This window comes from Meriones unguiculatus, chromosome 14 (genome assembly GCF_030254825.1).
Source record: "Meriones unguiculatus strain TT.TT164.6M chromosome 14, Bangor_MerUng_6.1, whole genome shotgun sequence".
NCBI classification, from domain to species: Eukaryota; Metazoa; Chordata; class Mammalia; order Rodentia; family Muridae; genus Meriones; species Meriones unguiculatus.
Window position 1 is genome coordinate 88,474,554 of NC_083361.1, and position 71,772 is coordinate 88,546,325.

Consider the following 71,772-nt stretch of genomic DNA (forward strand, 5'->3'; position numbering starts at 1 on the left):
AGATACTATTGGTCCATAGTGAAGTGAAAGTCCATTTTACTGTTGAGTGCTTGACTGACTGATGTCAAACTGATACTATTATAATATCATCACACTGATAAGGAGGTATTGGTGTTTTGTATTAATTACTACATTGCATTTTAGCAGCCCCCTCAGGTCTCTTAATGTTTATTTTATATACTTGATGCTCTGATATTGAGCAAATACACATATAGATTTCCCTACTGTATTAATTCCTTTATAGTGAAATTCTTGTCATTTTGCCTATCTTTCTTAATATGTTATTTTATCTTTTAATTGTGTGGTTATTTATGTTTGGGGATGCATTCAATTTTCCTGGAATATCTTATTTCATCCTATTCACAATCCATTTATGCCCTTAGAAACATCTTATTTCTCATAATCAATATGGAGGTTTTTTCTTTTACATCTACTCCATCACTCTAGCTTTATTTAGAAAATGTAATTCATTTACAGTTACTAAGGTTACTGATATATGAGGTTTACAAAAACAATTTTCATGCTTATCTTATTTATTACAACTGATTTCTTATTCCTTATTCTCACAAAGTCTTTATTTCTGGTTTAGATTTTTATTCTAATAGTGTCTGTTGTTCCTTTGTATACTATTTGTGTTACAACTTTTATTGATTTTTACTTTGCATTAACCATGAAGCCTGAAATTAAAGAACATTTGGGTGATAAGAAGTATTTTGCAATAAGATCAATTTAAACTTGATTTAAACACACAAAAAAATCTCAAAAGAAATAAAAATACCAGTAAATATTGTTTTCTCCACCTCTTATGATTTTTTTCATCAACTTTACATCTTTCTTTATTTTTGATCTCATATTAATGGCTATTGTTTGAAATTATTTTGCTTTTTGCTTTTCGAACTTTATATGTGAATGGTTTATTTGCCATGTTCACTTTAGAGCATTCTAACTTTTCCTGCATAGATGCTTTTTGGGGTGAGATTTTTAGCACTCCTCCCCCATCAGGGGGAGGTGATCAAAGAGCAGGTCAATCAGTTCATGTCAGAGACAGTCCCTGTCCCCATTATTATGGAGCCACTTGGACACTGAGATGCCATAGGCTACGTATGTGCAGGTGTGCTAGGTTATCTCCATGAGTGGTCCTTGGCTGGAGTATCAGTTTCAGAAGAGACCCCTGTGCCCAGATTTTTGGTTCTGTTGCTCTCCTTGTGGAGTTTCTGTCTTCTCCAGGTCTTACTATCTCCCACTTCTTTCATAAGAATCCCCGCACTCTGCCCAAAGCATCTTCTAACAGGTTTAGTGTGTCTGATTTTATGTTGAGGTCTTTGAGCCACTTGGACTTTAGTTTTGTGCAGGGTGATAAATATGGATTTCTTTGCATTTTTCTACATGTAGATATCCAGTTAGACCAGAGCCATTTGTTGAAGATGCTATCTCTTTTCCATTGTATGTTTTTGACATCTTGTCAGAAATCGGGTGTCCACAGTGTATGGGTTTATTTCTGGGTCTTCAGTTCAATTCCACTGATACACCAGTCTGTTTCTATGTCAGTACCATACAGGGTTTTTGTTTTTTCATTTTATTTTATTTTTTTTTTACTGTTGCTCTATAATATAGCTTGAGATCAGGGATGGAGATACCTCCAGAAGATCTTTTATTGACAGGATTGTTTTCATGATTCTGGATTTCTTGCTTTTTGTTGTTCTTTTAGGTAATTTTATTCCATGTGGAAGATAATATTTGCTTGACAGGAATTTCTGTTGGTACATCTTTCTTAATTTCTTATTCACCTTATTATTAGTAGTATTAGTATTAGTATTAGTATTAGTATTGGTATTGGTATTAGTATTAGTATCAGTATCAGTATCAGTATCAGTATTAGTATTAGTATTAGTATATTTTCGAATAGGGTCTCTTCCTGAACCCACAGTTCCAAATATAAGCTAAATTGGCTGTCCAGCAAGGTCCAGAATCTACTTGTTTCTGTCTCCCATTGCTGGAATTAAAAGCACATGGTTGCAAGACCCAACTTTAGGTGTTGCTTTGGCTCAGTACTTCAACTTCTTACTTCAGTGAGTGTGTTATACATACATACATATATGTATATATTTGTGTGTATATACATATGTATATGTGTATATACATACATACATACATACATATATATGCACAAATGTATATATATATATATATGTATATGTATATACCAAATCTTTGGCAGAGTGCAGGGAATCATATGAAAGAAGGGGGAGTTAGTATGCCCTGGAGAGGACAGGAGCTCCACAAGGACCAAATATATCAGGGCACAGGGGTCTTCTATGAGACTGTTTCTCCAACCAAGGACCATATGTGGATATAACCTAAAACCCCTGCTCGGAAATAGCCCATGGATTTCTTGTTATTCCATATGAAGTTGAGAATTTTTCTTTCAAGTTCTGTAAAGAATTGTGTTGGTATTTTGATGGGAATTACATTGAATCTGTAGATTGCTTTTGGTAAGATGGACATTTTTACTAGGTTAATCCTGCCAAGCCGTGAGCATGGGAGATCGTTCCATCTTCTGGTATATTTTTCTATTTCTTTCTTCAGAGCTTTGAAGTATTTTTCATACAAGTCTTTGACTTGCTTAGTTAGAGTTACACCAAGGTACTTTATGTCTTTTGTGGCTATTGCGAAGGAGTTGTTTCCCTAGTTTATTTCTAAGCCCATTTGTCTTGTATACAGGAGGGCTACTGATTTATTTATTTATTTATTTATTTATTTATTTATTTATTTTTTCTCAGTTACATTTTATTAACTCTGTATCCCAGCCGTGTCCCGATCCCTCATTCCCTCCCAGTCCCTCCCTCCCTCCCTCATCTCCACCGTGCCCCTTTCCAAGTCCACTGATAGGGGGGACCTCCTCCCCATTCATCTGATCCTGTTTTATCAGGTATCTTCAGGACTGGCTGCAAAGCCCTCCTCTGTGGCCTAACAGGACTGCTCCTCCCTTCGGGGGTGGGGAGGCCAAAGAGCCAGTCATTGAGTTCCTGTTAGAAATAGTCCCTGTTCCCCTCACTTTGGGAAACCAATTGGTTACTGAGCTACCACAGGCTACATCTGAGTGGAGGTTCTAGGTTATATCCATACATGGTCCTTGGTTGAATGTCAGTCTCAGAAAAGACCCTGTGCCCAGATATATTTGGTCCTTGTGGAGCTCCTATCCTTTCCCCATCAGACTAACTCCCCTTCTTTCTTATGATTCCCTGTACTCTGCCAAAGGTTTGGTCATGAGTCTTTGTTTTGAAAACACTGCTAGTTAGAGTCTTTCAGATGCGCTCAGTAGACTCCTGTCATACGTTCAATGCACATCCCATCTGTCTTTCTAAATGAGGATTGATCATCTTACCCCATGTCCGCTCTCTTGATTATCTTTTTTAGGTGTATAGATTTCATTATGTTTATCATATCTTATAGGTCTATATAAGTGAGTATATCCCATGTTTGTCTTTCTCCTTCTGGGATATTTCACTCAGAATGATCTTTTCTAGATCCCACCATTTGCCTGCAAATTTCATGATTTCCTCCTTTTTGATTGCTGAGTAGTATTCCATTGTATAAAAATACCACAATTTCTGTACCCATTCCACCGTTGATGGACATCTGGGTTGTTTCCAGGTTCTGGCTATTACAAATAGAGCTGCTATAAACATGGTTGAGCAAGTGTCCTTTTTGTGTACTTGAACAAACTTTGGGTATATACCTAGCAGTGGTATAGCTGGGTCAGGAGGAAGCACTATTCCTATTTGTCTTAGAAAGCGCCAGATAGCTTTCCAGAGTGGTTGTACCAGTTTACATTCCCACCAGCAGTGGAGGAGGGTTCCCCTTTCTCCACAACCTCTCCAGCATGTGTTATTGCTTGAGTTTTTCATCTTGGCCATTCTGATGGGTGTAAGGTGATATCTCAGGGTCGTTTTGATTTGCATTTCCCTGATGGCTAATGAGGATGAGCATTTCTTTAAGTGTTTTTCTGCCATTCGATATTCCTCTGTCGAGAATTCTCTGTTTAGTTCTGTTCCCCATTTTTTAATTGGATTACTTGGATTGCTGCTTTTCAGCTTCTTTAGTTCTTTGTATATACTGGATAATAGTCCTCTGTCAGATAAAGGGTTAGTGAAGATTCTTTCCCAATCTGTAGGCAGTCGTTTTGTTTTGATGACGGTATCCTTTGCTTTACAGAAACTTTTCAGTTTCATGAGGTCCCATTTATTGATTGTTGCTCTTAGAGCCTGTGCTGTTGGTGTTCTGTTCAGGAAGTTGTCTCCTGTGCCAATGAGTTCTAGGCTGTTCCCCACTTTTTTTTCCAATTGATTTAGGGTATCTGGTTTTATGTTGAGGTCCTTGATCCACTTTGACTTTAGTTTTGTGCAGGGTGATAAATATGGATCTATTTTCATTTTTCTGCATGTAGACATCCAGTTGGTCCAGCACCATTTGTTGAAGATGCTGTCTTTTTTCCATTGAATGGAATTGGCTTCTTTGTCGAATATCGAGTATTCATAGGTGTGTGGATTTATTTCTGGGTCTTCTGTGCGGTTCCATTGATCCTCCTTTCTGTTTCTATGCCAATACCATGCAGTTTTTATTACTGTTGCCCTGTAGTACAGCTTGAGATCAGGAATGGAGATACCTCCAGATGATCTGTTGTCGTACAGGATCGTTTTGGAGATTCTGGGTTTTTTGTTTCTCCATATGAAGCTGAGAATCTTTTTTTCAAGGTCTGTAAAGAATTGAGTTGGTATTTTGATGGGAATTGCATTGAATCTGTAGATTGCTTTTGGCAGGATGGCCATTTTCACAATGTTAATCCTACCAATCCATGAGCACGGGAGATCTTTCCATCTTCTGATATCTTCTTCGATTTCTTTCTTCAGAGACTTGAAGTTTTTCTCAAACAGGTCTTTCACTTGCTTGGTTAGAGTCACACCAAGGTACTTTATGTTATTAGTGGCTATTGTGAAGGGTGTTGTTTCCCTAATTTCTTTCTCAGCCTTTTTGTCTTTGGTATATAGGAGGGCTTCTGATTTTTTTGAGTTGATTTTGTATCCTGCCACTTTGCTGAAGGTGTTTATCAGCTGAAGGAGTTCTCTGGTTGAATTTTTGGGGTCGCTCATGTATACTATCATATCATCTGCAAATAGTGACACTTTGACCTCTTCCTTTCCGATTTGTATCCCCTTGATCTCCTTTAGTTGTCTTATTGCTCTGGCTGGGACTTCAAGTACTATGTTGAAGAGATATGGGGACAATGGGCAGCCTTGTCTTGTCCCTGATTTCAGTGGGATTGATTTAAGTTTCTCTCCATTGAGTTTGATGTTAGCTATAGGCTTGCTGTATATTGCCTTTACTATGTTTAGGTATGTGCCTTGTATCCCTGATCTCTCCAAGACTTTAAACATGAATGGGTGTTGGACTTTGTCAAATGCTTTTTCGGCGTCTAAGGAGATGATCATGTGGTTTTTCTCCTTCAGTTTGTTCATGTAGTGGATTACATTGATGGATTTCCGTATGTTGAACCACCCTTGCATGCCTGGGATGAAGCCTACTTGGCCATGGTGGATGATATCTTTGATGTGTTCTTGGATTCGGTTTGCAAGTATTTTATTGAGTATTTTTGCGTCAATGTTCATAAGAGAGATAGGCCTAAAGTTCTCTTTTTTTGTTGGGTCTTTGTGTGGTTTAGGTATTAAGGTGACTGTGGCTTCATAGAATGAGTTTGGTAGTGTTCCTTCTGTTTCTATTTTGTGGAATAGCTTGAGGAGAATTGGAGTTAGCACTTCTTTGAAGGTCTTGTAGAATTCTGCGCTGAAGCCATCTGGTCCAGGGCTTTTTTTGGAGGGGAGACTGTTAATGACTGCTTCGATTTCCTTGGGAGATATAGGGCTATTCAGTCTTTCTACCTGATCTTGACTTAGTTTTGGTAGATGGAATCTTTCAAGAAAATTATCCATTTCATTTAGATTCTCAAATTTTGTGGCATATAGGCTTTTGTAGTATGACCTAATAATTGTTTGGATTTCCTCAATGTCTGTGGTTATGTCCCCATTTTCATTTCTGATTTTGCTGATCTGGATAGTTTCTCTCTGCTTTTTAGTTAGTTTGGCTAAGGGTTTGTCTATCTTGTTGATTTTCTCAAAGAACCAGCTTTTCGTTTCATTGATTCTTTGGATAGTTTTATTTGTTTCTAGTTGATTGATTTCAGCCCTTAGTTTGATTATTTCCAGCCGTCTGCTCCTCTTGGGTGTATCTGCTTCTTTTTTTTCTAGGGTTTTCAGTTGGGCCATTAAGTTGTTTGTATGTGATGTTACGAATTTCTTCTTGCAGGCACTTAGTGCTATAAATTTTCCTCTGAGCACTGCTTTCAATGTGTCCCATAAATTTGGGTATGTTGTGCCTTCCTTTTCATTGAATTCTAGGAAGTCTTTAATATCTTTCTTTATTTCTTCCTTAACCCAGCTGTCATTGAGTAGTAAGTTGTTCAGTTTCCATGTGCGTGTCGGCTTTTTGTTGTTTCTGTTGTTGTTGAGGTCGAGCTTTAGTCCATGGTGGTCAGATAGTATACAAGGGATTATTTCAATCCTTTTGTATCTGTTGAGGCTTGCTTTGTGGCCCACCATATGGTCTATTTTGGAAAAGGTTCCATGCGGTGCTGAAAAGAAGGTATACTCTTTTGAGTTTGGGTGAAATGATCTGTAGACATCTATTAGGTCCATTTGATTTAGGGATTCTGTGAGTGCTTTTATTTCCCTATTTGGTGTCTGTCTAGTTGATCTGTCCCTTGGTGAGAGTGGAGTGTTGAAGTCTCCCACTATTAAGGTATTAGGATCAATGTATGATTTAAGCTTTAATAATGTTTCATTTATGAATGTCGGTGCTCTTGTATTTGGGGCATAGATATTCAAGATTGTGATGTCCTCTTGGTGGATTTTTCCTTTGATGAGAATATAGTGGCCCTCCTTATCTTTTTTGATTAACTTGGGTTGAAAGTCTATTTTATTAGATATTAGGATGGCTACTCCAGCTTGTTTTCTGGAACCATTTGCTTGAAAAACAGTTTTCCAGCCCTTTACTCTGAGGTAGTGTTTGTCTTTGTTGTATAGGTGTGTTTCTTGGATGCAACACAATGTTGGATCCTGTTTCCTTAACCAATCTGTTAGCCTGTGTCTTTTTATTGGTGAGTTGAGTCCATTGATATTGATAGATAATAGTGACCAATGCATGTTAGTTCCTTTTGTAATGGAGTCGATGATCTAACCCTGTTTCATTGCTTGTTTTCTTTTCATTTTTGTTGGGACATTATCTGTATGCCCTGTTTTCTTGGGTGAATTTGTTTTCATTGGATTGGAGTTTTCCTTCTAGTATCTTCTGTAGGGATGGTTTGCTGTGTAGATATTGTGTAAATTTAGTTTTGTCATGGAATATTTTGTTTTTTCCATCTATGTTGATTGAAAGCTTTGCAGGGTATAGTAGTCTGGGTTGACATTTGTGATCTCTTAGAGTCTCCATGATACTTGCCCAGGCCCTTCTGGCTTTCATAGTTTCTGATGAGAAGTCCGGTGTGATTCTGATAGGTCTACCTTCATATGTTACTTGGCCTTTTTCCCTTGCTGCTTTTAATATCTTTTCTTTGTTCTGTAGATTTAGTGTTTTGACTATGATGTGATGTGATGTGTTTCTTTTCTGGTCTAGTCTATTTGGAGTTCTGTAGGCCTCTTGTATATTTATGGACATCTCTTTCGTTAAGTTGGGAAAATTTTCTTCTATGATTTTCTTGAAAATATTTTCTGGACCTTGGAGTCTGGAGTCTTCTTTTTCGTGAATTCCTATTATTCTTAGATTTTGTCTTTTCATAGCATCCTTGATTTCTTGGATATTTTGTGATTGGAACTTTTCTGATTTTACTTTTTCTTTGAGAGAAGTATCCATTTCTGCAAGTGTGTCTTCAGCTCCAGAGATTCTCTCTTCCATCTCTTGTATTCTGTTGGTGATGCTTACTTTTGTGGTTCCTGATCTTTTCTCCAAGTTCTCCAGCTCAAGGGTTTTCTCATTTTGTGTTTTCTTTATTGATTCTAATTCTGTTTTCATGCCTTGCACCATTTCTTTCATGTGTTTGAATTTGGATTCCTGTCTCTCTACGATGGCCTCTATTTCTTTTTTCATTTCCTTCTTATAAGCCACTAATTTTTCCTCTACTTGTGTATCTATTTGTTTGGCTATGTTTGCCTGTGTTTCTTTAAGGATATTGTCTATTTCTTCTTTCTTTGCCTCCAATTGACTGGCCATCTCTTTGAAAGACTTGTTCATTTCCTCCTTATGAGCCTCAAATAATTGGGCAAGCATGGCTTTAAAATCATTTTCTTGTGCTTCTGCTGAATTGGTGTATCCATCGATTTTGGGGTTTGCTGGTGAAGTCATGATGTCCTGATTTATGTTGGAAGTGTTCTTTTGCCTACCTCTGGCCATTGGCTTATCTGAAACCTTCCCTGTTTGTTTTTGGATTCTGCAGATCAGACTGGTGCTGTCTCTCTCTGGTGTCTGGAGAGTTCTTCAGGAAGCTGAGCACTCTCAGCGTGTGCTGAGGACTAGCTGTACCTGTGGGAGGAAAGTACGCAGGCGCAAACGGGGCAAATGCAAGCGTGTGTGTGTGTGCGCGCGCGCGTGTGTGTGTCTGTGTGTGTAAGTGTGCGTGGATGAGTTTCTCGAGGGACAGAGTGATGGCTAATGTTGAACCCTTGAGTGTGTGGGAGGGGCTCTGCACTGTATATGTCGCAGGCGCTAATGATGATTGCAGCGCAATTTTTGGCATTAACTGTCCTAACTCCTCAATCAGGCCCACAGGGCAGGAACTTCAATGTCCCTAGTGCCCCTCTGTTTCCCAAAGTGGGTATGTGGGTGGGAGGGGGGTTCGATGCCTGGCTTCTGATTTAGAAGGACCCAGGATCTGGGGAACTGCAGATTCTCAAGGGTGCACTCACTTACAGGCAGGTCTCTTGGCAGAGATCTTGGTATCCGGGGCTCTCTGCTCTCTGGTTTGGCCCTGCTTCTTTGATGTGTTCCGCCAGTTCTGTGCTGCTGTCACTGCCAGGTTCTGAGGTCTTGCTGCAGCTGGAGATTTCAGGGTGGTCACTTCAGCAGGGATGGGGTAACCAGGCTCTCTGTTCTCTGGTTTGGCCCTGTTTAGTCTTAAACTGGAGGGCTGTGGTGCCCCGCCAGTTCAGTGCTGCTATGCTGCCAAGTCCCACTGTAACTGGAGACTGGGTTGCTAGTCCTAATGCTTTTTGGGAAGTCCTGGGATCTCTTCGTTGTGCTCTCCAAGCTTGGGAGGCCCAGCGCCTGGTGTGTCCAGGTTGTATGACATTTCTGCCTGGTTTTGGTGAGTATATAGCGTATTCTCTGTCACTGTGGGATTGGGCGGGCCGTACCGTCAGTGATGGCGATCCTGCGGAGCTAGTATGGTGTCTAGCAGATTCGCGCCCTGGGAGGATGGAGCAGCCGCTGCGCAAATCTGGGACTCCGGGGCACGTACTGCTGGCTTTTGTCTGCCGCTAAAGTGCTTGGGGCTCCGTCTCAGCGGCTGTATACCCCAGGCAGTTAGGTCTGCACTGAGAAAGATGAGTCCACTGTGCCGCTGTGCTGAGGAGGAAGGAGGTCTGGGGGAAGGGATTGCCGCAAGAACAAAGGATCGTTTCTCTCCTTCCCCAAGCAAGTCTCTGGGTGACCAGAGGCCAAAGTTTTCACCTCCTGCGATGTTCCCTGGTGTTCAGAAAGCCTCACTGTGGTTTTCCTGGGTTGGGGGTCCTTCCCTTCTCCAACTCAGAAGATCAGGTATCCCACCACTCAGAAACTGTGTGTGCTAGTCGCCATCTTGGCTCCGCCTCTTTCCTGATTTATTTTTTAGTTAATTTTGTATCCTGCCACTTTGCTGAAGGTATTTATCAGCTATAGGAGTTCCCTGGTAGAATTTTTGGGGTCACTCATGTATACTATCATATCATCTACAAACAGTGATACTTTGACATCTTCCTTTCTAAACTGAATCCCCTTGATTTCCTTTATTTGTGTTATTGCTCTAGCCAGGACTTCAAGAACTATGTTGAAGAGATAGGGAGAGAGTGGGCAGCTTTGCATTGATCCTGATTTTAGTGGGATTGCTTTAAGTTTCTCTCCGTTTAGTTTGATGTTGGTTATAGGCTTGCTGTATATTGCCTTTACTATATTTAGATAAGTGTCTTGTATCCCTGACCTCTCTGGAACTTTAAACAAAAATGAATGTTGCATTTTTTTTTCACTGCAGTTTATTCAGGAACCTTGAACAATCATCTGACCCTGGGGAAAGCCAGCCCACAGCTTAAATAGCCTCTGGGTAGCCAACCCAGGCGTGCCACGTAGGCAATGCAGATAGGTCCACATACATGGAAGCAAGCCAGATCCTCAGCCTTAGCCAAATGTGGAATTGTTTGTGACAGTGAGCACTCATCCTCGGGAAGGTGGAAGGCGGAAACCAGCTCCATCTTTAAGGCACAGCATTCCGCAGCTCTCTACAGTTCCCCCTTTTTGTTTTAGACACATCAGGCAAGAGTAGAGGTCTGATCTCTGATATTAGAAATAAATTGGGACTTTGTACCAATGTTCATTTAGGTGTCATCCACCCAAAGAGCATCAGACCCATCCGATACCTTTTTTCAGAGGCGGGACCTGGGGTATCAACCCGCATGCAATCAGACATGCTCTTCTCTGGGTCGAAAGTGGCTGACCCTGAGTGCAGTGCTTAGCCTCGTATCCTAATGTTGCATTTTATCAAGTGCTTTTTCAGCATCTAGAGAGATCATCATGTGTTTTTTTTTCTTTCAGTTTGTTAATATGGTAGATCACATTGATGGATTTCTATATATTGAACCACCCCTGCATACCTGGGATGAAGCCTACTTGGTCATAGTGGATGATGTCTTTGATGTGTTCTTGGATTTGGTTTGTCACTATTCTGTTGACTATTTTTGCATCAATGTTCATAAGGGAGAGTGGCCTGAAATTCTCTTTCTTTGTTGAGTCTTTGTGAAGTTTAGGAGTCAAAGTGACTGTGACTTCATAGATTGAGATTGGTAATGTAACTTCTGTTTCTATTTGTTGGAATAGTTTGAAGAGAATTGGTGTTAGCTCTTCTTCGAAGGTCTGGTAGAATTCTATGCAGAAACAATCTGATCCTGGGCTTTTTTTGCATGGGAGACTTTTGATGACAACCTCTTTTTCTTTAAGGGATATAGGAATATTTAATTTATTTACCTGTTCTTGATTCACCATTGGTAAATGGAATTGATCAAGAAAATAGTAAATTTCATTTAGATTTTCAAATTTTGTGGCAAATAAGCTTTTGAAATAAGACAAAAGGTTGTTTAGATATCCTCAGTGTCTGTTGTTATGTCCCCCTTTTCATTTCTAATTTTTTTGATTGGATAGTGTCTGTCTGCCTTTTAGTTAGTTTGGCTAAGGGTTTGTCTATCTTGTTGATTTTCTCAAAGACCCAGCTCTTGGTTTCATTGATTCTTTGAATTATTTTGTTTGTTTCTAATTCATTGATTACAGCCCTGAGTTTGATTATTTCCAGACATCTACTCATCTTGGGTATGTCTGTTTCTTTTTTAACTAGGGCTTTCAGGTGGACCATTAAGTTACTTGTATGATATGTTTAGAATTCTTCTTGAAGGCACTTAGCACTATGAACTTTCCTCTGAGCACTGCTTTCCTTGTGTCCCTTAAGTTTGGGTATGTTGTGCCTCCATTTTCATTGAATTCTAGGAAGTCTTTATACTTTTTTTATTTCTTCCCTGACCCAGCTGCAGCTGAGTAGCGAGTTGTTTAGTTTCCATGTGTGTGTAGGCTTTTTGCTATTTCTGTTGTTATTGAGGTCCAGCTTTAGTCCATGGTGGTCAGGTAGGATATAAAGAATTATTTCAATCTTCTTGTACCTTTTGAGGCTTGTTTTGTGACCAACAAATGATCTATTTTGGAGAAGGTCCCATGAGGTGCTGAGAAGAAAGTATATTCTTTTGTGTTTGGGTGTAAGGTTCTGTAGATGTCTGTGAGGTCCATTTGATTCACGACTTCTGTTAGAATCATCATTTCTTTGTTTAATTTCTGTTTTGTTGACCTGTCCTTTGTTGAGAGTGGAGTGTTGAAGTCTCCCACTATTAATGTGTGGGGATCTATGTGTTGTTTAAACTTTATTAATGTTTCTTTTATAAAAGTGGGTGCCCTTGTATTTGGTGCATAGATATTCAGAATTGTGATGTCTTCTATGTGGAATTTTCCTTTGATGAGTATGAAATTACCTTCCCCATCTCTTTTGATTATTTTTGTTGAAAACCTATTTTATTAAGTATTAAAATGGCTACTCCTGTTTGCTTCTTAGGTCCATTTGTTTGGAAACTGTCTTTTCGCTTTTAGTCTCAGGTGGAGTCTATCTTTGTGACTTAGTGTGTTTCTTGTTTGCAACAGATTGTTGGATCTTGTTTATGCATCCATTCTATTAGTCTGTGTATTTTTATTGGAGAATTGAGTCCATTATGTTGAGAGAGATTAATGAACAGTGGCCATTCGATCCTTTGATTTTGCTGATGTTTGTGGTAGTGTTAATGCACTTGGCTACTTTTAGTTTTGCTGTAGTGAGGTTATTTATTTGCTATGTTTTCCTGATTGTAGTTACCTTTCTTGAGTTGTATTTTTCCTTCTAGTATCTTCTGTAATGCTGGATTTGTGTTTAGGTATTGTTTAAATTCGTTTTTGTTGTTGAATATCTTGTTTTCTCTGTCTATGAGGACTGTGGTCGTTGGTAGTCAGGAAGGCTCTCCTCTCACCAGGAGAAGTCCTGGAGACAGCTGCCCTGCTGCTGGGTTTCTTGCTCTGAATTTATTGAGCTGCTGCTGCTACTTTTACACTGTGTTTTCTGGATGCAACCCTCTTGAAAAAGCATGGAGCCCTGCAGTTTGGTCATTTTAACTAGGGAGAGAGAATGTGCCTTGGCGCAGTGTCTGGGGCTGATCCCATGGATCTCAGGCTTCTGTAGGTCTGAGTTTGGAGCTCTGAGCCCCAGTACCCAAGAAGTAATCAGCGAGAGCTGAGCACAGCATTCGTGCATGGAACAGGAAGCTAGAGCCTGGAGCTTGCAGAAACCCTGAAACTTTTCTGGAGCTGGGTGTCCTGAGGTCAGACCTGATGTTTCCCCTAATGTGGGGTTTCCTCCTAATAGGGAGATCCAGTCTGTGCTATTTCACCATCCACAGTTCAGTCTGGGATAGTGAGTAAAATGTGCAGGCACAGGCCAGTGGCTCCAAGCTGGCAGCTGGGTGCTTGTAGGAAGCTGGGAACTTTTCCAGAGAACGTTGGTGGGGGCGGACAGGGTGATTGGCTGAGTGGCCTGAGGTCAGACCTAGTGTGTCCTTCATCTTGGGGTTTCCTCCACACAGAAAAGTCTAGTCTCTAGTGCCCTGGGGCCCATAGTTCTATCTGGGAAGGTGAGTTGGGTGCACAAGCAGGTCAGCTGAGCACCTGCGGGAGCCCAGGAGCTTTTCCAGGGATTGTCTGGGTGACCTGAGGTCAGTCCCGATAGCTTTCTTCACCGTTGGGTTTGCTCTCAATTGAAAATCCCAGTCTCGGGTGTTGTGGTGCCCACAGTTCAGTCTGGGACGGTGTTCAGAGCACGAAGGTATGTTGCTCTGGGCTGGTGACCAAGTGCCTGCTGGGACCCAGGAACTCTTCTGGGGTTTAGCTGGGAGACTTGAGAATGGACCCGATTGCTTCCCACACCACGGGGTTTCCTTTCACCTGGGAAACACAATCACTGGTGTTTTAAGGCCCAGAGATTGGTCTGTGGGTCACTGTGCAGTCACTGCTGTCCTGCTTGTCAGACACAGTGTCCTCTTGGTGCTGTCATCATGGATTCCAAAATTTATTTTATTAATTACAGTTTTATTCACTTTGTATTCCAGCTCTAGCCCCCTCCCTCATCCCTCCCATACCCCGCCACAAGTCCACTGATAGGGGAGGTCTTCTTCTCCTTCTATCTGATCTATCTATCTGATAGATCTCATCAAGAATGGCTGTATTGTCTTCCTCTGTGGCCTGGTAAGGTTTCTCCTCTCCCTCAAGGGGGAGTGATCAAAGAGCCTGCTGCTGAGTTCATGTCAGAGATAGTTCCTGTTCCCTTTACTAGGGAACCCACTTGGACAGTGAGCTGCCATGGGCTACATCTGTGTAGGGGTTCTAAGTTATCTCCATGCATGATCCTTGGTTGGAGTATCAGTCTCCCAAAAGACCCCTGGGCCCAGATATTTTGGTTTCGTTGCTCTCCTTGTGGAGCTCATGCCCCCTCCAGGTCTTACTATCTCCCCTTCTTTCATAAGATTCCCTACACTCTACCCAAAGTTTGGCTGAGTCTCAGCATCTGCTTTGACAGAGTCTGCTGGGCAGAGTCTGTCAGAGTCTCTCTGTGGCAGGCTCCTGTCCTCTTCCCTGTTTTCTCCTCCTTCCAATGTCCATCCATTTGCCTTTTTGAATGAAGATTGATCATCTTACCCAGGGTCCTCCTTCTTGCTTAGCTTCTTAACATTTACAGATGTTGGTATGTTTATCCTATATTATATGTCTAATGTCCACTTATACGTGAGTACATACCTTGTGTCTTTCTGCTTCTGAGATACCTCACTCAGATGGTCTTTCCTAGTTCCTACCATTTGCCTGAAATTTTCATGATTTCCTTGTTTTTAATGGCTGAGTAGTAATCCATTGTGTAAATGTAGCACAATTTCTGCATACATTTCTCAGCTGAGAGACATCTGGGTAGTTTCTAGTTTCTGGCTATTAGAAATAAAGCTGCTACTAACATGGTTGAACAAATGTCCTTGTGGTATACTTGAGCATATTTTGGATATATGTCTTGTAGTAGTACAGCTGGATCTTGAGGTAGGGCTGGAGAGATGGCTCAGCCATTAAAGGCAAGGCCCACAACCATATATAAAAGAGATCAAGTTTATTCAGCTTTGTTAGCTAAATTCACTTTGAATTCCTGGCTGGTAGTTTTGTTTAATGCTTTTGGTTTCGTTATTTTCTTCAGTGCATGTTTATGTGAATTGTAAGGTTTCTTCTGAGAAATCACAGACAAACTGAGATACCCATTGTGTATTCATTTGTTTTCTCTTGCTGCCTTGAGGTTGACTCACTTGTCACTAACCCTGAAAATATTGGTAAGATTATATCTCGAGTAGACTTGATATACTTAGATTTGACTGACTGACATAGACATCTCTGTCTGCTCCAGGACTACATACTTTTCTGTTGTTACTTCTTTGAATATACTTTGGTATTCACAAGTCCTTCATAAACTGACATTTAAAAACTTACCCTATTAAATTGTCCCCAAACTTTCTATGTTTTTATTTGTCTGCTCTAAAATTTCAAATTGACTACATCTGATCTTATTAATTCTTCATCTGTCTAGCACATTTATAGCACTTAATGATTCTTTTAATAACTTTAGTTTCATTTAGTATGGTTCTAAGCTTGAGAATATCTGTTTAATTTTATAAATTATCTCTATCTTACATTTTTCTCTTGTTCTATGTTTTTTTTAAATATTTTGAGCTTCCATAAAACAATCAGTTTAAATTCCTTTTTAAACCAAGTCTTTATGGGATCACATGCTATAATTCTTTTTGTTGTTATTTTGAATTTTGCCTTATATTTTTGAGATTATATAATCGCATTGTTTCTTTATTTCCTTCCTCCATCTGAACATTCTCATAGACATCCCTGCTCACTTTCAACTTCATGGACTCTTTGTTCAAATATATGTATATACACATATATTCCTGAATGTAACCTGATTAGTATGTTTAATCCTACTTTTATGTATGTCTTCAGGACTGATAATCAGCTATTAAACAACAAGACTGCATCAACATGAGCTGAACAAAATATACAACTGTAGATATGCCAAAGAGGATGGAGGAAAGACCACAATGTCATTTGTTCTTAAAACAAGATCTTAGTTTTATGAGATTTCTTGGGGTTTGTTGTAGCCTTATCGATGGTCAAGATGTTTATCCTAATTTTTATAACTTAACTTTCTTAGTCCTCTTTCCAATGATTTGAAATAGTGAAACAGTTGGTTATTTTCCCTACCTATATACACATTTTAAGCCATGTTTTCAGTGGGTCTGTTATTGATAGGCAGTTGTTTTATCTCTAGAGGGTTCTCCAAGCCTAGGATTGTCCCAAAGTGTTGTTCCATATGAATCTGAGAGTGTCTCACAAGGTAATTTCATCTCAAGATGACTATGCCTGGTTGTCAGATATAAACTGTTTTCTTTTAGTAATGCATAATTTTTAATTTATTTTTTCAATTATTATAATGATTCAATTTGTATCCCAGCTGTAGCCCTCTCCCTGGTCCCCTCTTAGTACCACCCTCCCTCCCTCTTCTCCACCCATGCCCTTCCTCCAGTCTACTGATAGAGGAGGTCCTTCTCCCCTTCCCTCTGACCCTAACCTATCAGGTCTCATCAGGACTGTCTGCTTGTCTTCCTCTGTGGCCTGGCCAGGCTGCCCCTCTGGGGGAGGCGATCATAAACTGCTTTCTTCTCCATGGGAATTGGCCTCTTCTCGTGGATTAGAGGCCCTTTGCTTACTGTGAAGAATCAGCCCTACATGTGCAACGACGTGACAGACACTGGTGATCGCTGACCAAGAATTACCAGCGCTCTCCCACGAAGTGCTTGTTGGAGATCGGAAGTCTTGAATCCATGAAGTATTGAGTTCTATTAGTCCTCCATAAACTCAGAAGACCTACAGATCTATGGTCACTTTTCTTCCCTAATTTTCAATGGGCAGAAAAAACAATAACTATGGGAACTATGTTAATAAACACATAATAATTGCTGAGTAACATTTTATTGTATAAATGTACCACATTTTCAGCATCCTTTCTTCAACTGAGAGATACCTGGTTGTTTCCAATTTCTGCCTGTTAAAAATAAAGTTGCTATGAACATAGTTGAGCAAGTGTCGTTGTGGTATGGTGACACTTCTTTTGGGTATATACCCACGATTTGCATAGGTAGATCTTGAAGTAGATCTCATCCCAATTTTCTGAGAAAATTGATTCCACTATTATTACCAAACTGATTTTTTAATAGTGAGCTCATTAAGCTGTATAGGACGTTTACTCTTTCTTCTACAATTGGTTTAGGTTTTTTTCTTTTCAGTTGCTTATATTAACAACAAAGGTTAGTTTAATTTAATTTATGTACTTAGCACATTTTTATATATACTACCTAACTAACTATATATGTGTGTGTGTGTGTGTGTGTGTGTGTTTATATAACAATTTATATATACTTCCTAAGAGTTTTGGTTCCATACTTAAGAATACCTAATCTAGACTCTATATTCATTAACTTCCCTATATCTCTGATTAGAATTCTCTATTCATCGTCTTTATTTGTTTTAAGTTGATTCCTCATTGCTTGATTGCTCTGAAGTGTGTGTCACAGCCCTGGGATATGTGTCTCCAATTCAGGATTAAAACAATTCATTCAGTTATTCACTCCCATTACCTCACAACGCCATTTTTGTATTGTCTGTCAACTACATCATTGTTCTCTGTTTTTATCACTGTGTCACTTATTACATAATAAATAATTTCTTGTTTACTATTTTTCATAGTTTGTGTGTGTGGTGTGTGCGTGGATATGCACTTTCAAGTTCTTAATGTGTGTGGGCAAGCATACAGGTATGTGCAAGGGGAAAGCCCAAGGCTGAGCTCAAAAATCATTCTCGGTTCCTATGCCAGCTTCCTGAAGGAGGCCTGGCATGCCAGTCATGCCCAGAGCTTGCCTGTGTGGCTTCTCTGTCGTAGCCAAGCTGCTCTAAGGAAGGCTTGTTGTCGTGTTCCTCAGGTGGGAATCACAGGCACTCTGCATGCCGGCCACCGGCCATTTACGTGGGTTTCTGGGGACCTGGATTCTGGACTTGAGATACAAGGACTGAATTATGCAACCATTTTTTCTGGCACATTACAATGTATTTTGAAAACACTTAACAATTTGCTTATATTTGCTTCTTTCTTCTCAAAACTAATGTTTAATTCTGCCTATTGAATGATTATCTCTTTGTATCTATTTGTCTCACTATGTGTCTTTCCGCGCCTCTGTTGCTGTCTCTCTGCTTCTGTGTGTGTATAATAGATCTTTTCTTTTATTTATTCACATTTATTCATTCAAAATAAAGAATTCACACGACTTCCCCATCTACAATGTTTTTTCAGTGTGTTCTTGTGATCAACTTATTGGTTCTAAGGCTTTGTGTTCTTTTGAATAAAATTTATACATGACATTCATAGGTATATCAAAATAATAAGCTGAAGATATAGAGATAGAGGATGTGGAAACTGTAAAGATAGATGCAGAGTCCCTGCTTATAGTCAGTGTTTTGGCCCCTATAAACTTCAGGATTATAGATTTATACTTTCAATATGCATGCTTTCTTCACTTGTATAATAATGGAATAAATTCCTGAATGTATAGATGTTTATGACACTAATTTGCATATTATGTTAGAGTCCATACATGAAAATATTGCTTATGTTTTAATGAGTTGTTACAGGCAGTGTGTCCCACGACATGTAGGTGGGCAGGACAAGCATCTGGTGATGCAGGTAGTGGACAGTCCTTAAACCCTGCAGCTTCGCCTCCGTGTTCAATCACCCTTCAGCTTCTTGTTTAGCAGAGACCAAAGTTACATTATAGTGAGTAACGTGTGAGGATCTAATCAATGTGCGCGTGCACATTTATATCACTGCTTCAGTTTTTCTACACGATTGTTTCTGAATGTGCTAATTACCTTACTGTTTCTTTGTAATTTCTCTTAACATGGTTCTTGGTCTCTTTAATGAGGTTTGAATTTTATTGAATCATTTTGTGTGAGTAATTTGTTATATATTATCACTATATCTTTAGAGATTATATAAAACAGATTAGCCATTCTAAAACTTTGTCAAAATACAGATTAGATGAAAATACCAGTAAGTAAAACATAGCCAAAATTATAGGTATTTGTTAGGTTAGAAGTTTCAGAATGGTAATTTATATAATGCTCTGAAATTTTTTCTCAGGAAAAATGCTAATTCTGAAATTTGTTTTAAAATATGACTCCATAGTGTTAGTAAAAGACATATAAGACTATATCCAGTTCCAGACAGGTACAATGCATTAAATAATTTGAAACTGAAGCAGAGTTAAAGCAGGTTGTTTTGGTTTAACTGATGCTTCCATAAATTCTGCATACCTGAAGTTTACATGCTATTACTCACTTTCCTATTTATAGAAGACACAGTGTTCAATTCATTCAAGTTGCTAATTAGAAAGCACACAACATTTCAACACAGGGGGTTACTAATGTTCACAGAGGGTTCTTGGAGAAAAGCATTTTCAGGACTTGGTCGCGGATCTGTTTAGTTTTAACACCATAGACAATGGGGTTGAGAAAAGGAGGGACTAACAGGTAAAGATCTGACAGGAGAATATGCACATAAGGGGGTATGTGAGCCCCAAACCTGTGCGTGAAGAAAGAGAAGAATCCCAGGAGGTAGAACTGTAGGAAGACACAGATGTGAGCAATGCAGGTATTGAAGGCTTTGAATCGAGCCTCCTTCTGGGGCAGCTGGAAGACAGTGACAAAAATTTGCACGTAGGAGAAAGTAATGAAGACAATGTCAAACCCTAAGATGGCAAAGGCAACAAGGAGGCCACATACCTTGTTGATTCTGACATCTTCAGCTGCCAGTTTCACAATGGCCATGTGTTCACAGTAAGAGTGAGAGATAGTGGTAGTTCGGAAGTACTTAAGGCGGCATTTGATGAGCAGTATGGATGGGGATACCAGAATGAAAGCCCTGAGTATCACACCAGCTCCAAGGCAAGTCGTGAGCTGTGGAGAGAAGATGGTGGCATGTCTCAGGGGGTTGCAGATGGCCACATAGCGATCCAGAGCCATGGCCAGGAGGACGCCTGATTCTGTTGCCTGGAAGGAGTGGATGAGTTCCATTTGTAGCAAGCAGGCATCAAAGGAAATCTGGGGCAGCTGAAACCAGAAGATGCCCAGCATTTTTGGAAGAATGCATGTGCTAAGGGCAATGTCTGTGACTGCCAAAATGGCCAAGAAAATGTACATGGGTATGTGGAGGCTCTTTTCACTCTTGATTATAACTAGAATTAGAGCGTTCCCGATCATAGCGATGATGTACATGACGCAGAACGGAATCGCAATCCAGCATTGCACTGACTCCAGGCCAGGGATCCCAATCAGTGTGAACACAGAAGGCCTGAAGACTGAGCCGTTTACCTTGAGCATGATGACCTCAGTAGAGACATGTAGCAGTGTTTCTGCTTCAACTTCTGTTCCATGCTAGGACTGGACACATTAAATAGAAGATAAATTAATTTGGTAGCAAAATATAGTCTAAGCATATTAGGAGTATATCACCTTCTCTTTATTATCTCAACTAGTCCTCTCCAAATTTATCTCTCTTTCCCAAAGGATTTAAAAATGATCCACTAAGTACTAACCTTATCATTACATTAATCATTTTGAATTAGTGGGTTCAAAATTGCTTTGTGTTTTTTTTTTTTTTTCTCTACTCCAAGAACACTGGACCAAAACTTTTTTTCTTATTATCTGTCGTCTGTGCATCATTATGGAATTCTAGGTGTTCTTACTGGAATTAATATATCGAATGATCTCACATCTAACTATACTAGATAGTCTTCTCAAAAGAAGGCTAATTTTACTCAGACATCTTCCAGTTCTGTAGCTCAACTTCTGGCATCTCTGGTGGGATCTTAGTAAAAGGCTCTTTAGAGCTACGCTCAAACTAATCTTTTAAAAGTTTGCTGTTTTTCTAAATCTGATCATGTATTTTATTCATCCTACCAAACCTGTGAAAATTTTTAACAATGAATAGTTGATCAACTTCAAGGAAGTACAAATACAGTTACATGACATGAGAAAAAAATAATGGGCTTGACTATTGCACTTCTATTATTTGTGAAATTTTCTAAAATCCCTGAATGAAAAAACAGAGAGACTCTGGAGAAGCTTATCATATCAAACTCAAGGGTACACCTGGCCATTTCTAAAAATTGGACTCTATTATTTTTTATTATTAGTTACATTTTATTAACTCTGTATCCCAGCTGTATCCCACTCCCTCATTCCCTCCCAATCCCATCCTCCCTCCCTCATCTCCTCCCTGCCCCTTTCCAAGTCCACTGATAGGGTAGGACTTCCTCCCCTTCCATCTGACCCTGGTATCAGGTATCTTCAGGACTGGCTGCAAAGCCCTCCTCTGTGGCCTAGCAGGGCTGCTCTTCCCTTGGGGGTGGGGAGGTCAAAGAGCCTGCCACTGAGTTTATGTCAGAGACAGTCCTTGTTCCCCTTACTAGGGAAACCCACTTGGATACTGAACTGCCTTGGGCTACATCTGAGCAGAGGTTCTAGGTTATATCCATACATGGTCCTTAGTTCGATAGACAGTCTCATAAAAGACCCCTGTGCCTAGATATATTTGGTCCTTGTGGAGCTCCTGTCCTCTCCAGGTCATACTAACTCCCCCTTCTTTCATATGATTCCCTGCACTCTGCGGAAGGTTTGGTTATGAGTCTAAGTATCTGCTTTGACACACTGCTAGGTAGAGTCTACCCTCTGTGGCAGGCTCCTGTCCTGTTACTTAAACAAGGAAATCATGAAATTTGCAGGCAAATGATGGGATCTAGAAAAGATAATTCTGAGTGAGGTATCCCAGAAGCAGAAAGACACACATGGTATATACTCACTTATATAGACCTATAAGATATGATAAACATAATGAAATCTATACACCTAAAGAAAATAAACAAGAAATAAAACCAGGGTAAGATGATCAATCCTCACTTAGAAAGACAAATGGGATGGGCATTGGAAGTAGGAGAAAACAAATAATAGACTGTAATTTTAAAATCAATAGAAACAAAGTTTTAATTCTTGCTACCACAGAGAATAGGGAAGACAGAGAAGTCAAGTTTCTTGACTGACCTGGAGCCATATGAGGAGACACACAGCACTCACAGTGTAGGACCTTTGTGACAGTTCAGTCGGATAAGGATGAGGGTTTTATATGATAGTGTGTCTCTGTGGAACTGAGGTTTTTCTAGTCCCTAGTGCATCTGAAGGTCATTCTACAACAAAAGTGAAAAAAAGAACCAGAGCATGGCTCCAGGGGACCTGGAGTTTATTTCCAGCAGTGAAAAACAAAAGGAAACAGAAAATGTTTCATAAATTAGATAATTGATTAACTAACAGATGCCAGTTATCAGATTATTTTTCTTTCTCCCACTTCTCTGTCCCTTTGGATCACAGAACTAAAATTACCCTTATTTTGAAAGCTAATGACAAGACAAAGTCCCTGGATGACAGAGTCAAGTGCAAATGCTTGTTTTCAAAATAACAACTTGAAAATAGAAATAAAGTAGGATGGCATAATTCTTTGAATTTTCAAATGTGCTCAAGTCATCTTTAAAAAGATTTTATGTAAGAAGTGGGAAATAGTAAGAGCTGGAGAGGACAGGAACTTCACAAGGAGAGCAACAGAACAAGAAAATTTGAACACAGGGAACTTCCCAGAGACTCATACTCCAACCAAGGACTATTCATGGAGATAACCTAGAACCCTGACAATGCAGCCACTTCTGATGAGAACTGATAGACTAAGATCAGAAAGAAGGAGAGGAGGACCTCCCCTATCAGTGGACTTGGGGAGGGGCATGCATGCAGGAAGGGGGGGAGGGTGGGACCGGGAGGGGAGGAGGGAGGGGCTTATGGGGAGATACAAAATGAATAAAGTGTAATTAATAAAAGTCAAATAAAAATTTAAAACATTAAAATAAATAAAACGGGTAAAAAAAAATCTCAACAGTTTTCACAGAGATCGGCACTTGTGTCCCTTAGGGAAGTTTCTCGGCTGACTGATTCACAAAGGACGCTTTTGTGTTCACCTGCCTGTGAGCCAGCACAATTTCAGCGTGTTCTGGCTGAATGTGATATACATGGAGATTTGCAAGGAAAGTTTGTTCACACACTAGGGGGAGATACAAGAGCTTGAGGACAAATGGGTCAGTGTCAACTATACTAAGAAAGAAAAAAGACACTTCTTATCCATTCACTTTACATCCCCGTTGTAGCTCCTCCCTCCTATCTTCCTGGCCCCACCCTCCCTCCTTGTTTCTCATGTTTTCCTTCTCCTACTCCCCAGGAAAGGGGAGCTGCCACCCCTATCCACAAGACACTTTTAAATATGACTCTGATGCAATCAATAGTGATTTATTTTCAGACCCATAAATGGGTTTTAGAAACTGAGTGTACATGAAAATTTCAATCAACCTTCAATATCTGTTAGTCTTCCATTTGAACCTGAGTGATCTGAAGCCCTTCTGTATTAAAGCTGGTGGTCTGAAAAAGAATGGCTTCCACAGGATCATATAGTTGAATGATTAGTCATTGAGGAGTGGCACTAGTTGAGAAGCATTAGAACAATTAGAAAGTGTGGCCTTATTGAAGTATGTGTGGCCTTGTCGGAAAAAGTGTGTCACTGGGGTTGGGCTTTGAGGCTTCAAAAGCCCATGCCAGCCCAGTCGCTCTCTTGGTTCTGTGAATCAGGAAGTAGCTCTTAGTTACAACTCCAGTAACACCCATGTTGCCATGCCCTCCCCCCGTTTCCCACCATGATGAGCACAGACTAGCCCTTGGACGCTGTAAGCAAGCCCCCAATTAAATGTTTTTCTTGTTGTAGTTTTGTTTTAAATGGGACTGTCTTGGTCATGGTGTCTTTTAATGGCAATGGAACAATAACCAAGACAAACACCAATACTGTAATTTCAAATGCAAATGCTTAAAGATTCTACGTCTCTTTTCTACCTCACAATCTGTGACAGTTTTGGCTGCCTGAAACCAGCCATCTCTGGAGCTGGAAACAGCTACAATGGGGAACACGAACAAGCACTGTGCTTGAGAGTGCCGCCCCATCACCCAAGAGCTGCAGAAGGACCCAAAATAATTAAAACAAAATATCTAATGGGAAGCAAGATAAGTACGTTTTTAAAATGAGGGTGGACAGTGTGCAAGTGTTTCACTGGCATCTGAAATCTCTACAACTGCTATTAATAAACAGAATGAGAACTGACTTTCTGAATGCCACTCAAGATAGGTTTGATCACTCCAAAATTGTATGAGCCCCAAGAAATCATATACTGAAGAATGAAAAAGACAAGAAACCTGATGCCAGTTATTTGACAGCCCATAGAAAAATAGAGACCCGTGTCTTAGAAATTATGCTCATAACCAAATCTTGGGCAGAGTTAAGGGAATCATTCAAAAGAAGGGGGAGTTAGTAAGACGTGGAGAGGACACGCGCTCCACAAGGACCAAATATATCTGGGCCCAGAGGTCTTCTCTGAAACTGATTCCCCAACCAAGGACCATGTATGGATATAACCTAGAGCCCCTGCTCAGATGTAGCCAATGGCAGTTCAGGGTCCAAGTGGGTGTCCCTAGTAAGGGGAAGAGAGATTGTCTCTGACATGAACTCAGTGGCTGGCTCTTTTACCTCCCCTCCCACCCCCCAAGAGAGGAGCAGCCTTGCTAGGCCACAGAGGAGGACATTGCAGCCAGTCCTGATGAAACTTGATAAACTAGGGTCAGATGGAGTGGGAGAAGGACCTCCCCTATCAGTGGACTTAGAGAGGAGCAGGGAGGAGATGAGGGAGGGAAGGTGGGATTGGGAGGGAATGAGGAAGGGGGCTACAGCTGTGATACAAAGCAAATAACCTGTAATTAATATAAAAAAATTAAAAGAATTCAAATTCAGAGAAGAAAAAAAGAAATTATGATGCTGAACATTTCTGACACTGAATTTTAAAACATGATTGCTTATATAAGTGTTTAGTGAAAAATAAAACACTACATAATAAATAGAAAAGAAGGCAAATTGTTAGAAAACACTAACATCACCACCTTGTCCCAGAGAAAACTAACACTACCCACTTTAACTTTAAATATATAACAAAAATGGAATTTTATTTACTTTTACAATACATAATTGATTAAATCCATGAAGAAAGAACAAATGATTGGATGATACCTGAAAAATTTTAAAATAAAAAGTGAATGAGTGTCTCCTATTATTTATAGAATGTTTTGAAGTGACTAAATGAAAAACAGGACTCATAGAAGACTGTGGCTTAGCCAGAGACCTGCCTGTCACACTCAACAGCAGAATTGGAGATTTCTATTTAAAAAAAAATAGGACTATCATTTAACCACAAAAATAAATACAGTTCTCATTTATTCTGTTATACAGATGACTTCTGAAGGCCAGTGCCTCCAAGCCAAAAATATTCCAAAACCCTTGTTGTGATGTGTTAAATGACCTGGGGAAATGTTTCAAAAGGATATTTCATTCCCATAAGCCTCTGCCTACTTGCAAGACAGAAGCTGAGTGTGAGGAGGAGGCACAGAAGGAAGAGGTCAGGGATCACTTCATTTCACTTCAGCATTATAAATATTTGTTTCTAGTTAATGCGTGAGGTTTGAAGATACCTTTCATTTAAATCTGCTTCATCTCATATACACACTCTTTGCATTAACCTACTCCTTAATTTTGATGTTACAAATTCTATTTGATTCCACAAAAAAAAGAAAGATATTCATTCCAAAAATAGAATAATCTAACACTCAAGTGCTCAACAGAATAAAAGCTATTAGAAAATTCCCTAAATTTCTCATTTAAAAAAAAATAAGAAAATTTTATTTTAAAACATTGTATATGTTGTCACTTTAGTTTTTGATCTTAGCCATTCTGGTGGGTGTAAGGTGAAATCTCAGGGTCGTTTTGATTTGCATTTCCCTGATGACTAAGGACATTGAACATTTCTTTAAGTGTTTCTCTGGTGCTGGTCCAACTGGATGTCTACATGCAGAAAATGAAAATAGATCCATATTTATCACCCTGCACAAAACTAAAGCCCAAGTGGATCAAAGACCTCAACATAAAACCAGATACTCTAAATTGGTTAGAAGAAAAAGGGAGGAAGAGCCTAGAACTCATTGGCACAGGAGACAACTTTCTGAACAGAACACCAACAGCACAGGCTCTAAGAGCAACAATCATTAAATGGGACCTCATGAAACTGAAAAGCTTCTGTCAAGCAAAAGACGTTGTCAGAATAAAACAAAACAACAGCCTGCAGACAGGGAAAGGATCATCACCAACCCTATCTCTGACAGAGGGCTGATATCCCGAATATATAAAGAACTAAAGAAGTTAAAAAGCAACAAATCAAGTAATCCAATTAAAAAAAAATGGGGTAAGGAGCCAAACAGAGAATTCTCTGTAGAGGAATATAGAACAGCAGAGAAACACCTAAAGAGATGCTCAACATCCTTAGCCATCAGAGAGATGCAAAAAATGATCCTGAGATTTCATCTTGCACCCATCAAAATGGCTAAAATAAAAAACTCAAGTGACAACACATGCTGGAGAGGTTGTGGAGAAAGGGGAACCACCTCCATTGCTGGTGGGCATGTAAACTGGTACAACCACTTTGGAAATCAACCTGGAGTTTTCTCAGACAACAAGGAATACGGCTTCCTCAAGACCCAGCTATACCACTCCTAGGCATATATCCAAAATTTGCTCAAGTACACAAAAAGGACGTTTCCTCAACCATGTTTGTAGCAGCTTTATTTGTAGTAGTCAGAACCTGGGAACAATCCAGATGTCCATCAACAAAGGAATGGATACAGAAATTGTGGTATTTTTACACAATGAAATACTGCTCAGCAATCAAAAAGGAGGAAATCATGAAATTTGCAGGCAAATGGTGGGATCTAGAAAAGATCATTCTGAGTGAAGTATCCCAGAAGCAGAAAGACACACATGGTAGATATATATATATATATATATATATATATATATATATACTAACTTATATAGACCTATAAGATATGATAAACATAATGAAATCTGTACACCTAAAGAAGATAAACAAGAAAAAAGACCTGGGGTAAGATGATCAATCCTCACTTAGAAAGACAAATGGGATGGACATTGCACATAGGAGAAAACAAGTAACAAGACAGGAGCCTGCCACAGAGGGCCTCTGAAAGACTCTACCTAGCAGTGTGTCAAAGCAGATACTAAGACTCATAACCAAACCTTGGGCAGAGTACAGGGAATCTTATGAAAGAAGGGGGAGTTAGTATGACCTGGAGAGGATAGGAGCTCCACAAGGACCAAATATATCTGGGCACAGGGGTCTTATATGAGACTGTTTATCCAACCAAGGACCATGTATGGATATAACCTAGAACCTCTGCTTGGATGTAGCCTGTGGTAGCTCAGCAATCAAGTGGGTTACTCTAAGAACAGGGACTATTTCTGACATTAACTCAGTGGCTGGCTCTTTGACCTCCCCAACCCCCAAGGGAGGAGCAGCCCTGCTAGGCCACAGAGGAGGACTTTGCAGCCAGTCCTGAAGAGACCTGATAAACCAGGGTCAGATGGAAGGGGAGGAGGTGGACTTGGAAAGGGGCAGGGAGGAGATGAAGGAGAGAGGATGGGATTGGAAGGGAATGAGGGAGCAGGATAAAGCTGGGATACAGAGTTAATCAAATGTAACTAATAATAGAAAATAAAGAAAAACAGGGTCTCACAAAGTAGACCAGAATGGCCTTGAACTCATGATCTTTTACCTCTACCTCATGAGGCCTTACAGGTGAAAATCATCATAGCTAGCCTACAAAAGTTATTCTTGGTTTTGTTTGTTTGTTTTCTTGCCTGTTTGTTTAAATTGGAAAGTTTACTTGTTCAGTACACCAAATATGATGCAAGCACTGTGATAAAGTTATTCTTAAAAAGTTCCTGAAGAACAAAGACAATGACTCCTGGGCTCCCTCACTGTTGGCTCCTCGAAGCCACTAGGACATATACCACCTTTGGCTTTCAGAATCTTCACCTCTGGTAATTGGGAAGTCTTCTAGGGTTTTGAAAAACTGAACCCACATTAAATTTGAAATAGAAAAAAAAAAGTGTTTCTCTGCCATTCGATAGTCCTGTTTTGAGAATTCTCTGTTTAGCTCTGTTCCTCATTTTTTTTTTATTTTATTTAATTAACCTAGAACACAATGCTGGGCAATAATTGCTCCATCCTAAACCTCCAAGCCCATGTAGTTTCTAACATTTAGAATCTCCCATTATACTTGCTTTTAGTGAAATCTTAGGTCTGGTTCATTCTCCATTTCATTCCAAGATCTTTCCTCCTGCCTCTGTTCTCCCAGCTCTCTCTTGCCCTTTACCTTCCACCCTTTCCTGTCCTCTGGCTCCTCCCATCTCCTGCTTGCTTCCTTTCCCTTGCTCAACATTGTGGCTAGTTGTTTTATTTTGGCATTTTTACACAAAGTTGAGACAGGTGATGCTTAGAAAAAGTATCACAATACAATGTCCAGATTGAAACCAGAGAGTGGTGGTGTTCCTCATTTTTAATTGGATTACTTGGTTTGTTGCTGTTTAACGTCTTGAGTTCTTTATATATTCTGGATATTAGCCCTTTGTCAGATATAGGGTTGGTGAAGATCCTTTCCCAGTCTGTAGGCAGTCATTTTGTTCTGACGACAGTGTCCTTTGCTTAATAGAAGCTTTTCAGTGGATTGTTGATCTTAGAGCCTGTGCTGTTGGTTTCTGTTCAGTAAGTTGTCAGTCTTGCCAGACTACTGTGGGAGACAAGGCAACTAGTCCTGATGAGACCTGATAGGCTATGTTCAAATAGAAGCAGAGGAGAACCTCCTCTATCAGTGGACTAGCGGAGGGGCATAAGGGGAGAAAAGGGAGGGAGGGTGAGATTGGAAGATGAGGGAGTAGGACACAGCCAGGATACAAATTGAATAAACTGTAATAAATGATAATAATAAGTATTTTTTAATTCTCTTAAATAATAAAAATATACTAAGTATAAACATGTGATACTTGACAAAGACATCAAAAATACACACTGAAGAAAAAATGTTTTACCAAACGGTTCTGGGAAAATTGGATGTCCACATGTGGAAGAATAAAATTAGAAATGAATAAAATAAATAAATAATAATACAAAGACCTAAAAACATTGTGTAAATGGTTAGTGTCCATATTACCTTTCTTTTAAAGTATGTAAGGGGGAAATATTCACTTGTTCTAAAATGTCTTGCTACCTTACAATCTTGACTACATGACAACAGCATTCTCATAAACTCCAACATCAGGGTTCAGTTCGGATTAATTATATATGTTTTTTACAAACCATCTCATAGCCATTGTTTTGAATTTAAATTTCAAAAATGTTTTAATTGAGGGCCAAAGAAATGACTCAGCTAAGAAAGATGATTGCCACCAAGCCTGATGACTTGGTTTCTGTTCCTGGAGCGCATGGTGGAAAATGATAATGAATGCAAATAAGTTGCCTTCTAACCTCCACAGATGTGTGAGTGTGTATACATATTCACACATGCATTACAATAAAAGAAATAATTTTATTGTTTTAATTTGTGTTACACTTCATATACATGTTTAAAAGAAGTGTCATTGCAATAGAATGAACAACTGTTGCATTGTTTTAGGTCCAAGTTTTACTATTATTTAGAATTAGACATTTTTATAATTTTAGCTTCCTATGAGTTACTGCTGTTATATAATATTTTAATTAATTTATTTATATACTTTGTATTCCAGCTGTAGCCCCTCCCACATCCTCTCCTGATCCAATCCTCCCTCCCTCTTCTCCTCCCCTGTCCCTCCCCAAGTCCACTGATAGGGGAGGTCCTCCTCCCCTTCCCTCTGATCCTAGCCTATCAGGTCTCATCAAGACTGGCTGCACTGTCTTCCTCTGTGGCCTGGTAAGGCTGCCCCCCACCATTAGGGGGAGGTGATCAAAAAGCCAGCCACTGAGTTCATGTCAGAGACAGCCCCTCTCCCATTACTATGGAACCCACTTGGACACTGAATTGCCATGGGCTACATCTGTGCACGGGTTCTAGGTTATCTTCATGCATGGTAGTTGGTTGGAGAATCAGTCTCAGAAAAGACCCCTGTGCACAGATTTTTTTGTTTCTGTTGCTCTCCTTGTGGAGCTCCTGTCACTTCCAAGTCTTTCATATTTTTATATTGTCAGTTAAAACTGATCTCCCATGCCTCCTATCAAATGATCCTATCTTCACCAACAAATACATTTACCTGACATCAAATATATATTTATTGTTATTATTTTAAGACACCAATTATATAACAGTCTTCTGAAATATTGATCCATATTATATGTGGGAGCTAACTTAATCACCAAAGTTTTGAGAAAAGGTGAAATTGCAATTAAAAACACCAAACACAGTAATAATAATAATAATAATAATAATAATAAAGTATTCAATACATCAACTATTGAATAACCTAAACAGAATGGAAAACTTCTTGAAAGATTTAGCCTCTTAGGGCTGAACAATGAAATATAAAACCTGAACATACAAGAAAAGGGAAAATTGAAATATAAAGTAGCCCATGAAAATAGACAGACAGAAGATAGATAGATAGATAGATAGATAGATAGATAGATAGATAGACAGATAGATAATTCAGAACTGAGTAAGGTGGATAACACCTGTAATACAAGCACTCGAAAGCCGAAGATTGTCATGACTTTCTGGAAAACATGAATCACAGAGTGGGATCCTGTATCAATAAACAAACAAAACGACGTAAAATAAGAGGAGACAGGAAGAGAAAGAAAGAAAGAAAAAAATAAATTTGGGACTAAATGACTTGACTTAATTGCTGAGTTATAACAACCACATAATTACCAATTCTCCTCAAAGTATTAACGAAATAACAAAGTAGAAGAAATGTGTAACAAATTCATTTTTCAAGACTAAAGATGTAAAGACAATGGAAGAAAATATAGTTACAGAACAATATCCTTTTGGATATAGATATAACCATCCTGAGCAAGATACTAAAAACCAAAATGAAAAGATACATTAAGAAAATAGTGCTCCTTTAAAGCAGGATTTATACATGGGATGTAGAGATTAATTAGTGAATTATTTTAATGCACTTTATCAACAAAATCAGAGATATACTCATTCACTCCCATTAACATATGTGAAAGTTTGTTTTATGACATTCATTACACTTTACTGGTGCTATCTCTTTACAGACTGGATAAATAGGGTAAGTTTCCCACCAAAATAAAAGTCATATGAGATAAGATCCTAAACAATTATTATTCTCAATAGTGGAATGTTAAAAATTCACCTTTGGGCAAGTTGTGATAGTATATGACTTTAGTCCCAGCACGGAGGAAGCAGAGACGGATGGATCTTTATGAGTTTAAGACCAGCCTGAGTTTCGGGCAGGCCAGAACTATATAGCGAGACCTTGTCCTAAAGAAAAAAAAAAGTCTTTTCTTTAATTCCAGGAAGAAGATAAGTGAGAACAGGAAGACTTTATAAGCCAGATATTGGATACAATTTCTTTGAAGTAGTATCTTCTGGACATGAAAAGGACCTTGCATGCATGAACTCCCAGTAGCTGTGATTGCCTCAGAAGATCAAACCAAACAGCACTTCAACATGGATTTGAGAAGGGCTCATGTGACCTGCCATACCTGAGCAGCTCTTGGCAGGTGATGGCCACTGAGGGAAGAAGAGCTCAGTTCTTCAGTGTGGCCATACAATGTTGCTTTCTGGTTAGAGCCATTTGTCTTCTTAGAGGCAACGTTGTGTGAAAGTCCATTCTGAGCCTGTTAAAGCGTTTGGCATATGCAAAAGTCTGGTGTAAGGATATGAAAATATTTGGCATACATATGGATAAATAACTGTATGTATACACACATATAAAGCAGTAATGAACTCTAAACAGGTTACAAATGTTAAAAAGCTCACTTTTAACTCCTAAATCTCATTGCTTTGTCTTTTTTTATAAATCAGGTCTGCTTGGATTTGGGAGGGGCAAGTGAGAAGAAGGGGGAGGGAGGTGGACCTGGGAGGGGAGGAGGGAGGGGCTTATGGGGGATACAAAGTGAATAAACTGTAATTAATAAAAAATATACTGATAATAAAAAATATAGCATCTAGTAAAAAAAAGAAAAAGAAAAGATTTTAACAAATTGAATTATTGTAAACAGAAACAACTTCACACACATGTATTTTGCCTGATTAAAGGCTTTTTCGGTGTAAATGAATATTCTTTGTGAATATTCCAATGAAACGTCTGTTGCATTTTCTTTTAAACTATTAGGTATGGGATTTCCCATCGTTTACTCTCGCAGAGCCTTTACTGCTGGCAGGGTGCTCCCCAATGTCTTAGAACTCAAATCCTCCGTACATATGTGGAAAAATAAATTTTAAAAAACACAGGTGATCCTGAGAGATGACTTTATCCTGATAAATATGTTTAACTCATTATTGACAATTTATTTAATGTATATATTGTATAATCTTATATTTTAAAATCTTATACTTTATGATGGTCATAATTGTAAAAATATATATAAATATATATGTATACATACTCTCTCTATATATACATATATATGTATACTCTTGAGGCAAAAGCAGACAGGTCTCCATGAGACACTGTCTCAAAGGAAAAAAATAGATCTCATGAAATATCATGGAATCAAAAATAAATGATTTTAGAGTTACTAATTGAATATAAGAATTAAGTGCTGACAAATATAAAACAAATGCTCCATGCTTTTGCAGGATGCATCTGCTGAACAGCATAGAAATGCATTGCATTTCAGTAGAAAATGAGATACTTCAGAATATGATCAAAATACAATATAATAATTCTCAGAGAATTAATGAAAATACTTTTAAGTTATTCAATGGCTTTCTTTTTCCATTTTTTTTCTCTACCTAAGAATTTGTGCTTTTTCTCGGTTATCTATACATAGCTATGATTTTATATAATTTGAAATCCACACTAATAGGAAGTCACTGAAATATTTTCTCATAACCTCTGGATGTACTAGATAATGTAGTGAAATTTTCTCTGGATACTATCATTTTGAAAGTGAAGTGTTCTGGATAAATTTCATTTATTTCTATTTCTCACAGAGCCAGCACATAAAAAGAGTCCTAGGAATAAATCAGAAAGATGGACTACCATACTACAAGGACATTTGCTCAGCTATGCTCAGCAGCTTTATTTTTAATAGTCAGAATCTGGAAACAATCTAGAAGTCCCTCAACAGAGGAATGGATACAGAAATTGTGGTACATTTACACAATAGAATACTACTCAGCAGTTAAAAACAAGGAAATCATGAAATTTGCAGGCAAATGGATGGAGCTAGGCTAGAACATCCTGAGTGAGGTATCCTAGAAGCAGAGAGACATGCATGGTGTATACTCTTATAAGTGGTTATTAGCCCTATGGTATAGGATAAACATACTAAAATCTACAAACCTAAAGAAGCTAAATGACAAGGAAGATCCCAAGTCAGGTGCTTAATTCTCATTAAGAAGGGAAAACAGGATAGACACAGAAAGCATTAGAAGAGAGCAAACAGGACTGGAGCCTACCATAAATGTCCTCTAAATGAATCTAAACAGCAGGGGATTGAAGCAGATGGAGAGATTCATAGACAAATTTTGGACAGAGCTCAGGGAGTCTTATGGAAGAAGGGGGGTATAAAAGGACCAAGAGGGGATAAGAGAATGTCCCCTATCAGCAGACTAGAGTAGAGGGATAGGGAAGGGAAAGGGATGGAAGATGGGACCAGGAGGAGATGAGGGAGGGGGCTCCAACTGGGATACAAAGTGAATAAGTTGTAAATAATAATAATAGAAATAATAATAACAATAATAAAGTTACGCTTTATAACAATGAGGAAAAATAAAAAATAAAAGATTTGGGGTTTTAAAAGACAGTCTGATTTTTTTTTCAAGAGACTGAATTTTAAAGTGTTTGAATTTGTAAATACTTTGGAACTTTTAAAGTTTGTAGATGTTTTATATTATATCATGTTAATTGTGATTTGGGGGATGAACAAGAAAGTAAGGGTTATAATTTAAGAGTGATATGTCTGTGTGTCAAGTAGACAAGGGGTCAGCTGAACTGGCTAAAATTATCTGCAAAGGGGGAACCTCGGTTGAGAAAATGCTTCTTTCGGGTGTAGGACATTTTCATGGTCAGTGACTGATGTGGGAGGACCCATTCAATTGTGGGCAGTGCTGTCCCTGGGCTGGAGTTCCTTGGTTCTACTACAGCAGCTGAGCAAGCCATTTGGAGCAAGCCAGAAGCTGCACCCTCCATGTCTCTGCACAGCCTCCTGCCTCCAGGCTCCTGCCCTGCTGAGTTCCTGCCCCAACCTCCATCGATGATGAACTATGACATTGTCTACATAAAGCCAAACAAACCCTGTCTCTCCCCACCTGACAACTTCATGAATGAATGAATTGATTAAGTAAAAGAAAATTTTAAGGGAGCAGCCTTACAGGCCACAGAGGAAGATAATGCAGCCAGCCCTGATGAGACAAGCTATGCTAAGGTCAGAGGGAAGGAAAAGAGGACCTTCTCTATCAGTGTACTTGGGGAAAGACATGGGAGGAGATGATGGAGGGAAGAGGTTAGAGTTGGTAGAGGATGAGGGAGGAGGCTACAGCTGGGATACAAAGTGAATAAAGTATAAACAATAAAAAATAAATTAATTAATTAAAAAAGAAATTTTATTCAGGAATATGTGATTTTTAACATCAGCTGTCATTTTAACACCATGTACTCAATGAGGAGAAAAGAAAAACCACTCTATCTTGAATTTGCTTGGTTTTCACCCCGTAAATGATGGGGTTAAGCATAGGGGGCACCACCACATACAGATTGGCCACTAGGATGTGCATGTGGCTAGGGATGGCTTTGCCTCCAAAGCGATGGGCAAAAAATGAAAAGAATGCAGGTGTGTAGAACATTAGAATGACACAGATGTGGGAGCCACATGTGTTGAGGGCCTTGCATCTGGCAGCCCAGGAAGGGATCTGGAAAACGGTGCTAAGGATCATGGTATAGGAAATAATGATGAGCATTATATCCAGCCCTGTAGACAGCAAGGCCATGGTCAGGCCATATATGATGTTGACAGTGATACTGTCACATGCCAACCTGGCAATGCCCATGTGCTCACAGTATGAATGGGGAATTACATTTCTCCCACAATACAGAAGTCGATGGACCAGGAAGATGAAGGGACCGCAGATGAAAAGGCTTCTGAGCACAGCGGCTGTGCCGATCTTGCCAATGACTGAGGAAGTGAGGATGCTGCTGTATCTAAGAGGGTAACAGATGGCCACATAGCGGTCAAATGCCATGGCCAGAAGAATGGCAGACTCTGCCACAAAGATGAAATGAATGAAGAACATTTGGGAGACACAGCTACCAAAGGATATACTCTTGGAATGAAACCAGAAGATGGCCAGCATCTTGGGGGCAGTGGCTGTGGAGAGCAGAAGATCTGCTAAGGCCAGCATGAAAAGGAAAAGATACATGGGCTCATGGAGACTGCGTTCAGTCACTATCAGGAAGATCAGGAGAACATTGCCTATGACAGCCACGATGTACATAGAACAGATGGGGATGGCAATCCAGGCGTGCAGGTGTTCCAGGCCTGGGATCCCAATCAGAACATACCACACATCCTGTGGGCCAGTGTGATTGTGAAAGGAGGAGTCCACCTTCATTGTCCACATAAGCCCTGGTCTTCAACAAGCACTACAGGGGTGAAGACTGAGAAGGATTGCCAAGTCTGGATGAGGTCTGATCATATTCTTCCCAAATATTTGCATCTGTGTGGAAAGCACTAGTGAGGATTAACTAGCCTAAATATTCACACCTATGATCAAGAAAGTAATCATTGCATCTTGAAAGAAATGGTGATTGTTTAATATGTATTTTAGCACCTTACGTATATGAGCTCCTTAAATCTTTGTGGTGACCTACTAGAACGGTCTCTGTGTGAACCTTATAGCATCCACACTATTATTCACATGGACAGAAAAGGGAAGGCCCATAAGCTTTGAGTCTCTTTCCCTAGAACTCATTGAATCCCAAACTCAAAAGAAAACCTGACAGCTATGATCTTAGTCATCTTCTACTGCTACAAATCAAAATAAAAGTTCTACTACTACATGTCAAAATAAAAGTAATAATCTATAACATATGTCAGCATAAAACTAGACACAGAATATCCACACCATCAAGTGCCTCACTCATCATATCCCTGAGGGAAAGAGATCTGAAACTGAAATATGTTGCTCATGAAATAAAGTTTGATGAGGTAGATTTCAAGCATCATATCCTAATATGCCCTCTTCTGTGTTGAAAAAATTAATTGATGCTCAGCCATGTCTTAGCCATCAGGATCACAAAGTGAGTAAATGCATCCCTGTCTGCCTACTAATACAATTCTCAAATCTACATGAGATTTTTAAAGGTCTGAACTGTTTGTAACCCCAGATTTTACTGGGCTTTGACATGAACAAGCCTATTACGTGGTTTAAAAAAATCATATTACAATCTGCTTAAGACGCTATTGAAAATTAAACAATATATCTTTATATTTTCAAGTACAGCACAGAAGCACATGATGATAGCTATAAGTCAAATACATCTCCTCACACAGTAAAGAATGAATAGTGATTTAATTAAAAAAAGAAAAAAGCAGCTGGCTTACTTATTACAAATTTTAAAAGAAGGGGTAAAAGAAAGAGCCAATACATTGCCAGACTATGGTACTATGGAGGGTGTGTGTGTGTGTGTGTGTGTGTGTGTGTGTGTGTAGATAACACACAGGATAGACATCAATACGAGATCAGTCATAGGTAGACAGATCTAATATTCTCCCAGTCCCTTTCTCCAACGAAAGGTGGCAAAAGCTTTTATTCCACTAAGGACACATGAACTTCCAAAATTATTATCTCAGTCTATTGAACAGAGAAAAACCTTTGGCAACTGTACATTAAACAGGGAAATTCATAGTGTGAATACATAAAGGGCTCAAAAAACTAAAAGTTTGAAAAATCATCAATGGAGTATGAGGGCTATTGGGCTAAATAGGCAGTGATGAACAGGAGAAAAGGGGCAACATGTGGATAAATGCTCAAGAAAATACAAAGGAAAACTGCTTTGGATTCCACTGCATCTCAGAAAATTAAAATCATGGCTTTCACAGGGAAGGGAGTGCAGCAGGAGACTATTATGTTAAGCAAAATAAGCAAGACTCAGAAAGACAAATATTTCATGTTTCCTGTTCTATGTGGAATGTCAGTTTAAATTTATATATGGTGTATAGATGTAAACATCTATGTAAATCATCACAGTGGAGTTAGTATCATGAGAGAAGGGAGGGATATAGAGAAAGCAGAAATGGTGCTAGAAAAGGTTGTGCATGGAGAAAGTTTTGGGAAGAAAAGGGCCTGACGAGGCATGGGGGGAGTAGAGGGTAAGGGAAGAGTGTGGAGATGCAAACTATAACGATATGGATGAAACTATATATGATGACATAGATACTCAGAACAACATATAATAATATAGCTGGGCGAAGCCTTTACAATAAAATACATTGGTGTGGGCTTACCCAAAAATTTACAGGAGGATCAGAGGCCACTATAGTTTGAGCACCCTAAACGTCCACCAATGTGATATATTATGGACACTTTTCCTTTGTTACTAGGTACAAAATAGTCTCTTCTATCTGATTGAAATATTAGACACTATTCATTTAACTATGCTTAAATATGAAAGGCAGTATCCGCCAACTTGGCCTTAGCATGAGTTGGTGTGTAGTTCTTTAAAAATAATGAAATCTGCAGATCTGCTCCCTCACATCAATCACCTGGAGAATGGGACTTTGCAGGGAGGAACAGTCTCCGGGGAAGAAGCTGGTGTCAAGATGCACTTGAAGCAAACAGACCCTCAGCTTGCTTGCTTGGTGGTGAGCTTCAGCCACATTAACTTCTGTTTCATTTGTCTTTCACTGGGATGTTAAGATGTTTAATTACCTAATCTGTTGATCCATGCTCCCGGAGCACATGCTATGACAGTGTTGATTGCACTTTCTGGCAGAGGCTGCACACAATCGCACCTGAACACAAGCAGCTAAGATAGGATACACTTGACTGTGTGACAAGGGCTGTTACTTTTTTTGAATTTTAGTTCTCTTGGTGATAAATCACTTTAAAAAATCAGCACCATTATGAGTCCATTTTCAAGTTAGCATTTCAGGATAATAGCTATATAAGTCAGAAAAATATCTGTTGTAGCAACATATGAAAATAGGCCACTCAAAAGTAACAAAAGTAACATTAAAACACTTGTAAGTTTAAAAAAAGTTAACATTCTGGACTCCAGAAAAAGTTATACATTTGTTTGTAATATACCTCCCAAAACAATTGCACCATCTTAGACTGGCTATAACAAACTATAGTCTAAAAATCATTGCCTGTTTTCATAATATCCAGGGATGGAAGTGTTAAATTTCTAACAGTGAAAGAACTTCACCACATTCCAAGCTAATATCTCTGAGTTTCAGCTTTTTAATATGCATCAGGACTGGTGCCTGATATTCTAATGCCCGGTGTATTTTGTGGACATTCGTGCGTTTATTCTTGCACGAATAAAGGTTTCCTGTACTAAGTTCTGTTTAGAGAGCTGAGCCTTATTTTAGCCAGTAGGAATTAATTACACCCATGTTCAGATCTTGCTAGAAAAAGGCCGTTGTATGAATACAACATAAAAAGGGAAAAATGTTCTGACTAAATTCCTCACCATAAAACAGAGTTGCGCCACAGCTGCCTATCAGCTTGGCTAGAGTTAAGTGTTCTAGGCTATGTGCCAGAACTGCAGAAATCATGACTTAAGCTTCTCCTGCATCTACCTCAAGCTTGCTTTGAGGGTAGCTGTGCACTTACTTGTTTCTGTTTGAAATCTGGAGTTATTTACAGGTTAGTAAGAAGGACAAAAGCAAGGAGACTCCCAGAGCCTAAATAGCAGTTCAGGACCACTTACTTATACCTCTTTTTAGGTATCTCTTGGGCCCTAGAATTTAGCCCAAGAGCATTGAGATGTATCCCTTCATAGGAGACTTGCGCAGCTAGCTCTTCCCCTGAGAGCATCCTTTTCTTCTCCTCCACAGTCTGGGAAACATTTCCTCCGGTTAGCATTCGAAGGCACTAAAATTAACACACCCAGGTTTTCTTTGCACGTCAGAGACTTGGACTATCACAGTCATATCCTGTTCCCTGGAGGCCTCTATAATAACAGGGCTCTAAGACTGTGTAGGGAGGAAGTCCTGGATGAGTTTTAAAAGCCATGATAATGAGTTCTTTTTCATCATATGTCCCTTCTAATCTTAAGGCTCTTTGTTTTGCATTCTGTTCCCTGGGACACATGATAGGAATATTCAGGATTAAAGGGGTCCAAAAATACAAAAAAAAAAAAAAAAAAAAAATCAGAGAAGTGCCTTTTGGCATTGATATTATTATTTTAATTTCTTGAAGACATTAATTTTATTTTAGTAAAGTATGTGTCTATATGTAAGTATGGGTAACATGGAGGCTAGAAGCATCAGGTTACCCTGAACCTAGAGTTAAAGGCTATTGTGAGCTGTTATTATAAGATTAATGTGGATGCTAAGAACTGAACCCCCTCCATCTCTCTAGCCCAATTCCCTAGCTTATTGTAAAGCTCAGAACCACTTGCTTAAGAATGGGCCCTGGTTGGCTGGCCCTCCTGGGTCAGTTAATCATCAAGACAATCTTCCAGTGCTGTGCCCACAGGCCAATGGAATTTTATTTAAGAACTGGGAAATAGTAAGAGCTGGAGAGGACAGGGTCTCCACAAGGAGAGCAACAGAACATGAAAATTTGAACACAGGGAACTTCCCAGAGACTCATACTCCAACCAAGGAATATTCATGGCGATAACCCAGAACCCCTGCACAGATGTAGCCCAGGGCAGTTCAGAGTCCAATTGGGTTACATAGTAATGTGAAGAGGGACTGCCTCTGACATAATTTGATTGGCCTGCTCTTTGATCACGTCCCCCTTGGGGGAGCAGCCTTACCAGGCCATAGTAGAGGACAATGCAGCCACTTTTGATGTGAACTGATGGACTAAGATCAGAAAGGAGAGGAGAACCTCCCCTATCAGTGGACTTGGGGAGTGGCATGCATGCAGAGGGAGGAGGGTGGGATTGGGGGAGGAGGGGAGAGGGGCTTATGGGGGGATGCAGAATGAATAAAGTGTAATTGATGAAAATTTTAAAAAAAGGGAAAAAATAATTCAAGGACCTTAAATGACTTTCAAAAGTGGAGGAAAACATGGAGTTAGTCAATATACATGGAGCACGTCTCGCCCCTGGGGGCAATGGTCTCCTGAACCTACTCAGACCTTGGACACCACCACTGCTAGTTCTAGAACTGATGCAGGATGTTCCAACGAGGGGGTTAAGGCTTCTCATATTTCCTATAAGCCCACACCTGTTTGTTTATATCCCCCATTTTTATTCATTATTAGCCAGATAGAGCCAAGTAATTGTGGTAATGATACTTGCTTTTTTGCCCAATGCTGGAATGCTAGTGAATTTAGGTATGCCCTGGTTACTCGCATGCCTCACTGGGTGCCTGTGCCCGTTGATGCCCCTCAAGCTATGACTCTCTTCAGACAGAAAAGGGATCTTGGAACTACAGCCACCACTGTTACTGCCATATCATTGGCGGCTGTTGGAGCTACCACTGGGGCATTAGCCATGAGTCATACTGGGCAGACTGCTCAGACCCTGAATAATCATTTGGCCAATGTAGCTCATGCCTTAGATGTACAAAAAGGAATTAATGCTCAAATAAAAGGAGGCTTGATGGTGTTCAATCAGAGGATTGACCTTGTGATACCCTACGGCAAATCGCTCAACTTGGCTGTCAATGAAAGTATGCTGGACTTTGAGTCACTAGCATACAACATGAGAATTTTTCCTGTGCTGCAAATCTGTCTAAACAATTGTCTAGCTATATTTTAGGTAATTGGACTGGAGAATTCGATACTACGATGGAGCAGCTGAGAGTGGTCATTGTCACGGTAAATTCTACCAGAGTGGACGCAGGACTAGCCACAGGATTATCATCATGGATTGCTGCAGCCATGAATCATCTGAAGGAAGGGGCAGGCATGGGAGCGTTATCAGGCCTTCTGGTGTTGGTCTCCTTGGTTTGCCTGTGGTATATATGCAAGATTACAGTCTCACAACAGCGTAATGCAGCCATGACCATTCAGGCCTTTACAGACATTGAAGCAGGACAGTATCCCCAAGCATGGTTGGCTACCATAAAAAGCTAAAATGTTACGCTCAGGATGCGAGGCTAAGCACTGCACTCAGGGTCAGCCACTTTCGACCCAGAGAAGAGCAAGTCTGATTGCATGCGGGTTGATGCCCCAGGTCCGCCTCTGAGAAAAAGGTATCGGACGGGTCTGATGCTCTTTGGGTGGATGACACCTAAATGAACATCGGTACAAAGTCCCAATTTATTTCTAATATCAGAGATCAGAACTCTACTCTTGCCTGATGCGTCTAAAACAAAAAGGGGGAACTGTAGAGAGCTGCATAATGCCGCGCCTGAAAGATGGAGCTGGTTTCTGCCTTCCACCTTCCCGATGGTGAGTGCTCTCTGTCACAAACAACTCCACATTTGGCTAAGGCTGAGGATCTGGCTTGCTTCCATGTATGTGGACCTATCTACATTGCCCACGTGGCAAGCTGGGGTTGGCTACCCAGAGGCTATTTAAGCTGTGGGCTGGCTTTCCCCAGGGTCAGAAGATTGTTCAAGGTTCCTGAATAAACTGCATTGATTAAAAAAAAAAAAGTTATATAAAGGTGGCAACAAAAGTACAAATCTAATAAAGGAAAAAGTAAACCTGAAAAAAAAAAAAAAAGAAGTGGGAGGGTGACAAGAAAGTGTTAAGGATAAATATGATCAAAATAAACTCTATATGCTTAAACTGTTAAAAAAAAAAAAAAGGAATGGGCCCTGGTTGGCTGGGCCCTCCTGGGTCAGGTAATCATCAAGACAATCTTCCAGTGCTATGCCCACAGGCCAGTCTCATAAGGCAATTCCTCACATGATACTTTCTTCCCAGAAGACTCTAGGCTGCCTCAGGTTGACAGTTAAAGCTGATTGGAATAGGCAATTTCTGTAAACTCCGATGGCATTCCGGGAGGGGGCAGACGTGTTCCATTAATTTCCTCTTTTTCTTTTTCTCCTTTTGTCGAGGATGCATGAAGCAAGCCTGCTTGTAGATGTGGTAAGGTCGACTAGGGTTTTGGCAAGGCTGCAGATATAGATAAGGGCCTCCTACAAAGTTTTTCCAAAGAACTGGGGACTTCGTGGTTCCAGATACGCTGATACCAGACACAACAGTTAGCCACAAACTTAAAGAACTTGAAAATACCAGTGTATATTAGTTGCTATGACTACTCATTTTACAGATGCTTTTCATAGTTACTCATATTTTACTATTGTTTATTTATCACATATTTTATAAGAATATGTTAATCCTAACTGAAACATAAAATATTTTATATTATATATTATAATATTTTTAATTTTAGAATATTTTAAAATATACTATTTCATATTTTATTTTATAGAGACACATGAAGAAGTGTAGCCATATGAGGTTTCTGAGTAGCTTCCACCAAAATTTAGATCATTTCACTGATATAAGACATGCATGATCTCTCAAGTGAATTTACCTGTTTTATGTTCTTTAATAACCTCCCATTATTTTTCGAACCACAAAAAACGTGAAATCAATCATAAATATGACTGTAAATTAAGAAAGTAGAAAATGAAGTGGCAAATGAACCTATCTTTTTAAACTTAGTTCTTATAACTGCTGACAAATAATAATTATGGTATTAATAGAATACAATGTATCTGTATAAAATATAGAAAGTGTCACCCCGGAAATTAACTTATCTAGCACCTTACTAACTTTCCTGATGGTGATATAATAAAGTCTATTCTTTGAAATAAAATAGATGGAGATAAACCCCATCATTCAAAGTGATGTCACATTTGGGAACACCATTGTGGTGGTTTGTTTGTTTGTTTTTCTTTTTTCTTATATGTGAGACAGACAAAGAAATAATGTCAAAATAGAAAGACTATTATAGAATTTTTAAAAAGTGCAGCCGCATGAATGCAAAAAGAGAGGAAGCTACCAACCCAGGTGCAGCTGGGTCAGAGGGTAGTTCTAGCTTGAGTTTTAGAAGAAATCTCCCCAGTTTCCACGAGGTTGTACTAATTTTCACTTCCACCAATAGTGAATAGGGCTAGCCTACTTTGCTAAAGTCATTCTTCACTGCTTTTCTAGGAAAAACAGCTGTTCAGGATGAAGAGAGATGGACTCTCACAGCAGTTCTGTTTTACATTTTCCTCAAGGGGGGGCATCTTGAACACTTTTCAAAATGTTTATGGGCCATTTAAGTTTTGTTTTTTTTTTTTCTTTTGAAAATTCTCTGTTCAGTGCCATGGTCAGTTCTGGTTGAGGCCATCCACAATAACAAGAACAGAATATGTCTGGCACGAATGCGTAAATCAATGAACCAGAATAGAAGATCCAATAACAAACACATACAGTGACAGCTACCTGATTTCTGAGAGGGGAAAAAAAGTGCAAAAACACTCACTGGAGAAAAAGACAGGTTTCTTAGCAAATGGTTTTAGAAAACTGGATTTTGTCTGTGGAAGAATGAAACTTGATCTTTTTTTTTTTTTTTTTTTTTTTTTTTCACAAGCAGAAAAAAATCAACTTCAAATTCATCAGACAGCTTAATGTAAACCCAGAAGCCTTGAAATCTCTAAAGGAAAAAGAATGCACTTCAAGACACAAACATAGGTAAGGACTTTCTGAATGAGACTCTGGCTTCTCCTTACACAGAGGCCATGCTAATTTTCTCTGCATCATTCCAATTTTAGTATATGTGTTGTCAAAGCGAGCACACGGATCTAGCTTCTCAAGACAATAATTTACACACTGACACTCACAAAATTTCACAATTTTTGCTCAGCAGTAGACTGCAAATGAAGTGAAGAGGCAGCCCATGAGCACCGAGGAACTCTTTGCCAGCTGTACCCAGGCAGAACCTTGAAAGATGAGCCATTCGGGACACAGCAGTGTCTTTTATCCATGAGTGGTCTATTACAAGAAAGATGGAATCAAGAGTCTTCTGTGTGGTTCCCATCCATTAGAAATACCTCTCCAAAAGTTGATACTCAGTTCCAAGGTCAATGCTGCTGCCTCTGAAGCTGGCTGAAAACATGCCTCAAAGCTCTCAAAATCTGTACACCTCATTCTCATTCCGGCTTGTTTTATAATCCCGTACATTCTTTCTGTCATTTGCATGTTTGCCAGACATCCCTCACCCTCTAGGATGCTATCATAATTCTTGTGCACACTCTCCACTTTGATAAACCCGGTGACTGAAAGCATTAAGTCCCAAAAAGACATTTCCATTGGACTAGTCAGAAATCTAGTGTGTTCTCACAGGACTCGCCTTGACTAGATTAGATGTGAAAGATTCCATACTAGCCCCATTACAGCCACACGTGAATGCTCTTGCTCATTTAATTATAAGAACTTAGTATGTATTTTCATTTTAATCTTACTTCAAGCATGAGAAAACACTAAAGAGGCCTATAAAATTGATAAGCCTATGAAACACATTGAAACAATTTAGACCAATTCTTGCTCTAATCTGTTTAGGTGCTGCTGTGGATATTTAAGTGTCTGTGTGGTGTATTAATATGAATAGTGATGTCACTAGTGCTCTCCAGTGACTGCCAGAATCCCAGACTCATTTCCACATAAAAACCAAATTATGCTTGGTGTTCAGATAAAAAAAAAGTTTTCTATATTTCTGTAATTTATCTGTTCTTTATTCATCTTCACTTTTCTCTCCTAAATAAGGTCAATATGGGAATGAAAAACCAGCTGGATAGTATGGATTTTGCCAAATCAGGACCGGACGTTTCTTTTCACCACTGGCTGAACGGATCACCATCAATGCTGTCGATTAGGTGGTCAGCAGGCTTCAGTGCACATTTTTGTTTCTTCTTACATTGAAAACTTGTAGTGATGTTTACAAATGGACAAAAAGTAGAAGAGCTCTGGGAATTTGTATAATAAAAGCAACATGAGTTAATCTGAGAGAAAATTAAGGTTAAATACAAATACAGTTTTCTCTCCATAATAAACTCCTCCCTAAGTTACAGTATTTTAGATAAACTTTTGTCTTAAAGGAATGCTCCTGAATCATGAAATCATGTGTCCTACTTTTCCTCTTCCTTGGGACCCTAATCCAGCCACGTTTCTGAGTCCTGGGCTCATTTTAGGTGGCTGTTCTGTCTTAGATTTGTCGCCTGTATTTTCTCTAGTGTTCTGGGTTACAGAGTCAACCACTTCTCTCAGGGTGAAGTCGCCATGAGGAGTGTTTTCATATCAACACGTCACCACACCGAGGCCTGTCTTTGCTGATAAGGAAGACTAGCTGGAGTGAAGTTGCTGCGTCAATTAATAAAGGCATCTTGCCTAGCATTTTTGTTTTTGAAATGAATATACCTATCAGGGATAGAGAGAATCAGGAGCTTGCTCTCAAAATAACAGTCTAGGCTTACCATAAAAGTTGTCGTTTTTGTTTAGTTTTGTTTCCTCCAAGCAAGTGCAGGTTTTTTTTTTTCTAATAATACACAAAGTACATGAGCTATGTCTGTTTCAGTATGCTGACTACAAATTCAGTTTTTGAGCCTTGTGTAGGGAGTTTCTGATTAAACCCGACCAGGCACTAAAAAGAAACAATTGACAGAAAACCAAAGATGTTACATTCTGAATGACTGCATCTATAGGTGCAGCTCTTCCTCGACCTGAACCTCTTATCAATCTGTATCTCTTAGTGGTCTTCTGCACCCTGACATAAGTGGGCAGTGAGCATGTCTGCTGAGGGAAGTTGTTTGCATGAACTCTTTCACAAATTACGAAGTCCACTTGTTTCAATTAGTGGGTAAGAATCTTCAGTTCCATATGAAACAAGATGTTGCTTCCAGAAAAACTGAGTACATAAGGCTTTCCTGGGAGGCACACAGTTATAAATGCAGCTTTACTCTCTCTTAGCAGGAATGCATTTTTTTGCCCAGTGCTCAGCTGCCCCCAGTCCTCACTGACCCGATCTGTACGGATGGCTCTCTGTGAAGAGAAGAACTGATGATCTTCCCCATGTGAAAGAGAATGCTGAGTTGGATCACTGGGTTTGTATTTAGATTGTTAACTGTATCTGGACATTTTAACTGGGGATTCCACTAAGTCACTTAGATATAAACTAAAGACATTCTACTTTCCTGGGTCAGTGTGTGTGTGTGTGTGTGTGTGTGTGTGTGTGTGTGTGCAGGTGAGGATTACATTAGTCTGTATCCTTGCTAGTGGCCTCCAGTAAAACTTAGGAAAAACCTAAAATGTCTCACCATTCCTGTGAACAGTCATTGCATATGCTATGAGCAAAGAGTGATGATTCCCTCATCTGCAAGACTACCTTGCAAGGATGCCAAGTTTACAAGTGTTAACTGCTAGTGTATCCACATTTTACATATATATATATATATACACATTCACATCTGCTCTAACACTTGTTCTTTGCCTCTTTGATAACAGCTATTCTAACAGATTAAAGTGATATCTCTTGGTGATTTTTCATTTGCATCTCCCTAATACTGAGTTTCTTTTCATGTGTGTCCTGGAAATGTCTGGGACTTCTTATTTTAAAAAAATATCTGTTTAATTCTTTTTTTCATTTCATATTCTTTTTTGTCGATTATATGTGTCCTTTATATACTTTGCATTTTAATGTGTTATAGATTATTAGTTCACAATTATTTCCTTCCATTTTAAATTGTATTTCATTTTGTTAATTATTCTCTAAGCTTTACAGAAATTTTATTAAGTCCATGCTGTTTCTATTTTACTTTTTTGTTTTTGTTTTCTCTTTTCTGTGTGTTTGGTGATAGATTTAAAAAAAAAAAACCTGTCTTTGGTTGCTATCTAGTGAGTCAATTAAGACAAGCCCTCACTCTGTCTCCTAGGCAGGCATCAGACTCATGGTCATGACCCCCAGGAATGCACTACAACTCTGGCTCACAGCCAATCTTTATAAATTTCACCTACACTCAATTCTCAATATTTCACACCTTTCTATCTTAAGGCTTTGGGTCCTTTTAAGCACAAGGCAACAGTTCAACTTAATTTCATTTGACGGCTTTGTTCTAATCTCATAATTGCTCTCTAATTATTCATCATGTATCATAAGTATTAGTCTAAGAACTTTGCCAGACTTGCAGTAGAGGAAAAGCAATACTTGGAACTCACATTTTGTCTCTAGAACTTAGCATAACCTACATGGTTACAGAGGGAGAAAATACAAGTGTGAGATATTTCCAGTAATTACACAAACCATTTCAAAACCAGAAAAATCACCAGAAATCACCAGGTCAGAGAGAGGCAGATCTCCAACCCTGTCGTGGATATTCAAGACAGACACATTAGGAAAGTACAGACTTCTTTGGGCCATTAGCCCATGAAAGCTCCCAAGCAGACAATGACTGTGAAGAAACAAGAAGTTTCTTCTCATTTTCTCCCTCGTCCTGTATTTTCCTCCTATTCACACCTCCTGCCCTCAAGTGCAAGCTGTGAGTATGTAAGGATCCATGATCATTGATGGAAGAGGCAGGGCACAAGGGCTCAAGTATCCTCCTTTTTAAGTATATTTTTAACACATTGGTGAATTCAAAGATAAAGGAGGTTGGGAGAGGATGGAACATGTTCACAGAAAAACAAGGAAGGGAGGAAACTTAAGAGAACTGGAAACCAGGCAGGAGAAATTTAAGTGAGGTCTCTGAGGTACTGGACCACAGGTGGAAAGACAGGAGATATTTGTGAGAGAAAAAAAAAAAAACTAGAAAAAGATTTACTCCAAGACTGTAAATTAAAGCCTTAGTTGAATTCTTCTCTGAGCCTAAGGAACAGGTGCCAGGGAAGGTTTCCCACACAGCAGCTGCTTACTATCTCATCGTCCATCATGAAGACCAGACATCTGTTTATTAGCTCAAAGTTAAAATGAATACCTTTCCTCTGAACACACACCTCTTCTCTTTATGTTTTATTTTTGAATGATTTTAATGAAAATAAAAATGTCATGACCTTCACCCTCCTTTTTCACTCTCCAGCATATCCCAATGCCTTTATATCTTAAAGGCTTAACATAAATCCTTTCAACACACACAAATAATTAAAACACACCATGGCAATGAAACAATCATTTATTAGATAAATGCTGGATACCCAAAGGCCTCCATCATTTTCCCCACAATTGACAGTTGTTGTCCAGGGGACACAAAACCTTTGTGCATGGGCCACAGCAGGAAAGAGGGCTTAGTGGTACTTGTGAGCCAGGGCAGTGGCCACTCCAGCCACCACCTTCTGAAAGGCGGCCTGTGCACAGGGGGTGAATTCATTACCCAGGTGGTGAGCCATCTCAATCACAATCATATTGCCCAGGAGCTGTGGGAAGATAAAAGAGGCATCAACATGATAGTAGAGCAAAAATACCAGAAACTGCAGGCTCCTTTCAAATGGAATTTATGGTCATAATCTTAAACTATAGGCAGAATGACAGCTGGCTCTGCTGGCCAATTTTGATAAGAACTTTTCTGTGGCAGGCAAAATTTATATGCAAAGTATATTCTTCCCTATCAGCCTAGCCTGAAAGCCAATTATCACTAGATAAGTCTTTAGAGCTGGACAAATTAGCAGGAAAAAACTTATCTTCCTTGTTCTCAAAGCAAGTTACCAGGAAATATTTGAAAGAAACCAAAAGTTAGATAAATGATGAAGAAACGCACTTTAAAACTACAACTGAAAATTAAAATTTACCGAAAAGAGGAAATCCAAACATGTTGCAAGATATTTGATCCCATTGAGAACCCCCGAGATTATGAAGAATAAAATCCTGTTTCTTGTATTGTAGTCCAGCCCTAACAGACACTTTAATCCAAGAGCTTTCTGTACACAGGACTCAATAAAATGAACCCCTAGGTCAAGAGGTGAGCAGGAAACCGGCAGACAGGAATTAAAGAGTAAGAGGGACTTTGAGTTGAGGGGTATTTCAGGCAACACCTAGAAGGGAAATGGCTTTTAGCTCTCTAGATCTTGAGCTTTTTGAGCTTTGAGCTAGCTTTGCCCTTTGACCTTGGTTTTTTGTATTAAACAGGTTTTTTTGCTGTTGTTGTTTTGACATGTATTTTGGGTGTTTATTTTACTCTTCAGTAGATACCTATATTTAAAAATCCATTTTTATGAACTACTTATTAATAGAGTTTAAAGATCTTAAAATATTCATTCTATGAGTACTGTGCTCAAGTAGTTCTGTGCTGTTGAGTCTCAATTTCACCATTTATGAATGGCGAATGCACAACTCCTTTCACAGATGTTTCACTGAAACAATATAAACATTAAAGCACCATAGAAATGCAAAGTTAGTTCCTCTTGCTCTTTAGTCCAACAGCTATATAAACTTGGTGATAATTGTACTTTCTTTATCTTTTTCCAATTCAAAATGATGTTTTTCACAGTCTGTGATACTGTTTACTGAATTGGGACAGTACAGTTCCTCATCCATGGCTTACTCTCAGGAAATCAAATGAGCCTTTTCCAGTCCACTGCAAACAGGATCAGAGTGATTTCTTACAGGTGGACACAGGGCACAGAGCATCAAGAGTTCTGAACCATCACTGTATTCCATAGTCCAATCCCAGATTTGTCATTGATGAAACAATGAGCACACACACACTATAGGAGATGGCCTTGGGCTTTGGGGACTTAACCTCCTGGGCTAAGAGCTGAGCTAGTAAGGTTTTGGGGCTTTTTCCTCTGAGTAGGAAAGTCAGCTGGTACTTTCTCTGACTCTTGAACTTGCAGGTTTTCAACCCAGTTTTTGGCTCCTCAGTCTTATCAGTAAAATAGAATGGCTGGGATTGTCGTTCATTTGAAACAACAATTTAGAACAGAGTGAAAGGAAAGAAGGAGTGTGAGTGGAGGGTAAAATGGTTGCACTCTTGGCAACACTCCCCAGGGCACCACCAGGCACCATCCAGCTACACTGCTCCCTACAAGCGCTTCCCTTTCCTTCTCACAAGAGGGTGAGCATGCAAGGCAGAGCAAGGAAACACAGGGGCCCAGCAGACTCACCTTGAAGTTCTCAGGATCCACATGCAGCTTGTCACAGTGGAGCTCGCTCAGGCTGGCGAAGGTGCCCTTCAGGTTGTCCAGGTGTTTCAGGCCATCACTAAAGGAGGTAATCACCTTCTTGCCATGGGCCTTCACCTTGTCGTTGCTCATGACAGCAGAGGCAGTGGACAGGTCTCCAAAGCTGTCAAAGAACCTCTGGGTCCAAGGGTAGACAATCAGCAGCCTAACAAGGAAAGCACAGGCAGAGGACACTGAGAGTCAGTGCCTGCTGGAGAGCAGACTTCTGTCTCCACAAGCCCAACTTCACTTGTGAGCTGCCTTGTGGCCTGGATACCAACCTGCCCAGGGCATGGCCACCAATTTCATCAGCGTTCACCTTTCCCCACAGGCCAATAACCAGGGCCTTCTGAGCATCAGTCAGGTGCCCCATGGTGTCTGTTTCTGAGCTTGTGAGTCAGCACACTAGGTCAGAAGCAAATGTGTGGAGTAATTGGTCATGCTCTGCTTTATATACCCAGCCCTGGCTCTTGCCCTCTATGCTGGTGTGAGCAGATTAGCCAATGCCAGGGCGTGGCTCTCCAGGGTGAAGCTTCTGGGATGATAACCATAACCACTTAGGGTGGCTGTGGCTCAGGCTTAGGGACCTCAGATCTGGGTCCTTTCTCTGAGTAGTGCTTGCTCTTACACCTGCAGCAACCCCTGGCGCTAACACATCTTCTCTGGCTACTATATTTATACTGTTTGCACCAATAGCATAGTTTGTTTGTTAGATAGTTCTCCTTTCATATTGTTACTACACAGATGAAAATTGAAGCACATTATACATCAGAAAATCACCTGGACATTCTTAGTTTGAGGGTTTGAGGGGTTCTTCCCCATTACAGATTATGCAGCCTAAACAAGAAGACAAAATCATCATTATCCTTTTGGTTTTCTCGGCTAGCTCTCTTCAGGTCATGAATCAAACTTCAGATAGGAAAATATGTGTTCATGTATTTCAAGTCTCTGTTTTGTGTGCTCCCTCGTTTCTGTAATTTGCTCACTTCGTCAAGTGACTCTGACAAGTGGCACAGAGCTAAGCTGAACTGAGCATGCCCTGAACATTTGTTACTCTTTCTGTTTATTGAAACCAGACATGGAAACATAGAGGACTCACATCTCAGAAAAATAAAATAAAACAAAAATGAACATAAAGCTAATTAGAACCCAAAGCTTAGGGTAAATGTCAGGAGACAATTATCTGTAAGGAAAGACTGAATAAGACAGCTAAATTTCTCAGTGTGTAATCAACTGATGTCTGGAGGAGCAGGGGGACTTCCTATCACTTAAGCTCAGTGTCAGCCCAGACACAATCTCTAGAGGCAGGAAAGATGGAGGAAATTCTTCCTGTGTTCACATTTCTTCCTTCCTTCCTTCCTTCCTTCCTTCCTTCCTTCCTTCCTTCCTTCCTTCCTTCTTTCCTTCTGTACTTCCTCCTTCCCTCTATCTCTGCCTCCCTCTCTCTCTTTCTCTGTCTCTCTCCCTCCCAAACTCCCAGCCTCCCTCTGTTTTCTCTCTCTCTCACTGTGTGTGTAGCACATTCATGGATTTGCATATTCATGGATTTTTTTCAGACTCCCTTTACTTTCCATCCTCCAAACACTCACATAAAATAAGCATGAGGAGCATGAGAAAGGGGAATGAGGGTGAACATGACTAACATACATTATACAAATTTGTGAAAGTATTAAACCATGAAAAGCCCTCAAAATTTGCTGTGAAAAGAGGAAAAAGCATTTCTGAACAGTATGAGATTAGGTCTTCTCTGTCTCTGACTGTCTCCATCTCTCTCTATGTGAACTTGTTTCCCTCTGTCTCTCTCTTTTTGTCTCTCTGTCTCTGTCTCTCTGTGTGTTTGTTTGTGTGTGTGTGTGTGTGTGTGTGTGCCCCTATGAGCCCTATTACTTGTTTAGTCAGTCACGTTCTGATGGAGTATAACAACCAACAGTGAAATGAGAAGTTCTGCTCACTGTGAAGACAATACTGTGATGGTTTCCTGCAGGCTTCTTCATTAGGTACTGTAGCATTTATTCCAGAGCTGCAATGTGGTTGATGGTCTTATTACTCAGATTGAACTTCAACCACAAAGGTTTTAAGACATCCTAAGGTCTGGTGTGAATGTAAAATTAAGTGGCCACCATAACAGCCTAATTCAGCCATATATATATATATATATATATATATATATATATATATCCCATATATATGGGATATGGGGAGCCCCACCATCACCAACCCATCCCAGCACACCAAATCACATCAGGATTGACCTCATCCTCATCCACTGAGGCCAGACAAGGCAGCCCCATTAGGCTGAAGTGCTTGAAAGCAGGCAACAGAGTCCATGTTATAGATAGCACCTGCTCAACTTACTAAGGGATCCACAGGAAGATCAAACTGCCCATCGGGTATGTATGGGTAGGCCTATATCCAGTCCATGCATGCTCTTTGGTTGGTGGTTCTTTCTCTGTAGGACCCCATGGATCTAAATTAGTTGACTCTGTTGGTTTAATTGCAGAGTTCTTGTCCCTCTAGGTTCTTCTCCCACTCATCCACTGGACTCTCCAATTCTACCTTATGGTTGGCTGTGAGTCTCAGCATCTGATTTGAATAGTTTCTGCTGGTGGGGGGATTAGGGGAAGGGGCTCTCAGAGAATGATTACGTTATGCTCCTATCTGTAAACATAGTAGAGTATGCTTAATGGTATCAGGGCTTGGCTATCTCCCATGCAATAGACATCAGGTCGGGCCAGGCATTGGTTGATCATTTCTTTAGTCTCTATCTTTGTCTCTGCCTATCTTGTAGGTAGGTAAATTTTGGTTCTAAGGTATTTTTAAATAAATGGGTCATTTAGTTAAATGATAGTACTTTAGCACATTCTGAGTGAATTAGGAGTGACACAGAGATAGTGAGGGATCATAGAAATTTCAGATCAATTCAACTATTAAGTAAGTACAGTATCGCCTATTTTAAGAGCACATTACCTCTACTACCTGCAGGAGAGACTGGAAACCATCTTAGTAAAGGAGGTTGCTGAAAAGACAATCAGTGCATGTTTGTTTTCTAATATGGAATTTAAAGAGAGAGAGAGAGAGAGAATATGAAAGAAAAAGAAAAGTTAGTGGGATCCGTGGAAGGGAGAGGAGAAAGAAGGGAGAGGATGTGAGAGTAATATAATCGACACACCTTGTACACATAGAAAATGTCGCAAATAATGTCATCAGTTCGGTCATTAACAAAAATTAATAGAGAAAAATACTGACAAATGAATTCTTTACCAAATTTAAAATATGTGATACATCAACACTAACTATGGTATAAAAAGAAATAATTTTATTTAATTTTATTTATTTATTTTTATTAGATTTTATTCACTTTGTATCCTGGCTTTAGCCCTCTCCTTCATCTCCTCCAAGTACCACCTACCCTCCCTCTTCTCCCCATTGGCCCTTACCCTAGTCCTAGGCCCTCCTCCCCTACTATCTGAGACCTATCAGGTCTCATCAGGACTGGCTGCTTCATCTTTTTCTGTGGCCTGGCAAGGCAAGACCCCACCGCTCCACCCCCCAGAGAGAGGTGATTTTCCCTGCCCCCTGTTTCAAATGTTGTCTCAGAGGCTCATTGCCTCCTTCTGATACTGTAGGCCTAGTCCTGGATGCTTCCAGCCTCCTTGCAATCTAACCTAGACCTAGAATGTTTTCAGCCTCTGAGATTTACTGCTTAATAAGTTTGAACGTTCTTGTTCTCCTTGAGCTCAGAGCTGATTGGATCAACTCAGATGTCCTGGATCAAACCTCTTTCCCAGATCACTTATTCTTTTTTCTTTCCTTTTTATTTTTTATTGATTACAATTTATTCACTTCATATCTAGACTATAGCCCCCTCCCTTATCTCTTCCCAGTCTGACCCTCTGTCCCTCTTCTCCCCCTATGCCTCTCCTCTAGTCCACTGATAGGGGAGTTCCTCCTCCCCTACCATCTGACCCTAGCCTATTGGGTTTCATCAGGACTGGCTGCACTGTCTTCCTCTGTGGCCTGGTAAGGATGCCCTCCAAACCAGGGAGAAGTGATCAAAGAGCATGTCACCAAGTCCATGTCAGAGACAGCCCCTGCTCCCCTTACTAGGCTACCCACATGGAGACTGAGCTGCCCGTTGGCTATATCTGAGCAGGAGTCTAGGTCTTCTCCATGGATGGTCCTTGGTTGATTCATCAGTCTCTGCAGGACCGCTGAGCCCAGAAGTTTTTGGATCTGTTGGTCTACTTTTGGAGCTCCTATCCCCTCCAGATATTTCTATCTGACCCTTCTTCCATAAGATTCTCTGCGCTTTCCAAAGTTTGGCTACAAGTCTCAGCATCTGCTTCAAAGTCCTGCTGGGTAATTTCTTTCAGAGACCCTGTGTGGTAGGTTCTTACCCAGTTCTCTGTCTTCTCCTGCTTCCAAAGTCTATACATTTTGCCTTTCTAATGAGGATTAAGCATCTTCCCTAGGGTTCTCCTTGTTGTTTAGTATCTTTAATAATATAGATTATGGATTTTATTATGTTTATCCTATATTAAAAGTCTAATATCCACTTATTAATGAGTATATACCATATGTGTCTTTCTGCTTCTGGGTTACCTCACTCAGGATGATCTTTTCTAGATCCATCCATTTGTCTGCAAATGTCATGATTTTCTTCTTTTTAATTGCAGATTAGTTGTCCATTGTGTAGATGTACCACAATTTCTGTATCCATTCCTCAGATGAGGGACATCTAGGTTGTTTCCAGATTCTGGCTATTACAAATAAAGCTGCTATGAACAAAGTTGATCACATGTCTTGTTTATGATGGAGCATTTTTGGGTAGATGCCCAGGAGTGACATAGCTGGATCTTAGGTAGAATTTTCCTAATTTTCTTAAAAAGCAGATCATTTATTTCCTAAGGGGTACAGAACATTGCACTCCCACCCGGAATGGAGGAAGGTTCCCCTTTCTCCACATCCTCTCCAGCATGTGTTGTCACTTGAGTTTTTGATCTTAGTCATTCTGTAGAATGTAAACTGAAATCTCAGGGTGGTTTTGATGACTAAGGACATGGAGAATTTAAGTTTTTTTCTGCAATTTAATATTCCTCTGTCGAGAATTCTGTTTAGCTCTGAAACCCATTTTTTAATTGGATTACTTGGTTTGTTGGAGTTTAAATTCTTCAGTTCTTTGTATATTTTGGATATTAGCACTCTGTCAGATGTTGAGCTGAAGATCTTTTCCCAGTCTGCAGGCTGTCGTTTTGTTCTGATGATGGTGTCCTTTCTTTACAGAAGCTTTTTAGGTTCATGAGGTTCCATTTATTCTCACATTTGTTTAATTTTTATTTTTTATATTAATTATAGTTTATTTACTTTGTATCCCAGTTGTAGCCCCCTCCCTCATTTTCTTCCAACCCCACCCTCTCTCCCTCATCTCCTTCCTGCTCCTCTCTAAGTCTACTGATAGGGGAGGACCTCCTCCCCTTCCAACTGACCCTAGTTTATCAGGTGTCATCAGGACTGGCTTCAATGTCCTCCTCTGTGTCCTGGCAAGGCTGCTTCTCCCTCCAGGGTTGGGGATCAAAGAGCCTGCCACTGAGTTCATGTAAGAGAAAGTCCCTGTTCTGCTTACTAGGGAAATCCACTTGGATGCTGAGTTGCCATGGGCTATGTCTGAGCAGGGGTTCTAGGTTATATCCATGCACGGTCCTTGGTTAGAGAATCAGTCTCAGAAAAGACCTCTGTGCCCAGATACATTTGGTCTTTGTGGCGCTCCTGTCCTTTCCAGGTATTGCTAACTCCTCCTTCTTTCATATGATTCCCTGCACTCTGCCCAAGGTTTGGTTCTGAGTCTCAGCATCTTCTTTGATGCACTACTAGGTAGAGTCTTTCAGACGCCCCCTTCAGTAGGAAGCTAGATTTATTGATTGTTGCTCTTAGAGCCTGCACTGTTAGTATTCTGTTCAGGAAGTTGTCTCTTGTGCCAATGAGGTCGATGCTTTTCCCCACTTTTTCTTCTAACAGGTTTAGTGTATCTGGTTTTATGTTGAGGTCTTTGATCCACTTGGACTTTAGTATTGTGCAGGTTGATAACTATGGCTCTATTTGCTTTTGTCTACATACAGACATCTTAGATCAACACCATTTGTTGAAGATGCTATTTTATTTCCAATGTATGGCTTTAGCTTCTTTGTCAGAAATCAATTATCCACTGGTTTGTGGCTGTATTTCTGGGGTCTTTGATTCTATTCCATTGATCCACCAGTCAGTTTATATTTTAGTAAATGCTGTTTTTTATTATGGTTGCTCTATGGTACAGCTTGAGTTCAGGGATGGAGACACCTCCAGAAAATGTTTTATTGTACAGGTTTTATTTATTTATTTATTTATTTATTTATTTATTTATTTATTTATTTTAGCAATTCTGGGTTTTAGAGTTTTCCATATGAAGTTGAGAATTGTTTTTTTTTCCAAGTCTATAGAGAGTAGTGTCAGGATTTTGATGGGAATTGCATTTAGTCTATAGATTATAGATTGCTTTGGGCAGGATGGCCATTTTCACTATGCGAATCCTACAGATCCGAGAGCATTGGGGATCTTCCATATTCTGACATCTACTTATAATTTTTTTCTCTACAAAGTTGAAGCTGTTTTTATTTTTTTTTCCATACAGATCTTTCACTTGCTTGGTGAAAGTCACACCAGGGTACTACATGTCACCTAAGGCTATTGTGAAGGGTGTCATTCCCTAATTTCTTTCTCAGCTCACCTGTTTTTTGTACACTAGAGGATTCTGGGTTCTTTTGTGGGGGGGGTCTAGATTTTTTTTTATTAATTTTAAATTATTTGTTACAATTTATTCACTTTGTATCCCAGCACAAGCCCCTCCATCATCCCCTGCCAATTTCTCCCTCAATCCCTCTTTTCCTTGCATCTGGAAGGGATCTGGAAAACGGTGTGAAGGATCATGGTATAGGAAATAATGATGAGCATTATATCCAGCCCTGTAGACAGCAGGGCCATGGTCAGGCCATATATGATGTTGACAGTGATACTGTCACATGCCAACCTGGCAATGCCCATGTGCTCACAGTATGAATGGGGAATTACATTTCTCCCACAATACAGAAGTCGATGGACCAGGAAGATGAAGGGACTGCAGATGAAAAGGCTTCTGAGCACAGCGGCTGTACCGATCTTGCCAATGACTGAGGAAGTGAGGATGCTGCCATATCTCAGTGGATAACAGATGGCCACATAGCGGTCAAATGCCATGGCCAGAAGAATGGCAGACTCTGCCACAAAGATGAAATGAAAGAAGAACATTTGGGAGACAAAGCTACCAAAGGATATACTCTTGGAATGAAACCAGAAGATGGCCAGCATCTTGGGGGCTGTGGCTGTGGAGAGCAGAAGATCTGCTAAAGCCAGCATGAAAAGGGAAAAATACATGGGCTCATGGAGACTGCGTTCAGTCACTATCAGGAAGATCAGGAGAACATTGCCTATGACAGCCAAGATGTACATAGAACAGATGGGGATGGCAATCCAGGCGTGCAGGTGTTCCAGGCCTGGGATCCCAAACAGAACATACCACACATCCTGTGGGCCAGTGTGATTGTGAAAGGAGGAGTCCACCTTCATTGTCCACATAAGCCCTGGTCTTCAACAAGCACTACAGGGGTGAAGACTGAGAAGGACTGCCAAGTCTGGATAAGGTCTGATCATATTCTTCCCAAATATTTGCATCTGTGTGGAAAGCACTAGTGAGGATTAACTAGCCTAAATATTCACACCTATGATCAAGAAAGTAATCATTGCATCTTGAAAGAAATGGTGATTGTTTGATATGTATTTTAGCACCTTACGTATATGAGCTCCTTAAATCTTTGTGGTGACCTACTAGAACGGTCTCTGTGTGAACCTTATAGCATCCACACTATTATTCACATGGACAGAAAAGGGAAGGCCCATAAGCTTTGAGTCTCTTTCCCTAGAACTCATTGAATCCCAAACTCAAAAGAAAACCTGACAGCTATGATCTTAGTCATCTTCTACTACTACAAATCAAAATAAAAGTTCTACTACTACATGTCAAAATAAAAGTAATAATCTATAACATATGTCAGCATAAAACTAGACACAGAATATCCACACCATCAAGTGCCTCACTCATCATATCCCTGAGGGAAAGAGATCTGAAACTGAAATATGTTGCTCATGAAATAAAGTTTGATGAGGTAGATTTCAAGCATCATATCCTAATATGCCCTCTTCTGTGTTGAAAAAATAAATTGATGCTCAGCCATGTCTTAGCCATTGGGATCACAAAGTGAGTAAATGCATCCCTGTCTGCCTACTAATACAATTCTCAAATCTACATGAGATTTTTAAAGGTCTGAACTGTTTGTAACCCCAGATTTTACTGGGCTTTGAAACGAACAAGCCTATTACGTGGTTTAAAAAAAAATCATATTACAATCTGCTTAAGTCGCTATTGAAAATTAAACAATATATCTTTATATTTTCAAGTACAGCACAGAAGCACATGATGATAGCTATAAGTCAAATACATCTCCTCACACAGTAAAGAATGAATAGTGATTTAATTTTAAAAACAAATGGCTTCCTAACTGATTACAAATTTTAAAAGAAGGGATAAAAGAGGGAGCCAATACATTGCCAGACTATCTTACTATGGAGGGTGTGTGTGTGTATGTGTGTGTATAGATAACACACAGGATAGACATCAATACGAGATCAGTCATAGGTAGACAGATCTAATATTCTCCCAGTCCCTTTCTCCAACGAAAGGTGGCAAAAGCTTTTATTCCACTAAGGACACATGAACTTTCAAAATTATTATCTCAGTCTACTGAACAGAGAAAAACCTTTGCCAACTGTACATCCAACAGGGAAATTCATACTGTGAATATGTAAAGGGTCAAAAAAACTAAAAGTGTGAAAAATCATCAATGGAGTATGAGGGCTATTGGGCTAAATAGACAGTGATGAACAGGAGAAAAGGGGCAACATGTGGATAAATGCTCAAGAAAATACAAAGGAAAACTGCTTTGGATTCCACTGCATCTCAGAAAATTAAAATTATGGCTTTCACAGGGAAGGGAGTGCAGCTGGAGACTATTATGTTAAGCAAAATAAGCAAGACTCAGAAAGACAAATATTTCATGTTTCCTGTTCTATGTGGAATGTCAGTTTAAATTTATATATGGTGTATAGATGTAAACATCTATGTAAATCATCACAGTGGAGTTAGTATCATGAGAGAAGGGAGGGATATAGAGAAAGCAGAAATGGTGCTAGAAAAGGTTGTGCATGGAGAAAGTTTTGGGAAGAAAAGGGCCTGACGAGGCATGGGGGGAGTAGAGGGTAAGGGAAGAGTGTGGAGATGCAAACTATAACGATATGGATGAAACTATATATGATGACATAGATACTCAGAACAACATATAATAATATAGCTGGGCGAAGCCTTTACAATAAAATACATTGGTGTGGGCTTACCCAAAAATTTACAGGAGGATCAGAGGCCACTATAGTTTGAGCACCCTAAACGTCCACCAATGTGATATATTATGGACACTTTTCCTTTGTTACTAGGTACAAAATAGTCTCTTCTATCTGATTGAAATATTAGACACTATTCATTTAACTATGCTTAAATATGAAAGGCAGTATCCGCCAATTTGGCCTTAGCATGAGTTGGTGTGTAGTTCTTTAAAAATAATGAAATCTGCAGATCTGCTCCCTCACATCAATCACCTGGAGAATGGGACTTTGCAGGGAGGAACAGTCTCCGGGGAAGAAGCTGGTGTCAAGATGCACTTGAAGCAAACAGACCCTCAGCTTGCTTGCTTGGTGGTGAGCTTCAGCCACATTAACTTCTGTTTCATTTGTCTTTCACTGGGATGTTAAGATGTTTAATTACCTAATCTGTTGATCCATGCTCCCGGAGCACATGCTATGACAGTGTTGATTGCACTTTCTGGCAGAGGCTGCACACAATCGCACCTGAACACAAGCAGCTAAGATAGGATACACTTGACTGTGTGACAAGGGCTGTTACTTTTTTTGAATTTTAGTTCTCTTGGTGATAAATCACTTTAAAAAATCAGCACCATTATGAGTCCATTTTCAAGTTAGCATTTCAGGATAATAGCTATATAAGTCAGAAAAATATCTGTTGTAGCAACATATGAAAATAGGCCACTCAAAAGTAACAAAAGTAACATTAAAACACTTGTAAGTTTAAAAAAAGTTAACATTCTGGACTCCAGAAAAAGTTATACATTTGTTTGTAATATACCTCCCAAAACAATTGCACCATCTTAGACTGGCTATAACAAACTATAGTCTAAAAATCATTGCCTGTTTTCATAATATCCAGGGATGGAAGTGTTAAATTTCTAACAGTGAAAGAACTTCACCACATTCCAAGCTAATATCTCTGAGTTTCAGCTTTTTAATATGCATCAGGACTGGTGCCTGATATTCTAATGCCCGGTGTATTTTGTGGACATTCGTGCGTTTATTCTTGCACGAATAAAGGTTTCCTGTACTAAGTTCTGTTTAGAGAGCTGAGCCTTATTTTAGCCAGTAGGAATTAATTACACCCATGTTCAGATCTTGCTAGAAAAAGGCCGTTGTATGAATACAACATAAAAAGGGAAAAATGTTCTGACTAAATTCCTCACCATAAAACAGAGTTGCGCCACAGCTGCCTATCAGCTTGGCTAGAGTTAAGTGTTCTAGGCTATGTGCCAGAACTGCAGAAATCATGACTTAAGCTTCTCCTGCATCTACCTCAAGCTTGCTTTGAGGGTAGCTGTGCACTTACTTGTTTCTGTTTGAAATCTGGAGTTATTTACAGGTTAGTAAGAAGGACAAAAGCAAGGAGACTCCCAGAGCCTAAATAGCAGTTCAGGACCACTTACTTATACCTCTTTTTAGGTATCTCTTGGGCCCTAGAATTTAGCCCAAGAGCATTGAGATGTATCCCTTCATAGGAGACTTGCGCAGCTAGCTCTTCCCCTGAGAGCATCCTTTTCTTCTCCTCCACAGTCTGGGAAACATTTCCTCCGGTTAGCATTCGAAGGCACTAAAATTAACACACCCAGGTTTTCTTTGCACGTCAGAGACTTGGACTATCACAGTCATATCCTGTTCCCTGGAGGCCTCTATAATAACAGGGCTCTAAGACTGTGTAGGGAGGAAGTCCTGGATGAGTTTTAAAAGCCATGATAATGAGTTCTTTTTCATCATATGTCCCTTCTAATCTTAAGGCTCTTTGTTTTGCATTCTGTTCCCTGGGACACATGATAGGAATATTCAGGATTAAAGGGGTCCAAAAATACAAAAAAAAAAAAAAAAAAAAATCAGAGAAGTGCCTTTTGGCATTGATATTATTATTTTAATTTCTTGAAGACATTAATTTTATTTTAGTAAAGTATGTGTCTATATGTAAGTATGGGTAACATGGAGGCTAGAAGCATCAGGTTACCCTGAACCTAGAGTTAAAGGCTATTGTGAGCTGTTATTATAAGATTAATGTGGATGCTAAGAACTGAACCCCCTCCATCTCTCTAGCCCAATTCCCTAGCTTATTGTAAAGCTCAGAACCACTTGCTTAAGAATGGGCCCTGGTTGGCTGGCCCTCCTGGGTCAGTTAATCATCAAGACAATCTTCCAGTGCTGTGCCCACAGGCCAATGGAATTTTATTTAAGAACTGGGAAATAGTAAGAGCTGGAGAGGACAGGGTCTCCACAAGGAGAGCAACAGAACATGAAAATTTGAACACAGGGAACTTCCCAGAGACTCATACTCCAACCAAGGAATATTCATGGCGATAACCCAGAACCCCTGCACAGATGTAGCCCAGGGCAGTTCAGAGTCCAATTGGGTTACATAGTAATGTGAAGAGGGACTGCCTCTGACATAATTTGATTGGCCTGCTCTTTGATCACGTCCCCCTTGGGGGAGCAGCCTTACCAGGCCATAGTAGAGGACAATGCAGCCACTTTTGATGTGAACTGATGGACTAAGATCAGAAAGGAGAGGAGAACCTCCCCTATCAGTGGACTTGGGGAGTGGCATGCATGCAGAGGGAGGAGGGTGGGATTGGGGGAGGAGGGGAGAGGGGCTTATGGGGGGATGCAGAATGAATAAAATGTAATTGATGAAAATTTTAAAAAAAGGGAAAAAATAATTCAAGGACCTTAAATGACTTTCAAAAGTGGAGGAAAACATGGAGTTAGTCAATATACATGGAGCACGTCTCGCCCCTGGGGGCAATGGTCTCCTGAACCTACTCAGACCTTGGACACCACCACTGCTAGTTCTAGAACTGATGCAGGATGTTCCAACGAGGGGGTTAAGGCTTCTCATATTTCCTATAAGCCCACACCTGTTTGTTTATATCCCCCATTTTTATTCATTATTAGCCAGGTAGAGCCAAGTAATTGTGGTAATGATACTTGCTTTTTTGCCCAATGCTGGAATGCTAGTGAATTTAGGTATGCCCTGGTTACTCGCATGCCTCACTGGATGCCTGTGCCCGTTGATGCCCCTCACGCTATGACTCTCTTCAGACAGAAAAGGGATCTTGGAACTACAGCCACCACTGTTACTGCCATATCATTGGCGGCTGTTGGAGCTACCACTGGGGCATTAGCCATGAGTCATACTGGGCAGACTGCTCAGACCCTGAATAATCATTTGGCCAATGTAGCTCATGCCTTAGATGTACAAAAAGGAATTAATGCTCAAATAAAAGGAGGCTTGATGGTGTTCAATCAGAGGATTGACCTTGTGATACCCTACGGCAAATCGCTCAACTTGGCTGTCAATGAAAGTATGCTGGACTTTGAGTCACTAGCATACAACATGAGAATTTTTCCTGTGCTGCAAATCTGTCTAAACAATTGTCTAGCTATATTTTAGGTAATTGGACTGGAGAATTCGATACTACGATGGAGCAGCTGAGAGTGGCCATTGTCACGGTAAATTCTACCAGAGTGGACGCAGGACTAGCCACAGGATTATCATCATGGATTGCTGCAGCCATGAATCATCTGAAGGAAGGGGCAGGCATGGGAGCGTTATCAGGCCTTCTGGTGTTGGTCTCCTTGGTTTGCCTGTGGTATATATGCAAGATTACAGTCTCACAACAGGGTAATGCAGCCATGACCATTCAGGCCTTTACAGCCATTGAAGCAGGACAGTATCCCCAAGCATGGTTGGCTACCATAAAAAGCTAAAATGTTACGCTCAGGATGCGAGGCTAAGCACTGCACTCAGGGTCAGCCACTTTCGACCCAGAGAAGAGCAAGTCTGATTGCATGCGGGTTGATGCCCCAGGTCCGCCTCTGAGAAAAAGGTATCGGACGGGTCTGATGCTCTTTGGGTGGATGACACCTAAATGAACATCGGTACAAAGTCCCAATTTATTTCTAATATCAGAGATCAGACCTCTACTCTTGCCTGATGCGTCTAAAACAAAAAGGGGGAACTGTATAGAGCTGCATAATGCCGCGCCTGAAAGATGGAGCTGGTTTCCGCCTTCCACCTTCCTGATGGTGAGTGCTCTCTGTCACAAACAACTCCACATTTGGCTAAGGCCAAGGATCTGGCTTGCTTCCATGTATGTGGACCTATCTACATTGCCCACGTGGCAAGCTGGGGTTGGCTACCCAGAGGCTATTTAAGCTGTGGGCTGGCTTTCCCCAGGGTCAGAAGATTGTTCAAGGTTCCTGAATAAACTGCATTGATTAAAAAAAAAAGTTATATAAAGGTGGCAACAAAAGTACAAATCTAATATAGGAAAAAGTAAACCTGAAAAAAAAAAAAGAAGTGGGAGGGTGACAAGAAAGTGTTAAGGATAAATATGATCAAAATAAACTCTATATGCTTAAACTGTTAAAAAAAAAAAAAAGGAATGGGCCCTGGTTGGCTGGGCCCTCCTGGGTCAGGTAATCATCAAGACAATCTTCCAGTGCTATGCCCACAGGCCAGTCTCATAAGGCAATTCCTCACATGATACTTTCTTCCCAGAAGACTCTAGGCTGCCTCAGGTTGACAGTTAAAGCTGATTGGAATAGGCAATTTCTGTAAACTCCGATGGCATTCCGGGAGGGGACAGACGTGTTCCATTAATTTCCTCTTTTTCTTTTTCTCCTTTTGTCGAGGATGCATGAAGCAAGCCTGCTTGTAGATGTGGTAAGGTCGACTAGGGTTTTGGCAAGGCTGCAGATATAGATAAGGGCCTCCTACAAAGTTTTTCCAAAGAACTGGGGACTTCGTGGTTCCAGATACGCTGATACCAGACACAACAGTTAGCCACAAACTTAAAGAACTTGAAAATACCATAGTTGCTATGACTACTCATTTTACAGATGCTTTTCATAGTTACTCATATTTTACTATTGTTTATTTACCACATATTTTATAAGAATATGTTAATCCTAACTGAAACATAAAGTATTTTATATTATATATTATAATATTTTTAATTTTAGAATATTTTAAAATATACTATTTCATATTTTATTTTATAGAGACACATGAAGAAGTGTAGCCATATGAGGTTTCTGAGTAGCTTCCACCAAAATTTAGATCATTTCACTGATATAAGACATGCATGATCTCTCAAGTGAATTTACCTGTTTTATGTTCTTTAATAACCTCCCATTATTTTTGGAACCACAAAAAACGTGAAATCAATCATAAATATGACTGTAAATCAAGAAAGTAGAAAATGAAGTGGCAAATGAACCTATCTTTTTAAACTTAGTTCTTATAACTGCTGACAAATAATAATTATGGTATTAATAGAATACAATGTATCTGTATAAAATATAGAAAGTGTCACCCCGGAAATTAACTTATCTAGCACCTTACTAACTTTCCTGATGGTGATATAATAAAGTCTATTCTATGAAATAAAATAGATGGAGATAAACCCCATCATTCAAAGTGATGTCACATTTGGGAACACCATTGTGGTGGTTTGTTTGTTTATTTTTCTTTTTTCTGATATGTGAGACAGACAAAGAAATAATGTCAAAATAGAAAGACTATTATAGAATTTTTAAAAAGTGCAGCCGCATGAATGCAAAAAGAGAGGAAGCTACCAACCCAGGTGCAGCTGGGTCAGAGGGTAGTTCTAGCTTGAGTTTTAGAAGAAATCTCCCCAGTTTCCACGAGGTTGTACTAATTTTCACTTCCACCAATAGTGAATAGGGCTAGCCTACTTTGCTAAAGTCATTCTTCACTGCTTTTCTAGGAAAAACAGCTGTTCAGGATGAAGAGAGATGGACTCTCACAGCAGTTCTGTTTTACATTTTCCTCAAGGGGGGGCATCTTGAACACTTTTCAAAATGTTTATGGGCCATTTAAGTTTTGTTTTTTTTTTTTTCTTTTGGAAATTCTCTGTTCAGTGCCATGGTCAGTTCTGGTTGAGGCCATCCACAATAACAAGAACAGAATATGTCTGGCACGAATGCGTAAATCAATGAACCAGAATAGAAGATCCAATAACAAACACATACAGTGAAAGCTACCTGATTTCTGAGAGGGGAAAAAAGTGCAAAAACACTCACTGGAGAAAAAGACAGGTTTCTTAGCAAATGGTTTTAGAAAACTGGATTTTGTCTGTGGAAGAATGAAACTTGATCTTTTTTTTTTTTTTTTTTTTTTTCACAAGCAGAAAAAAATCAACTTCAAATTCATCAGACAGCTTAATGTAAACCCAGAAGCCTTGAAATCTCTAAAGGAAAAAGAATGCACTTCAAGACACAAACATAGGTAAGGACTTTCTGAATGAGACTCTGGCTTCTCCTTACACAGAGGCCATGCTAATTTTCTCTGCATCATTCCAATTTTAGTATATGTGTTGTCAAAGCGAGCACACGGATCTAGCTTCTCAAGACAATAATTTACACACTGACACTCACAAAATTTCACAATTTTTGCTCAGCAGTAGACTGCAAATGAAGTGAAGAGGCAGCCCATGAGCACCGAGGAACTCTTTGCCAGCTGTACCCAGGCAGAACCTTGAAAGATGAGCCATTCGGGACACAGCAGTGTCTTTTATCCATGAGTGGTCTATTACAAGAAAGATGGAATCAAGAGTCTTCTGTGTGGTTCCCATCCATTAGAAATACCTCTCCAAAAGTTGATACTCAGTTCCAAGGTCAATGCTGCTGCCTCTGAAGCTGGCTGAAAACATGCCTCAAAGCTCTCAAAATCTGTACACCTCATTCTCATTCCGGCTTGTTTTATAATCCCGTACATTCTTTCTGTCATTTGCATGTTTGCCAGACATCCCTCACCCTCTAGGATGCTATCATAATTCTTGTGCACACTCTCCACTTTGATAAACCCGGCGACTGAAAGCATTAAGTCCCAAAAAGACATTTCCATTGGACTAGTCAGAAATCTAGTGTGTTCTCACAGGACTCGCCTTGACTAGATTAGATGTGAAAGATTCCATACTAGCCCCATTACAGCCACACGTGAATGCTCTTGCTCATTTAATTGTAAGAACTTAGTATGTATTTTCATTTTAATCTTACTTCAAGCATGAGAAAACACTAAAGAGGCCTATAAAATTGATAAGCCTATGAAACACATTGAAACAATTTAGACCAATTCTTGCTCTAATCTGTTTAGGTGCTGCTGTGGATATTTAAGTGTCTGTGGTGTATTAATATGAATAGTGATGTCACTAGTGCTCTCCAGTGACTGCCAGAATCCCAGACTCATTTCCACATAAAAACCAAATTATGCTTGGTGTTCAGATAAAAAAAAAGTTTTCTATATTTCTGTAATTTATCTGTTCTTTATTCATCTTCACTTTTCTCTCCTAAATAAGGTCAATATGGGAATGAAAAACCAGCTGGATAGTATGGATTTTGCCAAATCAGGACCGGACGTCTCTTTTTGACCACTGGCTGAACGGATCACCATCAATGCTGTCAATTAGGTGGTCAGCAGGCTTCAGTGCACATTTTTGTTTCTTCTTACATTGAAAACTTGTAGTGATGTTTACAAATGGACAAAAAGTAGAAGAGCTCTGGGAATTTGTATAATAAAAACAACATGAGTTAATCTGAGAGAAAATTAAGGTTAAATACAAATACAGTTTTCTCTCCATAATAAACTCCTCCCTAAGTTACAGTATTTTAGATAAACTTTTGTCTTAAAGGAATGCTCCTGAATCATGCAATTATGTGTCCTACTTTTCCTCTTCCTTGGGACCCTAATCCAGCCACGTTTCTGAGTCCTGGGCTCATTTTAGGTGGCTGTTCTGTCTTAGATCTGTCGCCTGTATTTTCTCTAGTGTTCTGGGTTACAGAGTCAACAACTTCTCTCAGGGTGAAGTCGCCATGAGGAGTGTTTTCATATCAACACGTCACCACACCGAGGCCTGTCTTTGCTGATAAGGAAGACTAGCTGGAGTGAAGTTGCTGCGTCAATTAATAAAGGCATCTTGCCTAGCATTTTTGTTTTTGAAATGAATATACCTATCAGGGATAGAGAGAATTAGGAGCTTGCTCTCAAAATAACAGTCTAGGCTTACCATAAAAGTTGTCGTTTTTGTTTAGTTTTGTTTCCTCCAAGCAAGTGCAGGTTTTTTTTTTCTAATAATACACAAAGTACACGAGCTATGTCTGTTTCAGTATGCTGAATACAAATTCAGTTTTTGAGCCTTGTGTAGGGAGTTTCTGATTAAACCCGACCAGGCACTAAAAAGAAACAATTGACAGAAAACCAAAGATGTTACATTCTGAATGACTGCATCTATAGGTGCAGCTCTTCCTCGACCTGAACCTCTTATCAATCTGTATCTCTTAGTGGTCTTCTGCACCCTGACATAAGTGGGCAGTGAGCATGTCTGCTGAGGGAAGTTGTTTGCATGAACTCTTTCACAAATTACGAAGTCCACTTGTTTCAATTAGTGGGTAAGAATCTTCAGTTCCATATGAAACAAGATGTTGCTTCCAGAAAAACTGAGTACATAAGGCTTTCCTGGGAGGCACACAGTTATAAATGCAGCTTTACTCTCTCTTAGCAGGAATGCATTTTTTTGCCCAGTGCTCAGCTGCCCCCAGTCCTCACTGACCCGATCTGTACGGATGGCTCTCTGTGAAGAGAAGAAATGATGATCTTCCCCATGTGAAAGAGAATGCTGAGTTGGATCACTGGGTTTGTATTTAGATTGTTAACTGTATCTGGACATTTTAACTGGGGATTCCACTAAGTCACTTAGATATAAACTAAAGACATTCTACTTTCCTGGGTCAGTGTGTGTGTGTGTGTGTGTGTGTGTGTGTGTGTGTGCAGGTGAGGATTACATTGGTCTGTATCCTTGCTAGTGGCCTCCAGTAAAACTTAGGAAAAACCTAAAATGTCTCACCATTCCTGTGAACAGTCATTGCATATGCTATGAGCAAAGAGTGATGATTCCCTCATCTGCAAGACTACCTTGCAAGGATGCCAAGTTTACAAGTGTTAACTGCTAGTGTATCCACATTTTACATATATATATATATACACATTCCCATCTGCTCTAACACTTGTTCTTTGCCTCTTTGATAACAGCTATTCTAACAGATTAAAGTGATCTAACAGATTAAAGTGACATCTCTTGGTGATTTTTCATTTGCATCTCCCTAATACTGAGTTTCTTTTCATGTGTGTCCTGGAAATGTCTGGGACTTCTTATTTTAAAAAAATATCTGTTTAATTCTTTTTTTCATTTCATATTCTTTTTTGTCGATTATATGTGTCCTTTATATACTTTGCATTTTAATGTGTTATAGATTATTAGTTCACAATTATTTCCTTCCATTTTAAATTGTATTTCATTTTGTTAATTATTCTCTAAGCTTTACAGAAACTTTATTAAGTCCATGCTGTTTCTATTTTACTTTTTTGTTTTTGTTTTCTCTTTTCTGTGTGTTTGGTGATAGATTTTAAAAACAAACCTGTCTTTGGTTGCTCTCTAGTGAGTCAATTAAGACAAGCCCTCACTCTGTCTCCTAGGCAGGCATCAGACTCATGGTCATGACCCCCAGGAATGCACTACAACTCTGGCTCACAGCCAATCTTTATAAATTTCACCTACACTCAATTCTCAATATTTCACACCTTTCTATCTTAAGGCTTTGGGTCCTTTTAAGCACAAGGCAACAGTTCAACTTAATTTCATTTGACGGCTTTGTTCTAATCTCATAATTGCTCTCTAATTATTCATCATGTATCATAAGTATTAGTCTAAGAACTTTGCCAGACTTGCAGTAGAGGAAAAGCAATACTTGGAACTCACATTTTGTCTCTAGAACTTAGCATAACCTACATGGTTACAGAGGGAGAAAATACAAGTGTGAGATATTTCCAGTAATTACACAAACCATTTCAAAACCAGAAAAATCACCAGAAATCACCAGGTCAGAGAGAGGCAGATCTCCAACCCTGTTGTGGATATTCAAGACAGACACATTAGGAAAGTACAGACTTCTTTGGGCCATGAGCCCATGAAAGCTCCCAAGCAGACAATGACTGTGAAGAAACAAGAAGTTTCTTCTCATTTTCTCCCTGGTCCTGTATTTTCCTCCTATTCACACCTCCTGCCCTCAAGTGCAAGCTGTGAGTATGTAAGGATCCATGATCATTGATGGAAGAGGCAGGGCACAAGGGCTCAAGTATCCTCCTTTTTAAGTATATTTTTAACACATTGGTGAATTCAAAGATAAAGGAGGTTGGGAGAGGATGGAACATGTTCACAGAAAAACAAGGAAGGGAGGAAACTTAAGAGAACTGGAAACCAGGCAGGAGAAATTTAAGTGAGGTCTCTGAGGTACTGGACCACAGGTGGAAAGACAGGAGATATTTGTGAGAGAAAAAAAAAAAACTAGAAAAAGATTTACTCCAAGACTGTAAATTAAAGCCTTAGTTGAATTCTTCTCTGAGCCTAAGGAACGGGTGTCAGGGAAGGTTTCCCACACAGCAGCTGCTTACTATCTCATCGTCCATCATGAAGACCAGACATCTGTTTATTAGCTCAAAGTTAAAATGAATACCTTTCCTCTGAACACACACCTCTTCTCTTTATGTTTTATTTTTGAATGATTTTAATGAAAATAAAAATGTCGTGACCTTCACCCTCCTTTTTCACTCTCCAGCATATCCCAATGCCTTTATATCTTAAAGGCTTCACATAAATCCTTTCAACACACACAAATAATTAAAACACACCATGGCAATGAAACAATCATTTATTAGATAAATGCTGGATACCCAAAGGCCTCCATCATTTTCCCCACAATTGACAGTTGTTGTCCAGGGGACACAAAACCTTTGTGCATGGGCCACAGCAGGAAAGAGGGCTTAGTGGTACTTGTGAGCCAGGGCAGTGGCCACTCCAGCCACCACCTTCTGAAAGGCGGCCTGTGCACAGGGGGTGAATTCATTACCCAGGTGGTGAGCCATCTCAATCACAATCATATTGCCCAGGAGCTGTGGGAAGATAAAAGAGGCATCAACATGATAGTAGAGCAAAAATACCAGAAACTGCAGGCTCCTTTCAAAAGGAATTTATGGTCATAATCTTAAACTATAGGCAGAATGACAGCTGGCTCTGCTGGCCAATTTTGATAAGAACTTTTCTGTGGCAGGCAAAATTTATATGCAAAGTATATTCTTCCCTATCAGCCTAGCCTGAAAGCCAATTATCACTAGATAAGTCTTTAGAGCTGGACAAATTAGCAGGAAAAAACTTATCTTCCTTGTTCTCAAAGCAAGTTACCAGGAAATATTTGAAAGAAACCAAAAGATAGATAAATGATGAAGAAACGCACTTTAAAACTACAACTGAAAATTAAAATTTACCGAAAAGAGGAAATCCAAACATGTTGCAAGATATTTGATCCCATTGAGAACCCCCGAGATTGTGAAGAATAAAATCCTGTTTCTTGTATTGTAGTCCAGCCCTAACAGACACCTTTAATCCAAGAGCTTTCTGTACACAGGACTCAATAAAATGAACCCCTAGATCAAGAGGTGAGCAGGAAACCGGCAGACAGGGATTAAAGAGTAAGAGGGACTTTGAGTTGAGGGGTATTTCAGGCAACACCTAGAAGGGAAATGGCTTTTAGCTCTCTAGATCTTGAGCTTTTTGAGCTTTGAGCTAGTTTTGCCCTTTGACCTTGGTTTTTTGTATT

The 71,772-nt window shown here is 39.7% G+C and overlaps 5 protein-coding genes and 2 non-coding genes across 7 annotated transcripts in view; all 7 read right to left on the reverse strand.

The window, feature by feature from the left end:
* Positions 1–19,328: 19,328 nt before the first annotated feature.
* On the reverse strand, positions 19,329–20,499 carry LOC110542196 (olfactory receptor 52A5-like). The gene has a single exon (XM_021628823.2). The coding sequence runs from the start codon at positions 20,434–20,436 to the stop codon at positions 19,486–19,488; it is 951 nt and encodes a 316-aa protein (XP_021484498.1). The 5' UTR covers positions 20,437–20,499; the 3' UTR covers positions 19,329–19,485.
* Positions 20,500–34,911: 14,412 nt separating this feature from the next.
* LOC110542195 (olfactory receptor 52Z1P-like) lies at positions 34,912–35,877 on the reverse strand. The gene has a single exon (XM_021628822.2). It carries the CDS (start codon positions 35,875–35,877, stop codon positions 34,912–34,914), a length of 966 nt encoding a protein of 321 aa, XP_021484497.2.
* An 8,207-nt stretch (positions 35,878–44,084) lies between these two features.
* Positions 44,085–44,192, reverse strand: LOC132647765 (U6 spliceosomal RNA). Its single transcript, XR_009586108.1, has one exon. It is a non-coding gene; the product is annotated as a U6 spliceosomal RNA (small nuclear RNA).
* Positions 44,193–48,536: 4,344 nt separating this feature from the next.
* LOC132647277 (hemoglobin subunit beta-like) lies at positions 48,537–50,979 on the reverse strand. The gene is made up of 3 exons (XM_060367755.1): positions 50,820–50,979; positions 50,482–50,704; positions 48,537–48,795 (listed from the first exon to the last, which is right to left on the reverse strand). Exons 1-3 carry the CDS (start codon positions 50,909–50,911, stop codon positions 48,667–48,669), a joined length of 444 nt encoding a protein of 147 aa, XP_060223738.1. The 5' UTR covers positions 50,912–50,979; the 3' UTR covers positions 48,537–48,666.
* Positions 50,980–57,441: 6,462 nt separating this feature from the next.
* LOC132646994 (olfactory receptor 52Z1P-like) lies at positions 57,442–58,173 on the reverse strand. The gene has a single exon (XM_060366228.1). It carries the CDS (start codon positions 58,171–58,173, stop codon positions 57,442–57,444), a length of 732 nt encoding a protein of 243 aa, XP_060222211.1.
* An 8,175-nt stretch (positions 58,174–66,348) lies between these two features.
* LOC132647777 (U6 spliceosomal RNA) lies at positions 66,349–66,456 on the reverse strand. Its single transcript, XR_009586121.1, has one exon. It is a non-coding gene; the product is annotated as a U6 spliceosomal RNA (small nuclear RNA).
* Positions 66,457–70,809: 4,353 nt separating this feature from the next.
* Positions 70,810–71,772, reverse strand: part of LOC132647278 (hemoglobin subunit beta-like) — a 2,444-nt gene continuing 1,481 nt past the window's right edge. Inside the window, exon 3 of the mRNA XM_060367756.1 lies at positions 70,810–71,068. Within this exon, the coding sequence (XP_060223739.1) occupies positions 70,940–71,068 (129 nt within the window). The 3' untranslated portion in view covers positions 70,810–70,939. The remainder of the gene's footprint in view (positions 71,069–71,772) is intronic.

Coding starts and splice junctions, on each gene's coding strand:
- LOC110542195 (XM_021628822.2), bottom strand. CDS start 35,877: ATGAAGGTGGACTCCTCCTTTCACAATCACACTGGCCCACAGGATGTG.
- LOC132647277 (XM_060367755.1), bottom strand. CDS start 50,911: ATGGGGCACCTGACTGATGCTCAGAAGGCCCTGGTTATTGGCCTGTGG. Junction 50,705..50,819: donor GGTGGCCATGCCCTGGGCAG/GTTGGTATCCAG, acceptor TTTCCTTGTTAG/GCTGCTGATTGTCTACCCTT. Junction 48,796..50,481: donor TGGATCCTGAGAACTTCAAG/GTGAGTCTGCTG, acceptor ATCTTCCCACAG/CTCCTGGGCAATATGATTGT.
- LOC132646994 (XM_060366228.1), bottom strand. CDS start 58,173: ATGAAGGTGGACTCCTCCTTTCACAATCACACTGGCCCACAGGATGTG.
- LOC110542196 (XM_021628823.2), bottom strand. CDS start 20,436: ATGCTCAAGGTAAACGGCTCAGTCTTCAGGCCTTCTGTGTTCACACTG.